Source organism: Emys orbicularis, chromosome 7 (genome assembly GCF_028017835.1).
Source record: "Emys orbicularis isolate rEmyOrb1 chromosome 7, rEmyOrb1.hap1, whole genome shotgun sequence".
NCBI lineage: Eukaryota > Metazoa > Chordata > Testudines > Emydidae > Emys > Emys orbicularis.
In genome coordinates, this window is record NC_088689.1 from 17,052,207 (window position 1) to 17,110,650 (window position 58,444).

Sequence of the window (58,444 nt, forward strand, 5' to 3'; positions counted from 1 at the left end):
TGATAACAATTGGGTGCAGAGGGGGATTATAACTACTCACCCAGTCCCCAATGCAGCCAAGCATTTAAGCATGTGCTTAAGTACACTCTTATTCAACAAAGCATTTAAATACGTGCTTTACTTTCAGCATGTGCCCACGTCCCACTGAAAACTGATGAATCATGGTCCTAAACCTTTGGTTCTGCCATTTACTCCTTTGTAAATATGATGGGAAAATTTACTCAGTGCATCTGACCTACAGCTCAGAAAGTGCAAATTGAAAGACTGCCCTCCTGCTCAATTCCCTAAAAACTAACAAATCTCTTTATCCCTTGATAAGTTTTCAGAACTCCCACTATCATTATATGAATGGATTAAGTGGGAGATTAAGCAGCCATTTTCTTTAGACATAGGCTGTAAAGGTGGCTTAGAGAAAGACAGTGTCATATGTCAGAAGGCTATATAGAGAGTTTTCCTCCTAGAAAATTACAACCTAGCCCTGGCTTTTAAGATGTTGATAGCAACAGTAATATATAATATATAACTGACCTTCCTGAGAAAGAGAATTTTAAAATAATCAAAAGCTATTTGTGCAATCTGACTAGACAGCCCATAAATACAAGCTCAAGAAAAGCCTGCACTAACACACAAAAAGAGTAAATAGTGAGTCAATGTGAGTCAGAGCTAGACTACACATGGCAAAGCTTGAAAATAAAACATGCCAGTCAATATGTTCTCCCAATTCTAAACGGCAATTTAGTACCGTAGTTTGGCATTGAATTAATGAATTCAAAAAATATAAACACATTAAACATTTATGCCAAAATGCTTTTCAGTTCCAAAACTGTTCCAGGCAGACAAAGAGAACTCTTTGGTGGAGATTTCCACCAGCATTTTCCTAACATTTCATCATTGCACATTGATCTTCTCAGGGCAGACATAAACTGCCCTTCATCTCAAGCATGGAGTGGGAATGGCTAAAATCACAATGCGAATTCACAGTTCTGTTGGACTTCCCAACATCTGTGCATAGGAAACCCTGAAACACTTCTTGGGGGAAAACAAAATCAGGTAGTATGTGACCAATCGATTTTAGCAAAGCCAGACTGAAAATGAAAACTGTTGTTTTGTGCCTCTGCAGAAGGACTCCTGGCAGCCAGGGCACAATTCCTCAGGAAGACTGGGGAAGACCTAATGCTTACTAGTACTTGCATGTGACTTCAGAATAAGGGTGCTAGCGGCTGAAGTGCTGAGCCCACCTGAAGATGTGATACCAAGAAGTGGGCAACAGGTATCAGTTCTCCTATAGCTTTTTGAGTGCTTTGAAGGGATCCTTCCTATTTTGGTGCTTTTGTTCCATTATAGTTTAGGTGCTATGAAAACACAAGAGGTTTTATTGTGTTTTTAAAGTTGACATGTTGTTTCTGTCAAAGCTGGCGATTAGCCTCTGTCATCTGAAGAAGCTGATTGGCTGTTGTGGGAAACATCGTGAAATCAAAGAAATACGGTAATGAAAATCCTGACTAAAAAAAACAAGCCTGCTGCTTCAATAATAAAGACAAACCCACACTTCCCAAAGTCAAAATTGAAATTGCCTTTCAAAGTCTCACAGACAGATTAGTTTCAAAGAAGAGATTTACGTTTGGGAGGACTGAAACTGGGTTTTATTAGGAGTAACCCTACATGATACTGCCCCCTAATGATAATCATTGTATGACTCATCCACAGAGCTATCGGAAATGCTACTCTGCATTGGCTCACAACAATTCACAAACGTACATACAGGATAGCTATAAAATCAGAAGGCAAAAGCAACCCTATTTTCCATTTCTCATGTTTGTGATGCCTCACAAAATACAGTGATTGGAAAACATTTTAATTTGTGAAATATGGGATGTAATTCATGCTACATACGGATACCTCAGCATTTTAGCCTAGGAAATGGTCTTTTCAAGAGTGTTTGGTATTAGCCATCATGCAAAAACAATTAGTTGTTCAAGCAATTAAGAAGGTAAATATCCCCTAAAAGGGTTTTGTGCTTTTCAAGCCTTAAATGCAACAGTTATAGACCCAAAGACTGTTCCTGAGAGTTAGGTTATTTTTTGTTGCTTGTCTGAATGGGTTTCTTTGGATCATGTGTTGTAAATCCTTGAAGCTCTTTTAGCTACGGATTGAGCTTCCGATGAATTCTCTTCTTGTTCCTCGGCCCTCTTATGTTTTAAAAATATGTCTGACTTTAAGAAGCGGCTGTAGCTGTCGTACTTCATGAGATTGAATATCTAGGGGAGGGAAACAAAACAAAAACAATGACTCAAATAAAATAGATCCTAAACCAGAAAGATAATAGGAAATGTCTAAAATTTTGTTGTCAGCAAATGCATACACTAAAATGTATTGGCCAGAAAGCATGTCATTAAAATAAATCTTATATACTCTAAAAGTGATTGTGTATAACAAACAGTATTATGGGGTTCCATGTTCATTAATGTCCATATCAAATTTGATCAGCTTATGGGCCAAATGATGGTTTTCCTGCCTGAGAACACGGCAAATGCAACCTGACGTTTGAAAGCTGGACTCTCACATCACCACCGGTAGTAAAGGGTCTGCAGCTGGCACTTAGTTACTAATTGTATATGATGTACAAGTGAGGACATAACCCAGCTCCACCCATAGCAAGGTCGACTCTGCAGGGCGACCACGAGAAAAAACGTAATGAAGATGGCATTCGGTCGGTGCAGTAAAAAGATGTGACTCAGAATGCACAGAGGGGGCAGAGCTGGATACATTCACCTTTCTGATCATAACCACACTTGAATATCACAGTAGAGCCTGAGTGCACACACACAGCACTGAGATATTAACAAAAGAGCCTCTAAATAATTTAAGCAGACAAACGGTTGCAGGTGCAAATGTGTCACTGATTGAAATAGCTGGCTTGTCCAACACTCCTGTAGCTTAGTTCACACTTACAACTGGCTTAGCCAACACTTGTTACTCACACGAGGGGTGATACCCTGGTTCCATTCAAGACAATGGAATTTTGCCATTGACTTCAGGGAGACCAAGATTTGACCCACGGTGTGTACAGGGGCACAAGGCACTATATAATAATAAATATTTCACCTGAAAATTCTTCATGCTTTTTGTTTCAAAATAAATATTTTATCTCCATTTCCTTTTTTTTAGGTATTTTTGGGAGCTAGTTACATTGTCTTTTCTCTTCCAGGACTTCTAGTTCCCTGCCATTCTTGAACTCAGCTTCATCCTCCAACTCAGTTGTTTTCTCGCTTCCTACTTCCATCTATTTCTAAGCAAACTCCTACAACTTACTTGGATTTTTACTACCACCACCAAAAAGTCTCTAGTGTTCTCAATTGTCTAGGTCGTGACTATTTTGCTTGGGCTAGAAAAGCTAGGGGAGAAAAAAAATACTGCAAACCATAACTGCAAACCATAATTGAAACAAAACAAAAGCATACATCACCCTCTGGCAATGAATGCACCAGAGTAGCCTCTCTGAGTCACGCTTCGTGACTGATTACATTTTACGGTGCCCAAAGTCACTAAGCTAAGCTTCCAAGAGGAATTTTTGGATTCTCAGCTGCTTCAATAAGTAGGGTTACAAATTCCATGTGTGGATAATTGCAACTGTAGCTTTATGGGTCTCATTTCTAAAATGTTTCAAACTGTTAGTGCAACTGTAGCTTACTGCCTTGTAGAGAAAAAGCTTGTTCTTTTTCACCTCTGCAGTAATCTTCGCTACTAAAAACCCTCAATCACATAAAACATGTGCGTGTATGAGCTGTAATATCCTGCTTGTAAAATAAATGACACAGGGGCTTTCATACTAATTGTTGTTCATTTTTATATGTAAACCATATGAAACCTCTCTGCTTTAATTTAAATGCTAAATGGATTTAAATGAATTTTAACTCAAGTTAGCTACCTCAAGGTAGAATGCTAGCAGTGACAAGGCGCAGGTACTCTTTCCTTTGATGTGGCTAGTTGAGGTTAACCCTATACCTCCCACCTGCAGTTGACCTTGACTAGCTACATCAAGATAAAAATTACCTGTGCCGTGTGTCCACTAGCATTCTACATCGAGAGAGCGATCTCAATGTAAAATACACTTTTTTTTTTCCGGTGAAGACATAGCCCATCAGAGGTTCATGAGCCAAAGTTTGGGACTTACATTAACAGACCCTCCTTTTCATGGTGACAACAGGGCACCTCTCATGGTGGGCAAACACTATAAAGATCAAAACCAAGTTGGTAACAGTCCTGGACTGTGACAACTACACAGATTGCTGAGTTTTTTTATAGCCGTGCAGAAAGGGAGTTTTCTCTCTCTTTAAACTGAATGGATGAGATTCGTTGGCATCTCTGCACAGTACAGGTGAATGTACCTGGGCAAAGAGTTTGAAATTCACAAGGGTTCTATGAACCACTGAAGTCCCACTTCCCCATACTGAATAGCAGCCTTTGTCCTGAAATTGTATCCAAATAACTACATACACAGGGCCAAATACTGATACTTTTACTAATATTTAATAGAACCTTACCCCCACAAGAAGTCCCAGTGAAATCAATCGATCTTCTCGAGAAGTAAATTGCTACTCGCCATGAATAAGGTCAGAGTCTGGCCTTCAAGCTATGCCCTTGTATACTTTATAAACACAGTCAGATCTCAGATTGTCCTCGTGGGAGCAAATTATACCACTCCTTGTAACTTAATAAGGATTCAAGCCAGAGAAGAGCATAATTGCTGCTGGAGTACTATGTAGCAGGATCAGACAAAAGCTGCATTCCATACAGTGGAAATCTGCAGCAATCCCCAGATGTCCTGTGTTTAGTTTTAAAACATTTACAGACATTCTTGAGTAGCACATTAACGGGACTCCCCTCGAACCTGGTTTAGTATATGTCTCTAATTCATGCTTCTTTGGCTGTTCCCATCTATGCATGGATCCCTCTGCTGAAATGGAGAACAGTTAAAGTCTTTTGTACTCTCTCCAATTTCATTGTTACAGTCATGTAATCACCTACTATGTATAGTAACATCAGGATTTACAAGGACACTTTCTTTCCCATCTCCCCCAAGTCAAACAGATTCTTCCATGAAATATTTTGCTTTGTCACATTGAAATTGGGCTTTAGACATTTCCACTGTTAATCATTTGAAATCCACTTCAAGGGAAGCTGAACCTTTGCTCATCAGCCCACTTCAATACCTGACAGATGCATTCAGCATGTGATGTCAACTCTGTTAAATATGCTGTTTAAATCAAAGAACTGCTTTGCTGTAAAAGACATGAGCCAAGGGGAAAATACAAATACTCAAAAGTCCTGAGGAGGGTGCAACTGGAAGTGGCAATGGCCATACTCTTTGGAAGTTGCAGATGAAAGTCAGTGACTCCACAGTCTATGGCAAAGTAGGTTAAAAAAATGAAGAGAACCTGTCTCCAAAGTGGACATCTACAAAATTCTGCCCAAAGTTTTGCATTGCCAGATGGGCTGGGATTGGAATCCTAGGAACGAGCCCTCTCAAGCTCTGAGGAAGTTCAGATCTGCACTAGCAGATCCAAACCCTTCCTCGAGCTATAGAGATTTTTGGATTGGGATATAGAGGCTCATTTCCCAGCTCAGCACCCCTCTCTAAAGCACAAGGAGATGAGAGGGGGTATTCCAGGACATCTGTCTCATTTTGAGTCAATGAGCAGCTGAAATCAACCAAGGAGAAAAGTCCTGAAGCAGACTCCAGCGACCACAAGGCAGCCAGTAACAGAATTCAGTGTTACTGAAATCAGCATCACTGGTGTCTCAGTCCAAGTGAGTGCACAGCAAAACATGGGCATGAAATCAGTCAGCTGATGGGTTCTCCAGCTGCTGACAAAAAACACAGAGGCAAATCCTACCAAGCTTCCACTGAAAGCCCCTTCAGCGGAACAGGTGCAAAGGTGGGGGCAGCACATTAGGGGTCTGTGGCAGAGGTGGGGAGAAAGGATGTGACACTTCACACATCCTCAGATACTCACTCCTGCGTGATAATTATTTCAGCAGAAGTAACCTCCACGGAAGGGCTGCAGCACCTCTCCATGCCTGATGGGGATGGGACTCCTCCACTTCCACCTTCCATGCATCTGCTAAGTGCCCAGCCCAGGAGCTGGACTGAGGATCTGATCCATAACAAATGCAGAGTGGCATGCACTCACCAGCTCCCAACTTTATTAAGGAACCTTATGCTATCACAGATGGCTTATGAGTTTTCCCTGAGCGAGGGCTGCAGCAGCAGGCACTCTGTAGAGAGTGCACAATGTATAATGTTCCCTTTAGGGTACGGAGTGCAGTTGAGAAGAACAAAGAATTTACCAAGCTGTTTTATTCTTAGCAGCTTTTCACTGTCATTTTTTAAAAGCTAACTAGGCCAGAATAGACTGATTTGGAGCCCGGGCTCTTCTGTGCTAGCCAGTATGTGGGCAGTGTCCTCTCCATCACACTGCCAGGATAGGCTGCCAGAGCAGGACTCCTCTGCCCCCTTTTGCCTAATTCACCTTCCCTCAGATTCAGTTCTGTCCTTTGAAGCGCCCAACTCAGCAAGCCACCACAGAGTACAGCACACAGCATCCAACCCTTCATTCTGCCCTGAGTCCAGTGAGCGTGCATCACTGTGTATCTTGTATGATCATTTGCTTTCATACATACATGGGAGCTCATTTTATCAGTTAGCTGGCAATGTGCATGCTCTGGCAGAACTGACACTATATACAGCAACAGCCCAGGCCCTATGGTCCTGCCACCTCCCTATCCCTGCCACCTTCATTGCATCCTTCCACACCAACCATAAAATATGTCCTCAAGTGAGCAGGGTAAATGTAATAACTTTACCTGGTCCTGCAGCTTTTGAAACATTAGTGGGTGAGGTTCTTGCAATATTGTCTCATTCAAACGGGATTGCCCTTCAACATTGACTTGGCAGGAAGCTTTACTGGACAGGAAAGTCATGTAAATTTCTTTAGCTTTTTCTTGCATCTGTGAAAGGTCAAATATTTACAATGGGAACATGTAACTTTGCCAGAGTCGTCCTTCAAGACATGCTAACAGCATGGGAGATGCCTCTATCAGGGGCAACATCTTAGAAATAAGATATTTAGTCAAAAGAAAGAAAGTGTGCAGTAAGTCAGTTTTTTCATGTACATTCTGGCTGGGATTTCCAAAGGATCACAAGGGAGTTAGTTACCCAGATCGTATTTGGGGACCTAATTCCTTTATGTTCCTTTGACTATCCCAGCTCCTGACTTCTGTTCTGAAACGTTTATGATTAAATACAAAGGACTTGATTCTCCTCTCACTTACACAGGTGTGAATCAGGAATAAAACAGGCAGGAGAGGAGAATCAGGCCCCAGAATGCTACATCATGCAGTAAATTCGCTTTCCTCTTTTGTATTGTAGAAACAAACAGGCAAAGAGAGAAACCAGACAGCAATCATATACTTGTGGCCACACTATATCTAATAGTGACATATACATCATTTCATTCATCATTTAGGAAAGAGATACTCAAAGAAAGGCCCAATCCTGAAACATGCTGAGTGTTCACGGACTTTAATAGGAGCGGACAGAGCTCAGCACTTCATTCAAGAAGTCAGTACCTTGTAATGATCAGGCCCTGATCATGCAATTATGTAACTGCACAGAGAGGGCTTATCACTGTAGCTGAAGAGGTTAGGTGTGGCTTATTTGAGGTAATTTATTTTTCACTGTTTGCTCTGACAGCAACATATGTTCTGTTTCAGTGGCCTTCTTTCATAAAGCAGGAATAATAATGATAATGCTTAGACTCATACAGCACTCTTCAACTTCAAAGCACTTTATTAAGGACCCCAATCCTGCTCCCACTGAAATCAATTACAAAACTCTCCTTGCTTAGGAAGTTCATGGAAGCAGATAAAAGAATGAGCACAGTTGGAGACTATATTTATTTTAAAGCCACCTGAGATGTAAATCTCAAACTGGTGTTCTAAATTTTTCATGCTTGGAGCTGCATACCAGCAGACACTAGCAGATAATTAGCAATGGGTAACCATAAATATTCTGTATTGTATATTTAATGAGGAACAGTATTCATAGAGCAGGACAAGCCAGAAGACTGCATCTGTGATGGGAAGTGAGACTGAAGAGGAAAGCACTTAAACCGTTGGCCAGGAACAAATCACAGGAATACTTTTTTGTTTTACAGTTCAGAATAGACATGTGGGGATAATTAAAAACAAACAAACACCTATACACGTCTGACTACCTTAGTGTATTCCTAAGGTCTAAAGAATTAACCCTCTCACAGCTGATAGCACACACATGTTGTGAGGCAGCATTTCTTTTTAAAAGAGAATATTCATTCAGGAGCATGAAACATCAGGATATAACAGATACAGTAGCTCATACTGAAGGAGTATTTTTGGGCGCCATACTGCCTAGGGCTGTGATCTTTGTCAATTTCACACTAAAGAGGGTAGGGTCACTCAGGCCTGCTCTCCATGCATCTGAAGAAGTGGGTTTTTTACCCACAAAAGCTTATGCCCAAATAAATCTGTTAGTTTTTAAGGTGCCACCGGACTCCTTGTTGCTTTTACTGATATAACTATGTCCATTAGATGTGTTTTTTTAACCAATACAATTAGATTGATATAAACACTACTCGAAATGCAGTTATACTGGTATAAAGGTGCCTTTTACGAGGATAACTTATTTCACTTCCTCAACCAGAATAAGCTATACCAATATAAGCACTTTTATATCAGTAAAACTTCATCCACACTGGGGCAGGGAGGGTAGGTAACTTTAATTATATCGGTATAGTTAAAGCAGCAACATTTTCTAATGTAGAGGAGCCTTCAAGGCAGGGGTAGTCAATTATTTTTTATCAAAGTCCAAATTTCTTAGTCAAGGTATAGTCAAGGTTCAGACTCCGGAGAAAATAATAATAAGAAATAACAATAATGGTGATAATAAGTAAATAAAAAGATTGCAGAGTCCATTGAAAAGTGTCTGGTGATCCGGATTTGACCCATGGTCCACCTATTGACAACCCTCTGCTTCAGGGTATACCTACACTGCAGCTGGGAGGTGTGATTCCCAGCGCGAGTAGACAGATTCTTGCTACCTTCACTTGAGCTAGTGCACTAAAATGGCAGTGTGAATGTTGTAGCACAGGCAGCAATCCAGGCTAGCACCCAAGTCCAAGCTCACCTGACTCCCTGGATCCCAGCTTAGGTGGCTAGCCCAACTGCAACACCTACACTGCTATTTTTAGCATGCCAGCTCGAGTGAAGCTACTGTGAGTCTGTCTATCCGGGCTGAGAATCACAGCGCCCAGCTGCAGACATGCCCTCAGAGACCTTCCAGGAAAACCCACTGCTGAGTAGGAAGTAAGGAAGCGATGTCAGTGATTCAGTAGATGGCACTCTTCCTTCCTTCTGTGTCAGCTGGGTGATAAAAAAGGGCTGTGTTTTCTTATAAATAAGATTTAAAACTGAGATCTTACTCATGTGTGGTCATTAAAGATCCCTTGGAACTTTTCATTAGTATACATGTGCTCGCCCCACTGTCCTGGCCAAATTCCAATTTGGACAATAAGGTTCTGTCTACAGAAATCCCCCTTGCTGTTTCAAATGGATATAATATTCCTCTTTACTTCCTTTCCCAGAGTCAAGTTCTGCTCTCAGACACATAAACGGTTCCCAGAAGAAATAACTGGGGAACCCCAGATGTTCATCAGAAGCTAGACTCTGGTATTTAAACTGTTATTTAGCATTGCTGAACTCTGTTTAACCATTGGCACGTTCCAGCCTAGAAGTGGCAGCAGAGATTCCTGAACATACGAAGGTTGCAAGGTGCTTTGAGACCCTTTGAAATGAAAGGTGCTATATTGAAATGAAAGGTGCTATATATATTTCTGCTACCATACGCAACAGGAGAATCTTCACTGTAGCATTTTGCTAAATTTTCCCTATGATTGAAAAGTAAAAAAGATTCCATTTGATTGGATAGTTCTTAGTCCCTATTTGTGTTTAGTTTTAAAGTGCATTTGAAAAGGAAGAAATATTTTAACAGTGTGAGCAGATACAAAAGGTCTTGATGTTTGTTTGTTTTTAAATCATGAACACACAGCAACTGCACACAACTGATTCTAATGAAATGCTCACCATTATTTTTAATAAAAAAAACCAAGTTGTTAATTAAACAAGAATCAGTTTTGCTCTATAAAATAATAGTGTCCAGGTGCTAGAAGAAGTGTACCAGGCACTAGTGGTGGGGCTTTTTGTTATTGTTTTTAACATATTTTTAAAACTGTTGAGTTGTTTGAAAGCTGGCCACTGAACATAACAATACTTCTGCTTAAGAACACTAATCAGCATTTATATAGCACGTCCAGTGATCAGCTTTACTGACATTAGCTAATTAACAGAGGGGTGACTATAAAAAAAAAAGAGTTAATGTGGAAGAGATACTGAAAATGACACTGTATGAGTCATCAGCCCAGTTGTGGAGGGCACTGATTAGTGACAAGCTGGGGAGAGGTAGCATGACCCTCAATTAATGAATAAAAGCAGTAAAGGTATTTCAAAAACTTTTTACCAGCACATTTATGTAATCATTCATCATCCTGACATTATTCAGACTTGTGCAAAGCCAAATTATGCTACAGATTGACACAAGAGGTCACAATAATATTGTGCCATAGAGAGATGCTCTTTTAAGCCATTTAGGCTACTAGGGGGGTCTGAACTCACCTGGAGGGTGTCTGTGCATGAATTTGCAACAGTTTGGTTAACCAGCCTGTGTGTGTGAACTCTTTTTTTTTTTTTTTGGTTAAAGAGTAATTTATTCCGCTTCAGCTTAATTTGATAAAGAATGGGTTTAAGCTAAATTGAAATAAGTCTGGTTTAAACCAAAATAAGAGTGTCCACACAGCCTTCTGTGCCTGTTTAAACTGGTAAACTTAAAAATGACACCATAAGTTAAATCAGTGCAGGTGGGTGTAGAGAAGCCGTCGGAGGAGACAAATATGTAAAATGTGGTGGGAGATGACTTTAATAAATTTTGAATACACAGATGTAGAAAAATAGGGACAAAAGACTTCCTAGGGAAGGAAAAAGCAGGAAAGTCTCATTCTTTGAATTTTTTGAACAGATGTGGGACTGATCCGAAGCCCATGGGAGCCTTTCCCCTTCTCACTAATGGGCTTTGGATCCGGCCCTATAAGAGTGTGAACCGGACTTCTGAATTTATAGTGAAAACTACTGCCCCAGGGGTAGAGAATGCAAGGTACCATCCTGCCACGTCAGGCATTTTAATCCACATGAAGGAGCAGAGCAGGCTAGCAGTTAAAGCCCTAGGCTGAGTGCCAGGAGTCCTGTTCCTGGTTCTGCCACCAGCTTGTTGTGCTCTCGTCGAACTTTAACGTTGTAAGCAAGTGGCACTTATTTGCAACTCTAATTCTGTCCTAAACGTTTTTGCCTGTGAATAGCATTTGTTGTGAGACAAAACACTGCAAATTATAATTTGTATAATTATACAGGGCCAAATTATGGCTGCTCCAGTGTGTGTGGCGGGGCACTAGAAGAGGAAGGCAAAAGACACTGTTGTGCACTAATTTAGCAGCTGGCATCCTTCAGGTAGAGGGTAGGAGGCTCCAGTGTTGCCAGCTAGACACACTGTCCTCGCCCACTAGACACACTGATAAGAGTAGGCAAGGTGACGATGCAGGAGCATACGTAGTATTTGTCATAGATGGTAGTAACTGTTGCTCGTGAGCATACTTTCCACAGTACGCCTGGAGGTACCATGCCGGCTCCTGGTCTCTGCAGGCATAATGTCTCCAGTAGCTGTTGCTAGTAAGGCAGTACACCTCCTCAAACCTGCCTCTGACTCCTAGTACCGCAGGACAGGCCCCATTTGACAAGAAAATAGGCCCAAAAGGCTAAGACTCAGGGCTACCTCAATCAGCATATAGAATAATGGACATCCATGGAAACCGGGTGTGTTTACTGTATGGGCCAGGATTTACAAAGAAAAAAGAAATCCAGAATAATTCTGTGAAGAGGAGACCTCCTTGGGTAACAGACAATAGTCTGCAAATGTGTTAAAAAAAAACAGCAGGAGGGACAAGATTTTATCCTCCACTGAAGAAGCAAGCTGATGGTGTGGCTGTCTCGTGAAAAGAGGGTCACAGCCCGACAGTAAAGCACTGATCTGCAATATTTTATTAGACATGAGAGTATCTTGTTAATTAAACCTAAGCTCTAGAATGCATGTTATGATTTTATTTCATATGGAACAATTTATTTCCAATAGTTCTACTTACTGTTACTTGAATCTGTGTGCCTTGTTAAATAACCCAATGTTTGATTTCACTGTAAACACACCACAGCCTATGGCTAGCCTACAGCCTATGTCGGCATAACTTATGTCACACAGGGGTGTGAATAAACCACCCCTGAGTGACATATGTTACACCGACATAAGCGCTTGTGTGCACAGTACTATGTCGGCGAGAGCGCTTCTCCCACCAACATAGCTTCTGCCCTCTCTCCCATCAGCTTAGAGCGTCTTCACCAGACACGCTGTAACGGCACAACTGTGGCCCTACAGCACTGTATGTGTACACATACCCTAAGTGTTGTGTGTTAAGCGGAGTGGTGATCTGAGGGGAACTGGTAAGCTGGGTGTACTGCTTCTTGGAAGCAGCAAATCTGTGAATACTGTGATTGTCCACTGGACCAAGGCCTTGACACTCCAGGGAGGCACTCGGAGGGCTCAGGGTTGGAGTGGGCCTATTGCTAACCTGCAGAGTGACAGTGAGGGCCCCAGCAGACACAGACAAGGCCTCCTCACACTAAGGGCACATTGTTGCAAGGTGCCTCACAACCCTGGGTATCTCTGGGAAGCATCATATTAGCATAATATACAAATTAACTCCCTCATTGATGTAGTATTACAGTGATTGCTGCAGAAATCACTTTCAGGAGACAAATTAGTGTTTCATGCTATAATAAATACTGTACAGAATGATTTCTATCTTTAAAGTTTCTGTTTAATTCTGTAAAGGAGATAGATTATGGATTTGCAGTAGGGTTTAAAAGTTATTGCAGATCAATCAATGTATTATAATTCTTCTAGCCTCCAGAAACTTTGTTAGTGTTAGACTGCTGACTGCATATATTGCATAAAGACTGGTACTGAATAATTGAAGGTAAATGGGAACTAGTTAATCATTGTCCATTCAATATGGCAATTAATCTGAGGATTCATTGCACTATTATCTCTGTATGTCTGTTTACCATTTCCTGTGTCTGTGTGCACAATCCTAAAATAGAAACAATGAAAAAACTATGCAGATTATTTTATAAAGGAAAAAAGTGTCATCATCCCACTGCAAAATCCTACAGAAGGACTTTTCATGCAGTATCCATCTTAGAATACAATTTGGTACCTGTTTAAGCAACAATGGAGGCTACCTAACTCCTGAGCAGGGCCTGGGCCACTGTGCATCATACAGACAGAAAACAGCTAGCCTGTGTGAAGAAAAATATACTCCCTATTTGTGAACCAGCTGCAATGCCAGATCCACATCCACCAGTGAAGAAAGTAAGTTCTCTTGGCAGAAGAGGGAAGGGAACAGGCATATCTAGACACCAGGCCTTACATACTGTGCACAGTGGGTTACTTTCAGCACTGATTTGTAATAACAAGGACCAAACAAGTGCTATGTGTAATGACTTTTGTGCCAAGGCTAAATTAGGCCCCGTGAGTCTTGTCTTGCAATTAGCATGTTGAGGTGAAGACAGGGCACAGACAGCTTCTCAACCATGTGGACAACAGCCAGGCAGAATGCTGCCACTTGTGTTAGGAGGGCTTGAAGTGAGAGCTAATGAATGTACCCAGTGCCAGTCTATCTAACTTAAAACAGCTGCCATCATGGTAGTATCTGAGCAGCTCCCACATATTCATAGCTTTCAAGCCCTGAGGGGACCATTGTGATCATCTAGTCTGGTCTCCTGTATAACACAGAGAACTTCCCCAAAATAATTCCTAGAGCAGATCTGTTAGAAACACAACCAATCGTTATTTCAAAATTGTCAGTAATGGAGATTCCACCACGACCCCTGCTAAATTGTTCCAATGGTTAATTATTCTCACTATCAAAAATGTACACCTTATTTCCAGTCTGAATTTGTCTAGTTTCAACGTACAGCCATTGTATAGTGTTATATCTTTCTGAAAGACTGAAGAGTCCATTATTCAATATTTGTTCCCCATGTAAGTACTTATAAACTGTAATCAAATCACTCCTTAACCTTCTCTTTGTTAAGCTAAACAGATGGAGCTCTTTGAGTCTATGGCTAGGTATGTTTTCTTATCCTTTAATCATTCTGATTGCCCTTCTCTGAACCCTCTCCAATTTATCAACTTCCTTCTTGAATTGTGGACCCTAGAACTGGACATGGTAAAACAGCAGTAGTTGTACCAGTGCCAGACGAAGAGGTAAAATAACCTGTCTACTCCTTCTTGAGATTCTCCTGTTTATGCATCCTTCCTGGGTCAGCATTAGCTCTTTTCATCATGGCGTCACATTGAGAGCTCATGTTCAGCTCATTATCCACCACCACCTCCAAATCTTTCTCAGAGTCACTGCTTCCCAGGATAGCATCCCCCATCCTGTAAGTCTGACCTACATTCTTTGTTCCTAGATTTATACATTTAGCCATATTAAACTGCATATTGTTTGGTTGCAACCAGTTTGCTAAGTGATCCAGATCACGCTGAATCAGTGACCTGTCCTCTTCATTATTTGCCTCTCCCCTATTTTCGTATCATCTGCAAACTTTATCAGTGATTATTTTATGTTTTCTTCCAGGTCATTGATAAAAATGTTAAATAGCATAGGGCCAAAAACTAATACCCGTGGACCCCACTGGAAACACACCTACGTGATGAAAAGTCTCTTTTTACAGTTAAATGTTGAGTCCTATCAGTCAGTTTTTAATCCATTTAACATGTACCGTGTTAATTTTATATTAGTCTAGTTTTTTAATCAAAATGTTGTGCGGTACTAGGTCAAATTCTTTGCAGAAGTCTAAATATAACATCAACACTATTACTTTAACAAACTTATAATCTCATCAAAGAAAGATATCAAGTTAGTTTGATAGGATCTATTTTCCATAAACCCATGTTGATTTGCATTAATTACATTGCCCTCCTTTAATTCTTTATTAATCCAGTCCCATATCAACCACTCCATTATCTTGGCCAGGCTAACAGGCATATAATTACTACGGTCATCCCACTGACTCTTTTTAAAAATTAGCACAACATTAGTTTTTTCCCAGTCTTCTGGAACTTCCCCAGTGCTCCAAGACTTATTGAAGATCAACATTAATGATCCAGAAAGCTCTTGGATGCAAGTTTTTGGGACCTTCTGATTTTAAAATGTCAAACTTTAGTAGCTTGTTTCACATCCTCCAGAGATACTAGCAGAATGGAAAGAGTGTTATCATCACCATATGATGAGACGATATCATCTGTTTTTCCCCAAATACAGAACAGAAATATTTAAAATAGAAACAACAATCATTCCCTCCTCGTCCCAATCTCTCTCCTTTCCAGACTGTAGGAAAAACAGCCTGATTAGTTGTTTCTGTTTTGAGTATGTCCATCTATATGTGTATGCATAGACCTTACTGAGGGAAAACCAAGCCCAAGACATTACTTCTGTGTAGTTCTAGGCATGGAGAGGTCTGTTGTTGAGTTGGTTGAAAAATATGTTTCCTTTGCTGCAGAAATTTTTTTGGAAGAAATTTGAATACTGAAAAATATTTTGGTTTTCAATTGTTCATTTTTTCTTTTTATGACAAATCAAAATTTCCTGTGGAAAGCAGACATAAGAACAGGTCCATCTAGTACCCTGTCTTCCAACAGTGGCCAGTGCCAGGTGCCCCAGAGGGAATGAACAAAACAGGTAATCATCAAGTGATCCATCCCCTGTCACCCATTCCCAGCTTCTGGCAAACAGAAACACTTTTCACAAAAAAATTAATTTTGCTGAAAACCCAATTTTCCACTAAAAAACAGTTCCAAGGGAAAATTTTCAACCAGACTTGATCTACAGTCATTCCTGTGTCTTGTGGGAGCAAACATCATAATCTAGATCCAACCTTGACTTACACCTGCAAGACTCCCTCTGAAGGCTAACAATTTCATGGTACCAAGGGTACCATGGGGATGAGACCTGTGTCCCCATTCCCTCCTATTTCTGATGGTTCCCGGCATACTGGGGAGTGTACAATGCACCTTTCTAGAGCAGGTGTAAAGAGTTCTTCTCAGCAAACTCCCTAGCGCTATCTCCCTGCAGAGTACCATCACTTGGACTATCCAGCTGCAAAGTGCTCGTCCAGCAACAAAGGCCATAATTTAGCCCTTGATGTCCACATAGAAAGTCTAAAGCTGGGATTCTCAAAGAGGCCTAGGGGAATTAATCACCCAGCTCCCACTGACATTCAATAGGATTTTGGCATCTAACTTCCTTTGGACGTCTCAGCCTAAAACATTAATCAAATTACATGTTTTAATTGTTGAAACATTCTCCAATATTTACAGGAGCAAACAAACAGAAACCCAGTACACATTTCAGGCCTGATTCCACATAACATGGTTCTGATCCCGCAATCAGAAAATGCAATTAGACCCCTGTGCTCATGTGAATCCAATTGCAGGACTGGCACCCATGCAGCAGAAAGAGGTCATGATTAGAGCTGACCAAAAAATATTCAACAGAACAGTTTTCTGTCGAAAATGCAATTCAGTCAAAATCTAAAGAAATCACAGGAATATGCTGATTTTGAAGAAATTTTTGAGGGGGAAAAGTCTAAATAAATGATTTCCACTGTTTTAGTTCCATAATGTCAAAACATTTCATTTTGACACAGTAAAAATGTTTCAACTTTCTTCTTTTGATTCATTTTATTTAAATTTGTATATGGTAAAATAATTAATTACATGTATTACATATAAAATATTAAATATATTATAATACAGTATATATTGTAAAGTTACACCATTATTGAAACAAAACATGTTTAGCTTTATCAAAGAACAACGATTAGACATTATCAAAACAAAACATTTCAGTGGTTCCAAACTGAATTTTTTTGGAATTTTGGTTTCACAGGAAATATCAATTTTGGCTTTTCATTCTGATGCAGAATAAAATTTGTTTACTACAACTATCTCTAGTTTTGATGATTTCTGATACATTCCTTCAATATATTTGTTTGCATGTACATGAAATACAGCTGAATAACTACGTAAGTAGGAGACAGGTTATATCCCCTAATGCTACCATGGAATCTTTGTTGATAGGTAAAGTTTAATTTTGAAGGAAATACCTGTTTCTTGTCTTGCATTTTCTTAAATTCTTCACATGCTAACCAGAACAAAACATTTTCTTCACTAAATTCTTTCTTTAAAAATTCCTGGGGGAAAAAAAAAGTAAAATGTTAGAATCTGATTTTTCAGATGTTTGTTTCCCCTCCCACTATTAGTCTGTAGAAACTAGATGCTCTTCGGGCCCAGGATTGTCTTTTATTATTTTTTGTACAGCACAAAATGGGGCCACCACTTGGGAAGCAACAGGTGCTACTGGACTATAAATAAACAACATATTCAATACTTTAAAAAATACAATCCATAAGAACTAGCCTAGCTAAATTCTAGTCTTAAATTCTGTCAGCCAGCTAATGAGAGGAATGTATCTATCATCATTAAATAACTTGAGCAATTTAAATTTGTTACTCAGAAAGAACACAGGAAATACACAAACTCAGTAGTAATAAGTATAAAGATCTGTTTTAATGAGCTCCATAGATCACTTGGGATTCTAGTCTACTTTCATTTGACATTCTTTACCGGCAAAAACTGCAAATGAAAGTGCTTCTAAACATGATCATCAGTAACAATAAATTATCTTAAAGTAAATTAAATCAAAAGATGTATCTGCACTCTCCAGACAGTGTTTAAACAAACCACATTCCTCCTAAAGTGAAGCATTTTTTAAAATGGAAAAAATATATATATTTAACATGTGTATAAAAACAACGACTGAAATATTTATAGTTCTGGGATGTTCAGTTTTCACTGTCAAATGTGAAAAAAGAAAGATTAAATTATTTGCTGGTACCAGGAATTCTAAAAGCATTTGGATCAGTCTAGTAATAGTAGTAGCACTTTCCAGAGTGGTCTTGTATAAAATCACTTCACCCCAGCCTCTGGGTTTGATTGTGCAAGCAAATAGTTTTTATTTATGCAAATAGTTACACTGATTACTAGCATGATAAAAGGGTTGCAAGACTGAGGGCTGATGGGCCACCCCCAACATACTTGTGTCACAATCCTGCATTGTGATCTGTGTGGGCAGACTGCTGCTCCCACATGGAGCCCTACTGAAATTAAAGGAGCTCTGCTCAGTTCACCTGCCTGGGTCACAATGCAGGATCGGGCTGTTACTCTTGCTCAGTTGCAGTCATTGGAATAATTTATATGGATAAGGGTTACAGGATCAGGCCCCAGTAGTGGATATTACATGACAGGAGACAGTAATATTTCAGAAAAGACCAAGTTTCCTTCTGCTCCATTATTTAGCCCACTGTGGCTTTCTAACCCTTACTCCTGTCGTACCCATGACATTGCCTGTCATCTGTTCTCTGGTTAGAAAGGTGCAACCAAGCTTTTCCCCTGTACCCAAGGATAGGCTGTTGGCAGAGGATACCATCTGAGAAGCATAGCAAATGCCCCAACTCAACTGTTCTGTCACCAATGCTTAATTCACACATCTAGTTATATACAAATGTATACCCTTATGCCATTGGTACACCACCATTATTTAATGCGGATACATATTAAGCTTCAAATGCTGTTTAAAGTCTATGCAAATATTAATAGTTAAGATAGCAACCCTAAATCGTTTCACTCCTTCTGGATCTTCTAGGAGGTTCTCTAGTGACGTAGTCCATCTTGAGGTTCCTTTTAGGGTTTGTTGGCTGCTGCCTGGTTTGCCATCGCTGTCATTTATCTCTGAAAAATAAATACACCAGCTTTAAAATAATGAATAGTCTCACATGCATTTCTCTGATCCCATCACTACCCTCCTCAACACCTTCAAGTCATAGCTGCTTTCTTAAAAGGAGATGTGATCGCACCGAAAAGAAACATGTATTTTTCCATTCTGCATCATCTCTAAGAGCTTGTCTTCACTGGTACAGTTTGCTCAGAGTTAGTACACTCATAGAATCATAGAATATCAGGGTTGGAAGGGACCTCAGGAGGACATCTAGTCCAACCCCAGACACATTTTTGCCCCAAGATCCCTAAATAGTCCCCTCAAGGATTAAACTCACAACCCTGGGTTTAGCAGACCAATGCGCAAACCAGTTACTCCACTCGAACTAACCTCGTTCAAGTGGAACGACCACACTGCAAAACAACACTCAGGCTACAAAGAGCAATTTGATTAGCAGCTGATGCGCTCTTGTAACTCCTGCTGCTGCATCCCCATAGCATTACAAGTTCAAGCATCAGCAGCACTCAAGCTTCAACCCACCCTGACAGCCCAGTTAATGAGCTAGAATAGAAATTGTTGTGTGCGGATAGGGGTGGGGTGGGGTGGGGTTGGGTTGGGTGTAAAACCTCAAGCTAACCCTGCAGTGAAGGCAAAGCCTAAGAAATGTAAAAGCTGCTTTACAGTCAGGGAACTCAAGAGCGGATAATGTCACTGTCTTATCTGAGTTAATTTGACTTATGGACATGGAACATTACTACCAGAGCATCAGCTGTAAAAGGGCTGCGAGCTTGTTTCTGGCACTGTCGGTGCTATTGGCTGCTTTAGATCACCCACACCGAAGTTATGAGACAAATCTTGGTAAGCTGCCTAGATGAGATTTCTTTTAGAAATTAACACTCTGAGGACAGAGTGGGGGCCACAGATGGAGAAAGAAAAGTGATGCTTTGTTTAGGAGGAGATGAGGCCTACAAATCAAACCATTTTACTGGAAGGGCAGCTAGACAGGTAGTGGAATGGTCTCGTGCAGTCTTGGAGTACACATACTGTTGGACAGTTTACTTTTGATTTTCTTAAGTCAACTGGAGTTTTGCCTGAATAAAGAGTGCAGGGTTGTATCTGACTAATACACCAGCCAGCATTCTCACAAATGTTCCGAAGTCTGAGGAGAAGGAAGAGATGGTCTAACTGCTGAATCTACATCTGTCTGACTAACAAGAGATGGGTTTATTAAACCGCAGGCTGCTGAGGCCAGATAGAAACAGATTCTTCACTGGCTACCATTCTGCAGTCCTTCTTCTTGGAAGGGCTCCAAGTATTTTACTGCTGAATTGAAAAGCTTTAAAATAAACACAGAGAGAGTGTGATCTTCCATTCGCTACATGCCCAAAACTTCCAGTAAAGACAGTGGGAGTCTTGGCCATTCAGGGTCAGGCCTAAAACCCTATCCAAGATTGCTAGACATTATAAGACTGGGAGTCTAATTACACATTCCTTGCACACTCAAAACCCCACTGTAATCAATAACGCTCTTACTTAGGTCACCTTATTAATAATAAATACAAAAGGGCATTTGTAATTGAAAGCTATGCAAGTAGCGACCAATCCTGCTCACTTTTCTCAGAGTAGTCCATTGAAGTCAATGGGACTATTCACGTAAGGAATTTGAACAGGATCAGACCCCTATTCTATTAACAGTTTGGTATCTCATTTCTATTTATTGGCATGTTTATTTTTATAAGTCCTTCATTACACCTTAACAAAGCCACTGTTCAAAAATATGGATCTTCTCAATACATATTTGGACCCAGGTTAGGGCTCCTCCTCAAGTGTGGAGCTAAAACTATTATAGCAGTTGTCCAAAAAGAAAAGAAGAAGAAGAAAATGAAAAAGCAAGATGTATACAGAGTAGAGAGTCAAACATCAGCAGATAGCTAGAATGATAAATGCCAAGACTAAAAACCTATGGAAAACTGGCATTCCAGAAAAGCCTATTGTGCTAAGTGGCTTTTGGTTGTTGGAGGCTTTTTTGAGGTCTTTTGACGAGTTCTCTCTGATAACAGTCAGATGGACATCTTTCATAGGCGTTTCCCTTTCCATGGGGAATAAAACTCTGCAAGAGGGACAAGGCATCTAAAGTTGCACAGAGTCCATTCACGTATTGCTGCGTAAGGAGGAGAGACCCACCCTCATGCACCAAATCAATCAAATTTAAAGAGAATAAAAGGAGGATATTTTAAATTAACGAAGCAAGTGGGACACATACTAAGAGTATACTATAATATACAAGCCATGTCATTAGCATCTCCCTCCTTCACCGGTTGTGATCTCTTTTTGTCATCTCTAAGTAAGCCCCCAATCCTGCATTTCTTTCATAGAGATGCAGAAGTCCATGCATAAGAAGGATCTGGACCTTGTAACCTCTTCAGACCAGGACTGTAACTTATTTGTCTGTAAAGCACCAGGAACATCTATGATGTTGTACATATAAATAAAAAGAAAAAAAGGTTTCCCCTGAGATGAACTGTGGTCTAGTGGTGAAAGCACAGGACTGGGAATCAGAACATTTAGATTGTTTCCTGGCAGCTGCCACTGACTTGATGTGTGAACTTGAACAAGGCACTTTAACTTCTCCATGCCTCAGTTTCCCCTTCTGGGAAATGGAAATAATAATACTTCCCTCCTCAAAAGGGAGTTGTGAGGTTTAATTAATGTCTACAAGGCATGTCGGGATCCTGGGGTAGAATGTACAAAATATTGTTACTTGTATAGAGTCAGATTCTCATGTTCTGCAAATATCCACTGTCTGTTCACAGTGACCAAATCAGAATGGCAGTGTTTCCCACCCACAAGTGTAAATAACTACACAACGGGCAGAGCAGTGGCGAACCAGACCTATTAGATATACTCTTTACGGGAGTTGGATTTTATGTCTAGTCTTCTTTTGCTCTACCAAGCAAAATGGACAGTAATGGTTATTCATCCGTTGTTTTTTAAAAAGCACGGCAGAAGCATATAACTTGAGAGATGAGTGGCAATATGGATATTCACTTCTAAGAGGACTCTGAAGCAGACTGACTTTAGAATCCCAAGATAGACCTGTGCTTCTGTTTTTCCATGATATCTCTAGAACACTAGACAACAGACCACATTGTGGCCTGCCTTGGGGGTGAGGAAGGGCAAAGAGCTTCCTCCCCACCTGATGCCTCTCTGCAAGGACAGGGCACAAGGATCATGCCAGTCTGGTGACCCTGGCAATGCTAACTTCCCCCAAGTGGGTATGGAGTGGTGGGGCTACGGTCCAATGCGGCAGCCACCTTCCCCAACAAGCCTCGAGGGCAAAAAGAAATTCAAGGGAGGACCCAGCCCGCCTGGGCCAGAGAAATTCTCTAGCCCGAAAAAGCAACCGCAGCAGGCACAGACAATGTCCTCAGACTGCTTTCGACAATTTCTCTCCCCTGTGCTCACTGGCCATTCACTCCAATCCCCTCCTTCACTGTCTCTTCATTTCAGCCTTACTCTACTTACCCTCCAAGTTCCCCTGCTTCCTACCCTCCTCCTTTTCCCCTGCCCTACCCTTCAATGTCCCCTCTCCCTTCTCTTGTCTTTTCATTTAGTTATTCTCCTCCTCCTTAAACCATACCCAAATAATTTTAAAAATGTAAATGAGATATACCCACTCCTCCATTCCCTCCACCCCTCCCAAAAATACTGTGGCACTAACATGATGTTTGCAGACCACCACTGTTCACTCTGCTTGCATGTTACTTCCCTTTCCCCCTTCCCTTTGTCCTTCCTGCCTATTTTCACAGAAGCTCTTCGGGGCAGGAGCGATCCAATACTGTGGTGCACAGAGTTTAGCATAATGGGGCCCCATTTTCAGATGGTCACTTCCATAATACACATAATAAATAATAGGCCCTTTCCCCTTCTACACAAGAGTAAACATCTACTCAAGGTACAAGGCCGTGGGGAAACAGGCCCCAAATACTTCTGCTAATATTAGAATCGTTGTAGTTCTGTATTTTCACTATATACAGTTCTAAGGCATCCCTCATCTCAGTTACTGAGCACTCACATACATATTTCTAGTATAAGAATTGTCCCCAATAGGATCATAGCTCTCCACTCTATGCACAATTGCTTAAATCCGTCTGATTCAACAGGTTCATGTGTATCATACAGAGAATACTTCTTTATGTCTTAAAATAGGCAAAAGGTTTGCCTGGACCTTACTCAAGGAACTAATCTCTATATTTCTATCTATTAAAGTTCAACGGAACGGTCTTGAAAAATCACACTTGTAATGGAATTTATATACAATTCTTCACAACTAATTTATTTTTAGAATGTAACGGTGAAATATATTTTAGTATATGAAATATGCTCTCTGATCCTTAGTTATCCCTCTTCTTGTCATTAATAAGATCATCTTATTCCATCAGAAGCCCTGCAATTATGCTGACCTGTAGTTTACATACAAACTGCATGCTTGCCAGTGCCACCAATACCTAATATCCAAATGATAGAGTGATTCACTTATTTTTTAAACAGCAGATAGTTATGTGCACCAGTAAGAAGAATGCAAAGGAACTACAGAAAAAGGGAACTTTTCTATTTGAACTTTTGTAGAAGATAAAAATGTACAGTAGTAGATAAAGATGTAAAATAACTCTGATCTTTCTTGTTTTGGTGGGGGAAAAAAAATCACTTATCTTATCAACAGACAAGGAAACCAATAAGTGGAGAAAATACTATTATAAACATTCACAACATAGTTGTACACGGGACCCCACCATACAGTCTTTACTTCAACAAAACTTCCACTGACTACAGGATCACAGTGCATTTTCTTATATTATGTGCAGTGGCCAGCTGCTTGTACAAACAAAGCTAATGTTTGGCAGTTACACTAGTTGCAGCATTATTTTAGGGAACAATCCTATATTATCTGTTTTTGACCATCACAAAATACTATTACACAAGACACAAAAACACCTTGTAAATAAATATTTTTATAAGTGATAAATGAAAAGGCAAATGTAATTTTTTTAAATGTTCTAACTACCACACTTGACACTATCAGTATCTGAAACAGCAAATATTTGTATTATACAAACAAGAAGTTCCATGCTAACATTAATTAGCAAATCAGAACTCCAGGCTCCGGACCTTGCTTTGAAAGAATAGTGTTAAAAAACAGAAGAAACCACCAAACATTAGCATTACATGCTTACTGTTTCAAATAATAAGATGATTCAGTACCTGAGGTGAGATGTTCACACACTCCTAAGTGATTTAGCAGCACAAGTCCGCTTTGAATTTCAGTGGAAACTTGTGCACCTGTTAGATAGGCACTTTGGAAAACCCTACCCATAATTCTGAAGTGTTGCAACTACAAACATATAACAAATCTTTAATAAACTGTGCCTAGCGGCAACATATCACACAGCAAAAATTCATGCATCTTACAAAACTTTGTTACATCAGCCATTTAATGCCTGTTCTTTGCTTATCCTTTTCCATATATGTTTTCTGCAAAGTTATTAACAAAAGACAGCAGACATGACCAGCTAATCAGCCAAGTATGTACCCATATAGCAACTTATAAATAGCATTTTTTCCTTTGTTCCCAGTAATTTAAACAAATAGCATCAATTCACAGAACAGTTAACAAAATTCTTCCCATTCGCCTATAAACTTATCTTGAGAGAACTTTGATTGTACCACATGCATTTGCTCCTTCTTCACACAGAATCAGGCCTGGGTCCTTTGGAAAGCTGTGAATACTGACAGATGGGCTTTTTATTTTTAAAAGTGCACTTAGCCCATTGCATTTCTCTGTGATCATCAGAATGTCATTCCACTCACAAGCAACAGTCCTGAATTAATAAACCAAGGTTATGAAACAATGAGAAATTGTTCTTAACTGTTCCACTTAACAAGGGAAAATCCCCTTACTTTCCATGTATCCAAGTGCCACTTGAGGAGTCCAATAGATCAACTTTTTCTAGTAGCTGCTGTATTTTAAAGGACCTATGGGCTACAAAGAGTTGTCCTTTGCCGTTTTGGTTTGTTCAAAGTATAAGCCTTAACATCCTCTTTTGAGTGTCTCCAACAACAGATGGCAACGGGATTCTAGTTTTAACTATACGGAAGGAAATTAAAAGTATGTTCTGCATTTGTAGCATCTCTGGAAGCATTCACCAAGCACATAACTTTAAAAAAAAAAAAAAAAAAAAAAAAAAAAAAACCTAGACTAAAAGCCACACTCAATTTTTCTTTGGAAGACTTTAATGAGGAACTTGCAAGTTCGTAATCTTATTGTACATTCCAGAAGTAATGCTGCTACTGAGGATCCTTAGTTTGTTATTTTTATCCAAATTATTTCACAAAGAATAACATAGGTTATGTTAGTTTCCTTGAGCCACTGAACCTGCTGGGTCAGTGAAATTCAGTTGTAAAATGTTCTGTATTAAAGTGCTGTAATATTCTGAAAGTGTGTCTGTAAAAATGACATTCTGGGGTTCCATGTCAATGACTTCCATATCAAATGTAAGAAGTTGGTCTTTCTAGATGACAGCTCTCCAAAATCAACTTGGGATCTGAAAGTCAAACTAGGTTCTTTCTGGTTAGGACGTCACCACCAGTAACACAGATTATCTAATCTGAATTTAATTAAAATTTTGGTTGATGTATGAGCTACAGCAGAATCCAACTCCCTCCTGTAGAGCCTCTACAATGGAAAAGACTATGCTACACCTAAATTATAGTTTCTGAATCTTGTGCTTAAAACATAACCTATCAGTTTTATATTATAGCCCCAGAAGCATACAAAGCATTAAAAGGTGCATAAAGACAGAAAAAGCTACATGGGCTGGGTCCATCTGCATCAGTGAGGGCAAACACAAACGTCAGAAGTATGTATGCCCCCCTCCCACCAAAGTTCACTTTGTCCTGGGAGCTATTAAGCATCTTAAAAGCAATGGACAGGTCTACAGCCATATGAATCATCAATAATACCCTGTACTCAGTTAGTTTAAGTCTAATTAACATCATTATATCTGACTATTGTAAAAATCCAGATACACTGACATGTTTCAGATATGAAACTTGCCACCACTGCTTTCGGCCACTGCATATTTTGATTCACTTTATAAGTATTACCAAGTCCATTACATGAGAAATAGATAGCTAAAGCTATGTATTTGCTATTTTAGAACTGCACAATTGCATACTTTGAGAAATTATAGTGGACTTTTACAGTCATACTAAACCTCATAAAAAGCTGTCATTGTTCATGCATAACTCAGAGGAAAGGCAGTAAAAAATTCAGGTTGATGCAATGTAACCATACATTCATACCTTCTTTCTATTCATCTGTATCATCCAGCTAGTTAAAGCACCTGAATGAGACTTTATCTACTTGATTTGTAGAGGTGCTGAGCACCCACAACTCCAGTTAAACTCAGTGGAGCTGTGGAGGTTCAGCACTTCTGAAACTCAGGCCCTATTTGAACCTAATGTCATTTGGCACTGTTACTTTTACTGGTGTTTGTTACAGTTTCTTATAATGTAGCCTTCCCTCTGTCACACAGCAGCCATGACTCATGTGCAGAGAAAAAAAAAAAAAAGACAGTTAACAAACCAAAGCACATCTGGAAGCTGGGCTCCGGATTCCACTTCAGCGTGCTTTATTTTTCAGACACTCTAAAAAGAAAACTCCATCCTTCCTCTTTCAGCTAAACTTCCTCTTCGTCTTGAAGCAGCTTGCGGCCGCAAGCGAGAAGTGGTTGTGTCTTCTCAACACAAAGCCAAAGCTTCCTGGGCCGAAAGCAAAGGCGCCTGCAAACTAGAAGAGTCTGGAGAGAGAGGCACCAGCACCTCTGGCTCCTGATTTGGGTTAATCATTGGTTTAAAAAACCATCAGAGAGCAAATCCTATAATCTGGACTGAGACAAAGGTGCCGGGGGAGCTTCACCTCCAATCTGGCCCTGGCGGCAGAAGGCTGGTGCTGGCCAGTCATGCCCTGCCTGGGGAGGCTGGGGCTGATTCTGGGGGTGTTGGTTCAGGTCCCGGGGTTAGCTCGCTCTGACGCACCCCGAGCGCTCTGAGCCTGGCGCCGGAATGAAGGTGCCCCCAGCACGCGGTCCCGCTCCGGACCCAGGCTCGCCCGAGTCCTCCGCGCAAAGCTCTCCTTACCTGACGGCGGCCGCTTCCTGCTGAGCCTGCTCACAGCCCGGGTGAACATCTCGGGGGTGGCTGCCCAGCTCCAGCCGGCCAGGAGCAGGAGGAGGTGCCCGCGACGGCAGCTCCCTGCGCCCCAGGAGGCGCCTCCAGTTGCGCGCCCTCTGGCCCCGCGGCGAGGGCCGGGCGCTTCCTTGCACTTCCCCAGCCAAATGAGACGGGCCTGCGGTGAGCGCCCTCCCTTCGCTGGGACACCCCTAGGAGGCGCCCCACGTGGGCGCTCCCCGCTGCTCCTAGGAGACCTCCGGCGGGGCGCTCTCCCTGTGCCCGGCCATCCCAGGGAAGCGCCTGAGGTACGTTAGCTCTGCGCCCTCCGCCTCGGGCTGCCAGGCTGATGCGCCCCCCGTGCGCTCCCTCCAGCTGCCCTAGGAGGCGCCCTGGCGCACGCGGCCCGGGCGCCCGCGCTCTGCAGCTGCCAGTCTGACTCTGGGCGCTGACTCAGGGGCTGGGCGCATCCTCCTCCCTCCACCCGCGCACAGCCGCTGCCGCCGGGCTCCCTGCGGTTAGGAGCCGCATGCGAAGCGCAGCTGCCGCCTTTTCCTCCTCCAGTTTTTTTTAAAAAAAATCGAGCCCTGCAAAGGGGCGAGCAAGGGCAGGAAAAGCACCAAGGAGCCGCCAGGGGCGTCTGCAAGCGGGGCCCCTTCCCGGCTTCCCAGCTGTGCAGCGAGCACCCACCCCTCCAGACGCCTCCCCACTCCTCCAAGGAGCCTGAGTTGGGTGATGGGGCCCAATCAGGGATTTTTCTACACCCCTCCCAGTGGGGGTGTAACCCCACCCCGAATTTCCCCAACACCCTCCTCCCTACCCCAGTGGTCAACTAGTTACATCAGTGTTGCCAGTGTAGTCATTGGTTGGAAATTTGAATTGAAATTGCAACACTAATACACACTTTAAAAGCAATTACAGAGTATGATAAAATACTTGTACCTGGAAAAGTATAATAGGTTTGAAAAGTATGAACACAGACTAGCGTCTTCACACAGCTGTTGTTTTTTCTGACAATGTCGGCACATTTGTTTCAGCAATCTTGGCCAACCTAATAATTTATAATTATGATTGGTAAGCAAGGTGTGAATGAGCTCTCCCCTGCCAGCTAGTGATGAGCCCGGGGAGGGGAGAAGGCTTCAGGACCAGACGGTATTTACATGAACTCACCTACTCTGCCTAGGTATCCGGCGGACAGAGCTGTGCTGTCCAAGTGATCAGTTTTGGCTGGTGCTGGGTTACAAATCACTTTAGTATTGAATGTGGGGGTCATGAAATGTTGTTATTCTTATCATCTGAGTAAAGGGCAGCAGAACTGTGCTTAGCCTGCCTGAATGAGGGGGTCACCCTCCTCAATGCTTAATTTTTGCCAGGGCTTGGCAGTTCATAGCCCCGGGCTTGCCACATCAGTTATGAAAGTAAAAAACTTTCTTGAGCCCTGGTACCTCTTAATTACAAATTAAGCACTGGTCACCCTCAACTGAACTTCACTCGCTAAGCAAAGGGTTTGGATGGCAGATCCCAGTGGAGGAGGGGATGGGACAGGGGTTTTGCTTGGTGGTGTGGGCTTTGCCTAAGAATCACAGGCATTATTTGAATTGCCCCTCTCCCGTATTTAAAGATAGAGCTTATTAGGCTCCATAGAGAGTCTTTATTGTTTTGTTATGGGGTCACTAGAGCTGAAATCACTAATAATCAGGTCTAAGTGCTTAGACCTGCTGCAGGACAGCTTTTCTGTGGAAAAGACAGCCCAGCCTGCACTTGCTGTGAGGTTCCCCCACTGAGCGCTGAAATCACCGAGAGCTGGGTGGAACCTCAAGAGACCAACTTGCAGAGGTCACAGTGGTAGGTGGCAGCAGAAGGTGATGGTACACGGCCATTGGCAATGGAGTGGTGGAATGAACGGTGCATGACAAACAACAGTGGCCAGAGTGAGTGGTGAGCAGCTAGAGGAACAAGCAAGGTACCTTCTCCCCCACACCCTCCCAGGGTGGGAGGTGAACTCATGCGAAAGCACCTCTGAACTCTGGGTCTTCACTGGCCAAGGACAACAACTATGAGTGGGGTGCAGTAGAGGGAGAAGGGAGGGGCATGTTAAAAGAACATTTGTTTGTTGGACTACGTTTTAGTGACTTTGCTCCAGAATGCTAGATTTGTGACTAAGAAACTTATATAAATATACATTTCCTAGTAGGCCAAGATATTTTTTTTTAATGCATTATTTACCAAGGTCATTATCTCACATTATTGCTATCTTGAGAGGTCGTTGTCCGGGCTAATAACCACTGATGGACCTATCCTCCATGAATTTTCTAGTTCTTTTTTGAACTGTGTTATAGGTTTGGCCTTCACAACATCCTCTGGCAAAAAGATCCACAGGTTGACTGTGTGTTGTGTGAAGAAGTACTTCCTTTTGTTTGTTTTAAACCTGCTGCCTATTATTTACTTTCTCCACACCAGTCAAGTCATATCCTGTCTTAGTCCTCTCTTTTCCAAGCTGAAAAGTCCCAGTCTTTTTAATCTCTCCTCATATGGAACCTGTTCCATACCCTTAACCATTTTAGTTTCCCTTCTCTGTACCTTTTCCAATTCCAATATATCTTTTTTGAGATGGGGCAATCAGAACTGCATGCAGTATTCAAGATGTGAGCATACTATGGATTTATATAATAAAAGTGGAGGAGCTTGGTTTGCCAGACTGATCTGCAAAGCCAATGCTGACAAACTATGTGAAAAGGCTGCAAAACACCAATCCTCTGGACTGCATCGACATGCAGAAAGCCTTATGAGCCAGTCATTCTCAAAGCCAATTTTAGAAGTACTAAACGAGGTTGTTAAAAATGCTGGAGACACAGTTTATTCAAACAAACATGGCTGTCACATCATACTTTCTCTTTAAGCAAGAGATACCACTACAACACTACAAACTGGAGGCCAATGTTAAGTGCATTGTCATTTGTTAATCCTGAAGCTGGACACTGGTTCCGACTAAGACCAGCAAATTCTCACTGTCTTTCTGCAAGAAACTCAACTGACTGGTTAGAAGCATGCAGTGCAACAGTGAACTCAGCAGTTGAAAAAGTGAAGAACTCTCTCACCACATTCAGAAAATGTGCATACATGGCTGATGAATGCACCAATGAAAATAGGTGTCAAGTATTAAGTCACTGCATACATTACCTTGATGTCAGTGGTAGGCCAGTAGATGCATTTCTAGATGTTCAGTTTATAGAAGACACATCGACTGCATCTTAGAAGAATTAAATGCTTGTAAATTGAACCCCAAAGAGATGGCTGCTTGTGCATTTGATGGCACTGCAAACTTCTCTGGGAGACATAGTGAAGTACAGTCTTTGCTCAGAGAAAAGTGTAACTCTAAACTCTCTTGTACACACTGCAGATGCCATCTACTCCAACTAGCACTAGAACAAGCTGCAGAATCTCCAAAAGGCATTTAAAAAGCTATAAATTTAATGTCTTCATTATACTCTTCTTTTTTTTTTCAGCAAGAGTCCAAAAGGACTGAACGTCTTGAAAACAAATTGAAGATACACTGGGACTGAAGTTCAAATTATTCCAAACTGGGAAAACCCACCGGCTTTCTCATGAGCGATCCTTGGCTGTTGTCTTAAAATTACTGCAACCATTATTACTGGCTTTGGAAAGTATCTACTGAGATGGGATGGATCTAAGTAGTGAGGCTACTGGACTACTTTTGTTACTAAGTTCAGAAAAGACTATCGCCATTCTCTCTTGTAAGTCTACCTTTGAAACCACTTGGGTCATTAAACAATGCCATCCAGGCATCTGCTACAACAGTAGTAGATCTTTGTCCAGCAATAGAAGCTACACTTGGATCAATCAGAGAGATATCAATGGAAAACATACTGGAAGAAGCAAAGACTTCAGTCCAGGGCACTTAGGGCACTTATATTGACTCCTTAAATTAAGAGGACAAAAAGTGTTTGTTAAGCCAGCTGAAAAAGTAAAGTACACGGACTTGATTCTTACATCTCTACACCACCAACTTCTGGATTCTATCAACCTTTACATTGCTTTTACAGATGCCTGTCTTATAAAGCGAGTGAGGCACTACCTGCAATGGAGCTGCCTTGTGATCAGGACAGAAAAGAGAATTAGAACACAGAGTGGAATATCATACTATGAACAAATGAAGATTTAACTTCAACTTCTTCTTTATCATCACTAGAGGTTCAACCCAATTTTTGTGCTATGTTTCCTGGGATGAAAGAAGTAGGAATTCATCTCTTTCTAGTCCCAGTCACAACAGCTACAGTTGAGCATTCTTTTTTCTCATTGAACAGAATTTTGTGTTCTGAAAGAAGTTGCCTTCTGCGTGACCATGAGCATATCATGAAGGACTGGAGGTACCGGACACATGAGAAGCCACCAAAAATGAATGCGCTGCATTTGAGAAGTTCATTAACAGAGTTGTGCAAAATTACAACAAGAAACCAAGAAGAATGTAGATATAGTGCTTCATAGTAGGCTTGTGTAGCCAACTTTAATTCGTGTGATGATTTAAAAACATGAGTTAAATCTAATAAAATGGGCGCGATTCTGCAGGAGGCTGAGAAAAGCTCATCTATGTTCAGCCCCGATGGATCCAGCCCAGTTGCAGCCACGATTACTTACAACCCACAGAAAACATGCCCGTGTCACAGCATTTCACTTATCGCAGCGCTATCCCAAGCTATAACCACCCTCCCCTGCCCCCATCAGCTCTCTGAGCGCCAGGCCTGCCTGGGATGCTTACCGCATGTTACTGAATCATTCTGCACATCTCTCCCACGCTTCCTCTTTCCCCCCCCTCTCCCTTGTTGTCTCCTTGTCCCTGCAAACTTTGGAACTGCTAAGCTACGCGTTTCACCCTCGCACATTTTAGATCACAGACTGTGGCAGTTTGGACTTGACTCATATGTTGTCCGGGCTCAGGCTGCAGGGGGGGGGAGTCTGAAAACCCTCCTTGATGGTGCATGCTGCTGTTGCAGAAACAGTCAAGACAAATTTTATAGCCCATGCTAACCGGCAGTACTTTCAGGACGGATTTGACTCTGCCTGCACCCAGTCTTCACTACCTCTGTGTGTAATATAGGGCAGAGAAAGAACAAAAAGTCTCTAGTGGCTTAACTATAATTACACACAGAAACTATGTTCAAAGAATGTTCAGGTTGCAAAGTCTTGCATGTGTCAATTAGGAAATGCCATAATTAAGGTTGCCTGTGAGGCCTTAATCCAGCTGTCTTGTATGTATGCACTATGACAGTCTTTAAATACATGATCACATACTGTTTTTTCCACAGGTCCTCACCCTCATTCAGTGCACAGGCTGGATGGTGCTCACTGAGCAAGCAGCTGTTCAGTATTCTGTGTTGTCCCTGTTGTTCAGTGTGCAGCTCCATGCCTTCATTACAGCACACTATCCCCAAGCCGGAATGATTAATTTCCTCATGGGCTTTTCTGTGGTGCTCATCACTATCGGGCCTGAGTGGTTCACAAACATTAATGATTGTATTTACACAACAGCCCTGTGAGATCAGTTGATATTTTTATCCCCATTTTACACCTGGGGAATTGAGGCACAGAGACATTAAGGTCACAAGTGTCCACTAATTTTGGGAGCCAAATTTGAGACACCCGGGGCCTGGTTTTTTAGAGGCCTTAGCTTATGATCACTTTACATGTTCAAAGCACAGCTCCCATTGACCATAGTTGTGAGTTCTCCACACTTCTGCAGCTCAGACACTAGGGTCTTAGATCAAGTACCCAGAAAATAAGGAACACCGGATTAATGTCCACCTATGAAAGGTTTGGTTTAAATGACTTTGCCCAGCCTCTCACAGGGACTATGTGGCGGCAGCAAGGATAGAATCCAGTTTCCCAGGATAGCATTTAACTGCCTTAACCGTGACACCATCCTTTGCTTTCCTGCCGTCCCCTGCCTCATTCACTACACACCTTCCAACTTCAGCAACAAATGAGGCAGAGTCCTACAGCCAATAGCCTCCTTCATACACTGATTCACCCCAGAGAACCATCCAGCCTGTGCACTGAATGAGGCAGGGTTCTGTGGGAAAAATAGCATGTAATTAAACTATCATAATGCATACATGCAAAGGGGCCCAATTAAGGTTGCACAGGCAGCCTTAATTCTGGTATTGCCTAACTTCTGAGTGCTTGACTTTGCAAGTTTAAAATTCATTTAATGACATTTTTGTGTATGTAATTTCCTATGTTTTAAAAAAAAGCAAACTGAAAAAAACATATTCAACACGTGGAACCATATGGACACCCACAAGGGGCATTGGCACAACAGTTGTAACCTTTAAATCCACTGCACAGACCTCTGCCATTTTAGCTAATGGAGTAACTGATAGCAGTAGTATGTTGCCATCCTTTATGCAGATCAGGAGCTAGAGGGGGGATGAGACACACAGTTTGCCCATGGGTTTCACAGATATTTGCTGACAGCACAGGAATGGGTAAGACACCAAAATCTTGGGTTCCATGTCAGGCTCTGGAAGAGTGTATCTAGTCATCCCCCTTCTGTACCTGTTCCCTCCCATGCCTAACCTTTCTGCCCCTGTCCTCTACAGCCTGTCTCTGCCCAGTCTCCCCCCTTGCTCTTCCATCCCAGTCTTCTTGCCCAAGCGGTCCCAGTCTCTCATCCCCAGGCTCCTCATCCAATTTATCTCCGACCCCATCTCCCTCCCACTGGACTCAGTCCTTTAGGCTCCTTGTCCCACTCTACTCCCCCAGCCCTGCCCATGTCCAGCTCTTCTTCCCTCTGCATTTGAGTCAGGCAACTTCCTCCTTGACATTGCTTCGGCATGAGCAGGAGGAGCACTGAGCGCATGGCTGGAGCATCTTAGCACGGCCAGACTCTTCAGAGAATTCACCTGCCAGACTCTACTTAAAGTCTCTACTAAGCACATATAAGCTGAGACCTTTTGGAGGATTATGATTTGGCCAAATTTCAGCAATTTTTCATGGGAATGGCAAAAAGCTGGTACCAGGGCAGCCCCCCTGCCAAATTTCAAGCCCTACCTCCAAAATGTAATAATTAATGGACAGTTTCCATTCAGCATGAGGATTGGAGGTGAAATCCTGATCCCACTGAAATTAATGACAGTTTTTCCATCGACTTGATTGTGGCAGGAATGTCACCCTGGGAGTCTGGAGATACCAGAATGCTGACTCCAAGGGTAGATTACATTTTATGTCTCTATTTGGCCACACAAATCATAGCACTTTACCTGCTATCTGCAATGATTTGCCTGTACAATACTGGACTTTTGCCTTGAGTACCAGGGCCAACAGCAGTACTGGTGATTTCTTAGCTCCTCAACATGGATTGAAAACAAATTGCGGGGGCAGGGGAATATGAACAAACAGCTAGGGACACCTGCAGAAGAGTTACACAGTGGCATTTCCAAGCAGATGTAAGATTGACCCTGGCACATATAATTAGAATATAATTGCAGCTTCTGTGCAACTGTCAGCCTAATGTGTGAGACGGGTACTTACCCAGAACAATAAGGTATAAACAGTGCCCGTAGGCCCAGAGTAGAGTTACATCCAGAGGAGAAAAAAGGAAGAGGAAATGTGCATCGTACCAATGTTTAGGAGCCCACCATTTGGAGACATGGCCTGGGGCATTTTCCAGCTATATCTATACCTAAAGGTGTGCCAGATGGTTCAAAACACCAAGTACTGTACCTTGCTTCCTGCCTATCAGCTCTGATGGTACCTTTCTAAACAATTCAGGTGGCAAAATCCAAATGCTTTGCCTCAGCACTTGCCTGGCACATCATCTCAACAAGGAAGCACTCTTTCCATCAGTTTAAAACTTTCCTCTTGTAAGATATTCATTCTCATATTAATATTTATAGCCAGAAAGTGAAATTCTACTTGGAAAAATGACCATATATCAATAGCACTTTCTTACTCATCACAAATCTGCACCCTGCATCACACATCCGATCCACTTGAGTTATCAAAAAAAAAAAATAGATCTTACTACTTTTCACTCCTGTGAGCATTCAGAGCCAACACAGTTATCGAAGAGCGAGCTTGATTATGTTCCTGCTCAAGGGCCAGATCCAAAGTCCATTGTAATCAATGGAGATATTTGGGCATTGGATTCAGCAGAAATATCAACTAAGAACACAATCTCATTCCCTTTGTAGTCAATAGTCAAGAAGTCTTAGGTCCCCTGATCAGAATGCAGGTCCAAATTCCATCATCCTTGACAACTCTGCAAACCCTCTGAGGTTGCACCGATGTAACTGATGGCAGTTTTATGCCAGCAGAAACTTTCTTTTTCGTGATGATGATTAAGAATGAACATATCTTGATTTCCAGAGCACAGATGGGTTTTGCAGGATGGGCAGTTAGGAAAAATCGTTTTCTTGTAAACTGAGCATGCAACTCTTGTAATTGCCAGCCCTACATCTTTCCTGAATAGAGACTGGCAGTGGCACGGAACTGGTGCTGCATGCATTAGAAACTAGTTTGAGGCTGTAAAACTTATTTTAGATATGGTTTAATGTCAAAATTGAACTAAAGTCTATGGAACAGAAAGCTTTGTGTACTAATACAGTGCACCAACTTGCCGTCAAGATCTTCCCTTTATGGGTTTAGAGAAATCTTATGGTTTAGAGAAATCTCCTTTTGTGTTTTATTTCCCTAGGTCAGCATTTCAGTGGTGTACCATATCACAGCTAGTTATTGTGTAATCTTTTGTGATTGGGCAAGAGAAAGTACAGAAATAAACATATTTCCAGGAATTTTTTTAAAGCTTCAGTAATAAAAAAGAGTAGTTAAAAAGACAAAGCTATTTTTAAAATATTTTTTAACATTTATAGTTTTTAACAAAGAAAACAATAATAGTTTAGACCTTCCACAGGTTCTAGCACATGTTCACAATCCATATGCTGATCTTGCAAGATTGGTCCTTATGCCTCTGCGGCTCTAAATGCAGAATGACAGTGCATCTGCAGTTCCCACTGAAATCAACGGGAGCTTTTTGAAAATCAGGCTTTCTATATAGGTGCCTAAACATAGATTTAAGGGGCATAACTTTCATACACCTTTGATTTTGAACAAATGATTTAGTCTAGGTGGTTTTGAAGACATACTTCTGCCCCCTTGCAGTATAATTAAAAATGAGAGTACTAAGGATAGCATCTGTGACTATTGAAAGAGGATCATTAGAAATATTTTTGTAACATTGGATCTCATCACTTCACCTCAGTTTCTCCATTTTATTGATAATCATACTGACCTTCTTGGCAAAGACCTTTGAGACCTACTTTTGAGAAGCACTCAATAAGAGCCAGGGATTATTCTTATAATCAATGTGACAAACAGGACTGTAAGAAGGTTTAATTTTTAGGGTTGTTCATGTTAATTGTGTATGCATAGCATTAACTACATCAAACAGTATGAAAGGTCAGTAGTTTTAACAAGGGTTTCTACTGGCTTTATAGACTTATGCCGTGTCTACACTACTGCTTAAGTCAATATAAGTTACGTCACTCAGGGGTGTAAAAAAACCCACCCCCCTGAGCGATGTAATTTACATTGATTTAACGCAGTGTCTACACTGCGCTCTGTCCACGGGAGATGTTCTCCCATCAACATAGCTTCTGCCTCTCATTGAGGTGGAGTACTGAAGTCGACGGGAAAGCGCTCTCCCACTGACTTATCGCATCTTCACTAGACCCGCTAAATCGACACCACCGCATCGATCACAACGGTGCCAATTTAGCCTCATAGTGAAGACAAGCCCTAAGAGTGAAGAGGGGTTAATAAATATGATTGTATTAGGTTTATGGAGACATGTATTACTTGTCTTACTGTAGTGCCTAGGAGCCCAGTCATGGACCAGGACTCCACTGTGCTAGGTGCTGGGCAAACACAGAACAAAAAGATGATTCCTGCCCCAAGGAGCTTGCAATCTAAGTATAAAATAAGAGACAGATGGACACCGACTGGAGAGTACAAGGAAACAATGATTCAATATTGGTTAGCATCAGCAGCAGTGATCTGAGCACTCCAGCAACCGAATCATGGTCAAATTGCTTATAGGCATCATGGCAAAGGAGAATTTTAAGGTGGGTTTAGGAGGAAGATAATTAGGATCCTTTGTGACTGTTAATGGGGAGCGCCTCCCAAGTATGGGGAGCAGCATAGGAGAAAACACAAAAGTGCTTGTTGGAAAATTTAACAAGCGGGCAATGGAGACTGCATCATTGGACAGTCAGAGGCAAGAGTCAACATCATGATTGTGAATGAGAGATGGTAGGTAGGGTGGGAATAGGCTGTGAAAGGCCTTGAAAGTGAAGATAAGTAACTTATATTTGATACGATAGTGAAGGGGGAGACAATGCAGGGACACAAATAGAGGGGTGAGGCAGTCAAAGTATTGAGATAAGAATATGATCTTTGCAGCACCATTGGGAATGGATATGAGCAGGGCAAGACTATTTGTCAAGGCCAGAGAAAAGGATGTTGCAGTAATCAAGACATGAGGTTATGAGAGCTTAGATGAGTCTTAGCTGTGTTGATAGATAGGCAAGGCCACATTTTAACAGATGCTATGCAGAAAGATTTAGACAGAACCTGGATGTGAGGATATGGAGAGGGGTGAGTCAAAGACGACGCCCAGGTTACAGGCCTCAATGACAGACAGGATGGTGGTGTTATCCACAGTGATTGGGAAAGAAGGTAGTAGGAAGAAATTGGAGATGGGAGGGGTGGGGGATGGTGAGCAGGAGCTGTGGGTTTTAGCCATATCAAGCTTGAGCTGACAGCTAGACATCCACAAGCAGTTGTCAGAGAGACAGGCAGAGATTTTAGTTGGCCAGAACAAGACAGCTCTGGAGCAGAGAGGTAAATAACTGAGTTGCTAGGGTAGAGACTGTTGAATGTGTATGCAAATGAGATTACCCAGTGATAAGGTGTAGAAGGAGAAGGGAAGGGGACCAAGGACAGAGCCCTGTGGAACCCCCAGAGAACACCTTAGAGGGAGGTGAGGAAAATTCTCTGAAGGCCACACTGAAGGAGTGATTAGAGAGGTAGAAGGAAAACGAGGAGAGGACAGAGTCATGGAAGCCAAGCGAGGACAAGATTTCAAGAAGAAGAAGATGGACAGTGGTGTAAAAGGTGGCTAACAGCTCAAGGAGGCTGAGCACGGAGTAGTGGTTCTGAGCTTTGGCTAGGAAGAGATCATTAGTGACTTTAGTGAGACAAGGGTCGGAATACAGATTGAAGAGGGTCCAGGATGGAACTGGAAAAGAGGACCTCCAGACAGCAATTGTAAACAGCATGTTCAGTGAGCTCAGAAAAGAAAGTGAGAAGGGAGACAGAGCAGTATTGGGAGAGGCAAGTTTGGTTGAGGGGTGGGTTTTTTTAAGATGGGATAGGCTAAATCTTGTTTATGAGGGGGAAGAGCCAGAGGAGAATGAGAGGTTGAGGAGACTGACCAGAGGCTTGTCTGTGACGGGAGAAAGGAGAGAGTTGTAGGTGGGGAGGGGAAAGGTCACATAGTTTGTCCGTTCTCTCATGGAAGAAATGGTGAGATCCTTTGCAAAGAGAGGTGTGGAGGCAGGAGGAGGGGAAAGGCTGAGGAGTGAGTGAAATATGGCCAAAAGGTGGCTGGGATTGAGGACTTGGGATTTAATTAAATTGGAAACGTAGAGTTGTGTAGTTCAAAAGATAGCAGAAGTGAAGTAAAATAGAATGCATTTGTAATGGAGGAAGTCAGCCTGGGCACAGGACTTTTGCTAGAGAATAAGAGGTGGAGTGGAGGAAGCAGATGTTGGGGGTGAGCCAAGGCTGAGGGTTAGCAGGGTGGACCTTGCAGTTGGAGAGAGGCAAAAGAGTCAAGGTTGGAGGAAAGTAAAGGATGGAGAGAAACAACCATATCAATGAAAGAATGGGACGAGAGCAGGAAGGAATGGACTGAGAGCAGAGAAATCAGCATTGATGACGGATTAGAAGTCACAGAAATGCTGAGTAACAGGATATGAGTGGAAGGGGGGGTGCTGATGGGCAATGCTGAAAGAAACCAGGTGACAGTCAGAGAAGGGAAACTCTGTAACACAGAGGAAGAGAGAGAGAGAGAGCAGTTCTTGGTGAAGACCAAGTCCAGTGAGCAGCTCTTTTGGTGAGTAGGAGAGTTCACCCAGTGTCACCGGGCAAATGAAGAGGGGAGGGGAAGAAATAGGCAGTCATGCTTCAGATGGTTCATCCGCATGGAATGAGTGTGGGAGAGTGTGAGGGGAGGAAAAGAGGGAGGAATTGAAATCAGAGAAGGTGGCTGATAGGGAAGCATTGGGCAGATTGTAGATGACAGCAACATGAACGGAGAGAGGAGAGTCAGATGCAGTGCTGTTCAACCAAAAAGAAGGGGGAAAGGGAGGCAGGGAGGTTGTATAATATATTTAGATGTTTGCAATAAACATACACCTAAGTTAAAAGGTTTTTTTCATATTACAGTTCGTTACTTGCTGTATGTTTGTTTGATCTTCTATCTGTAAAACAGGTATAATATCGCCTTTCCCAATGGTAGGGTTGTGAGGTTTAATTAAGTTTATGTAAAGCACATGAAGATACTGAAAAAGTACAGAAGGGCAAGTTTTATTTAAAAAATTCTCTAAATTCTTGAGAAAAATAGCAAATCTGAAGACTTTTGCAGATACTTTGTTGCAGTGCAGCAACTAAAGTTCACTTAAAATAATCCAGGTTCTAATTTTTATTTCCTTTCCTGTAGCAATATGCTGTAGTCACGCTACACAATGTAAAGCTGTAGAAGCCTGTAGTTTAATTGTACTGTATTCTAAATTATGTACAGACATTTCAGCTGAGTTACAGACACACCTCCATCTAAATACAGCACTTTTCAGTTGTAGATCTCAAAGCACTTTACATGGATAAGCATCAGTATGCCCATTTTTCACATGAGAACAACTGAGGCACAGAGAGGTGAAGGGCCAGATGTTCAGAATTACTGAACACATACCCCTGATTTCCAGAGGTGAATGCTCAGCCCATTTGAGAATCAGGCTCCAAGGTTGCACAAGGCAAACAGTCAGTGACAATGTTGGGAAAACAATCCAGGCAGACATCTGGTACCATTCTGATCAGTATCTACAAAACTCATGTCAGTTTGTGCCTTATACAGCCAGTGTTTTGGGACTAAAGTGCTGAGGTACTTGGTTCTTACAATCTGGCACTTGTATACATATAAAAGTATAATGGAATTATATTGCCTATGTTCAATTTTACATGAGATTTAGCTTACAGTACATTAACAGAGTTCACACATTCTTAAGTTAAATCAATCACATTTTTTTCCGAGTGCAGATAATAAATCCTCTCAAGCCCTCTCACTAAGTTTCGTAGACCTGAACTCACCCTTTAAAACAAAACAAAACAAAACAAAAAAAACCAAGCTAAAGCAATCCCAAAACAATATGTTTGATAATCATCAGATGTCATACTGAAATGGGGCTATCGTCTTCACAGACCCTCTGGACTCCAGCAGCCAGGATTTCCCAATTTTACACTGAGAAATCCCAACTGCCATTGACAAAAACAACTTGATAGGTGCATCTTTGTGCTATGGATTTTACAGATTAAAAATGTAGGGCCTTGTCCTGAAAACACAAATGCACAGGAGCAACTTTACTCCTGTAAGTGGTCTCACTGAAGCCAACAGAACTACTCATGAAAGAATATCATGTCTGTGTTCGCAAGATCAGACCCTCATAGCTACAACAACAACAAAACCATAGCTAAACGTAGCTCTATTGAAGTCAATGGAGCAACTATGCCTGTTTCTTCTCCTTCTTCGGCTATCCCTTGATGCGAGGATGTCTGCCAAGGGGGTTCATTGGTGAGGTTTTAAGTGGCTGAGGAGCCCAATTCTTGCCCTGCAGATTTTCCCCACAGATGTGACAGGTGTGATCTTGAAGGAGACAGATGTTGGCTGGAGTGTTCGGCTTTTTCTTTCCTCCTTTATTGCTTCTCTGTTTCATGAGCACATCTGTTCCAATTTACAGCACATGGGGAGCTGGCCCCATTTAAGTCATTATCCTTCTTTACTTATGCTACTGGAAGCATTGCAGATGATTAAAACAAAGCATGAAAATTTAATTTTCTGTACTTAACTCAGCTTACACAGTGAAATCAGACCAGTTGGTCTGAATTTCTTTTATCATGTAGAGTGTACATTTGCAACATTCCTGGGGAATGTTTAGATATGATTTAAAAAAAACACTCCTTAGGATTGTTAGCATTTTACTATTTCATTTAAAATTGTATATTTGTATTAGGTTTTGTAAACCGAATCTCTCCCCCTCCCCCCCACATTTTGGGTATAGAGTACTTGACAGCATCCATTGAATCAATACAGTACATAAAAATATTGTAAGACATGAAACCGTGGACCCATTCCTTGTCCCACTGAAATCAATGCCAAAATTCTCATTGACATCAATGGGACCAGGCACTGGCTCCAAGGTTCTCAAATCAAAATGAAGTACATAATCTGAACAATAAAAATATAGCTTATCTACCAACAAAGAGAAAAAAATGAAAATGTGCAAAACATCCACAAGATTGGGCAGGCGTTCAGTTCATCTGTGCTATCATGAAGCAGATTTTATTATTTAAAAATCCTACTTGTGTCCTGGATTTGAGTTTAAATACTTTCTTTATTGAAAAGAAATAAAAGTACTTCTGCTTAGTTGTCTTTCATATAAAATCTAGTGTGGCAATATTTACCATGAGTAAACTTACAGAAAATTTACATAACAGCAGATGGTTGATGGGTGATTTAAAGGCCAAATTCCAATTGGATGATTCAGAAAACTTTATAGGATTCAGTGGCAACTGGAGCAACATGTAATATCAGTGATCGGAGATGTTGGTTTAAGGGCCTGATCTCACTTATACATGTATTACACCAATATAACTCCATTGGTTTCTGTGAAGCTACCCCCCGATTTACACCAGTGTGAGAGCAGAATCAGGACCTACATTTACAATCAGAGTATCAGAGGGGTAGCTGTGTTAGTCTGGATCTGTAAAAAGCAACAGAGAGTCCTGTGGCACCTTTAAGACTAACAGATATATTGGAGCATAAGCTTTCGTGGGTGAATGCCCACTTCGTCGGATGCATGCATCCGACGAAGTGGGCATTCACCCACGAAAGCTTATGCTCCAATATATGTTAGTCTTAAAGGTGCCACAGGACTCTCTGTTGCTATTTACAATCAGAAACAGTTTGGTTTTCTTTTAAAATGAAAACAGGTCTTTGAAAGGATTCAGTAGCCCACTGCTTGAGTCCTTAAAAAAAAAAAAAAAAAAGTAGAGTGCCAGAACACCCTTCTCAGAAGTGATAATAATGCAGACTAGGGCAGCTTGCTCAGGCCAAGGAAGCCCAAGGCACCGGGTTCTACATGGCACCCTCGCCCCACCCAAAGGGGCGTACACAGGGCCAGCTCCAGCTTTTTTTCTGCCCCAAGCAACGAAGAAAAAAAAACAAAACACAATTGAGCTGCCGCCGAAGAGGAAGAGAGGGAGTGAAGGGCCCACCGCCGAATTGCCCCTGAAGACCCGGACGTGCTGCACCAATAACGAATGGAGTGCCGCCCCTTTCTATTGGCCGCCCCAGGAACCTGCTTCCTTCGCTGGTGCCTGGAGCCAGCCCTGAGCCTACATCACAATCCAACAGCCACTCAGGCTCCCTGCTAGCACTGGCAGCAGTGTGTCCCAGCAGCTTGTGAAGCACCCTCTCCTTCCTGCAGCTTGGGACAGAGCAAGTGAGCGAGAGGCACCCCCCCTTGGTGCGCTGTCAGAAGTCTCTACCCATAGCCAGCAGGAACCACGCTCACAGCCAGCAGCCCCTGGCAGCTGGTACAAAGCAGGGAGCTCTGGGCTTAGGTGGTGGGAAATGGCTCCAAGACCCTGAGGTGTGTGTGTGTGGGGGGGCAGGTGTAAACCATCCAGTCCATGACCCGCCACCTCCCTAGAATAGTGATAATACCAGAAATACTGGAGCACCATTCCAGCTCCCCAAACAAGGGCTGGAATCGCATTGTGGCACAACGAGTCCTGAAGTAAAGACTTCCTTTCTAGACTATATAGAAAATCCTTTAGAGCCAAATTCTGCTGTGACATGGAACAGGGACTCTAGGGGGTAAGTGAGAACTGGGTTTGAGAGAGAGACATGGCACATCCTATGGGTTTGTACAGCACTCTGAGAACATAGGATGGAATGCACGATATGAGCATTAACTGGTTTGTATTACACCTAAGTTATCTGTTCTGCAGGAGATGCTCATACCAGTAGATGGTGTTTCTGATGCCAACTTTCCTTCAGGTGCCTGCCAGGGAAGGTTGCTTTAACTCCCACCAGAGCACCCTTGACAGAAGCTGCTGAATCAGCACATTTTCTGGCTGCCTTGTCATACTACCTTCCCAGCTGGAACTGTCCCTTGACAGATTGTCCTCTGACACCACTTTCACTGCCGGAGCCTATGACAGCATAATGACAGGTTTCAGAGTAGCAGCCGTGTTCGTCTGTATCCGCAAAAAGAACAGGAGTACTTGTGGCACTTTAGAGACTAACAAATTTATTTGAGCATAAGCTTTCGTGGGCTACAGCCCACTTCATCGGCTGCATAGAATGGAACATATAGTAAGGAGATATATATACACATACAGAGAACATGAAAAGGTGGGAGTTGCCCTACCAACTCTAAGAGGCTAATTAATTAAGATGAGCTATTATCAGCAGGAGAAAAAAAACTTTTGTAGTGATAATCAAGCTGGCCCATTTCAGACAGTTTGACAAGAAGGTGTGAGGATACTTAATATGGGGAAATAGATTCAATGTGTGTAATGGCTCAGCCGTTCCCAGTCTCTATTCAAGCCTAAATTGATGGTATCTGGTTTGCATATTAATTCAAGTTCAGCAATTTCTCAATAGCTTCAAAAACAGACTCCACCGAGAAACTGCTGAACTTGAATTAATATGCAAACTAGATACCATTTACACCCATTTTACAGAGAGGTAAAGTGAAACAGCAGTTGTGTCATAACAGATATGATTACTGGTCACCAAAAAAAAGAGAAAGTGTACGATAATCAGTTTATGCGGTACCAAATATATATATATTAATCAGAGATTAATGTCATTTTAATCCATTATATAAAAGAACAATCTTGGTATTTGTTTTATTTGACCAAAGCATTGATATCACAGCATAACTAGATCTTGAAGACACAAAGGTTTAGTTATATCAAAATATGCTTCTGGCCCTAAATCTAGACATGTTATTTTTATTGGTTTGCTTCAAAGCATCAAATGTATCTTTGTATTTATTGTTGTTTTGGCAAACATCTTTTAAAACATTTTGTCTTCCAGGAAAGTGAATGTTGAAATATATACATAGAGTCCCTGTATCCAGTGAGACTTTAAAAATATTTAGAGTAAAAAATCCCTCCTGTATATTCTCAGTTTACACACAGAGGAATCAGTGACAGATCACTGCTGGCTCATGGCTTGAATACACTATAGAGTGTGGGTTAGTAAAGCCTACTCCTCTTGAAGAAAGAAGTGTATTCCACAACCCCGGGCGTTGCCCATTTTCCAGTGTCAATGTTCAAGGCCCAAGAGCCATTCTTTGGAAATGTTAACCCTAAAAGAGCAAACCATCTGATGGTAACAGTTTCATATTGTAGGTCTCAGTTAAATGCATCCACTCCTTTGAGATGCTTATGTAGTTGTACACAAAACTATAACAGGAAAGGAGTAGCTGATACAAAATTTCTTAATTTTAAAACAGCCTTAAAGATGAACAGCATTATCATATCCACTGCGCGATCATTATAGTTGGACTTGTCATATGGGTTTGAGGCAGAAAATTATATTCACTTCATGCTTTAATGACATTACACATACAAAATATGTGATATAAAACTACTTACTGAAATGTTAACTTGCAGGAATTGAATTACAGTTTAAGCAGTTTTTAGTATTGTTTATGGTTTGTATTACAGAAGTGCCTAGACCACAACCTAGTGTTCTTAACTCAGGTTAAAATAGCAGAAGACATGGCAACTCAACCTTTGGCTTGGTCTACACTTACCCCCCAAGTCGAAGTAAGGTACGCAAATTCAGCTACGTGAATAACGTAGCTGAATTCGACATACCTTACTTCGAACTTACCGCGGTTCAGACGCGGTCCACACGCGGCAGGCAGGCTCCCCCGTCGACTTCGCGGTACTCCTCTCGTCTAGCTGGAGTACCGCAGTCGACGGGGATCACTTCCTGGTTCGATTTATCGCGTCCACACCAGACGTGATAAATCGAACTCGGAACTTCGATCCGCAGCCGTCGAACTACCCGGTAAGTGTAGACTAGCCCTTTAACTCGGGTTAGCAGCTCTAGTTCAACTACAGCCTCCCCTATAGGCTTTAACTCATGCTGCTCACCCAAGTTCCTGTGTCTTCACTGCTATTTTAACCCAAGTTAGCTTAGCTAACATTTTCTCGGCGGCAGCGGGGAGCAGTGAAGACATCTTTATACAGATCCTATAGCTTGGGGTAGGGATCTAATCTCCACAGGCATTCCCCACAAAGCTTGATCATTTTAGCATTGCGCTGGTGTTGGAAGGACTGTGTACTTGTCCTCAAATGCAAATTTGAAAACTGAGTTTGCAATGTTAGTAAATTACTTTTATAAGTGAGTGCGCTGGGTCATGGAGTTTATCCTGGTACACTGATAAGTTTCAGAAATTACACACACATTTGTTTGGCCTGTGTGACATTGTCTAATTAAAATATAACCATGCAAATTATTATTGCTACCACTGTTATATAATTGCAATGAATCTTATACAAAATATAACTCATGGCCAGAAAGGGTTAAACAGCTTGCTGGCTAACTAACCCAAAGCCAACCTTTAAAGACATGTTAGAAATGGTAATTAGGGCCATTCTGTGGCTAGGTAGGCTAGAACTTTGAAATGTAAACCTATATTGTTAGTTAGAAGTGATACTAATTGTGTGTATCTTAGGGTATGTCTACACTACGAGAGTAGTTCGATTTTACTTAAATCGAATACGTGGAATCGATATTAAAGTCGAACGTGTGTGTCCACACGAAGGACAGTAATTCGACTTTGAGTCCACACTAACGGGGAAAGCGTCGACATTGGAAGCGGTGCACTGTGGGCAGCTATCCCACAGTTCCCGCAGTCCCCGCTGCCCATTGGAATTCTGGGTCGAGCCCCCAGTGCCTTCTGGGGAAAAAAATGTGTCGAGGGTGGTTTTGGGTAACTGTCGTCATCCAACAGTCACTCCCGCCCTCCCTCCCTGAAAGCGCCGGCGGGAAATCAGTTCGCGCACTTTTCTGGTCAGTGACAGCGCGGACGCCACCGCACTGCGAGCATGGAGCCTGCTGCGACCATCGCTGCAGTTATGGCCGTTGTCAACACCTCGCACCTTATCGTCCACCTTTCCCAGAGGCAGATGCTGAGAAATCGGGCGAGGAGGCTACGGCAGCGTGGTGAGGACCTGAAGTCTGAGAGTGGCACAGACTGTCACAAAGCACGGGACCCTGCGCCGAGGACATCATGGTGGCAATGGGTCATGTTGATGTTGTGGAACGGCGAATCTGGGCCCGGGAAACAAGCACGGACTGGTGGGACCGCATAGTGCTGCAGGTCTGGGACGAATCACAGTGGCTGCGAAACTTTTGCATGCGGAAGGGAACTTTCCTTGAACTTTGTGAGTTGCTGTCCCCTGCCCTGAAGCGCAAGGACACCCGGATGCGAGCAGCCCTGAGTGTCCAGAAGCGAGTGGCCATAGCCCTCTGGAAGCTTGCAATGTCGGACAGCTACCGGTCAGTCACGAACCACTTTGGCGTGGGCAAATCTACCGTGGGGGTTGTTGTGATGCAAGTAGCCAACGCAATCGTTGAGCTACTGCTCTCAAAGGTAGTGACCCTGGGAAATGTGGAGGTCATCATAGATGGCTTCGCCGCGATGGGATTCCCAAACTGCGGTGGGGCTATAGATGGAACTCACATCCCTATCCTGGGACCAGACCACCAGGCCAACCAGTACATTAACCGAAAGGGCTACTTTTCAATGGTGCTGCAAGCACTGGTGGATCATAGGGGACGTTTTACAAACATCAATGTCGGATGGCCGGGCAAGGTTCATGACGCTCGTGTTTTCAGGAACTCAGGTCTGTTTAGACGGCTGCAGGAAGGTATTTACTTCCCGGACCACAAAATAACTCTTGGGGATGTGGAGATGCCTATAGTCATCCTCGGGGACCCAGCCTATCCGCTAATGCCCTGGCTCATGAAGCCCTATACAGGCGCCCTGGACACTGAAAAAGAACTCTTCAACTACCGGCTGAGCAAGTGCAGAATGGTGGTGGAGTGTGCTTTTGGACGTCTCAAGGGGAGATGGAGAAGCTTACTGACTCGCTCTGATCTCAGCGAAACCAATATCCCCATTGTTATTGCAGCTTGCTGTGTGCTCCACAATCTGTGTGAGAGCAAGGGGGAGACCTTTATGGCGGGGTGGGAGGTTGAGGCAAATAGCCTGGCTGCTGATTACGCCCAGCCAGACAGCCGGGCGATTAGAAGAGCCCAGCGGGACATGCTGTGCATCCGGGAGGCTTTGAAAGCTAGGTTCCTGAGTGAGCAGGGTAACCTGTGACTATTAAGTTTGTTTACAGAGAAGCTGAACCTGCCCCTGTTTCTTTACCCAGTAAATGTTCACTATCCTCTCCAGTTACATACCCCGTTCACCCCGTTCCCCCCTTCCAACACACGTTTAAAAATAAAATCACTTGAAATTTGTTAATGAACACCGTTTTCTTTATTACTGTTTTCGCGGGAAAGTGTTGAACCTGGGACGCAGACTGTGGTGGGGAGCGGGTGTAGTGTAGTGATGCAAAGGACGCTTCTAAACTCCAGGAATGACAGGCTCCGCACTGGTGGACTGGTTGTTTCAACGGAGCCTGCCACCCCTCCTGTTCGGGACTCTGTGTGTGGGGGCTATGTGACTTTGTGGCAGGGGGAGGACGGTTACAGATCCCCTGCTGCGTGGCTCTGTGATCCAGGATAAGGACCGCTGCATAAGATCTCTAACCGCCCTCCCCCGCCACAAAGTCACATAGCCCCCCCCCACACACACACAGAACATGAAAACCACCTCCCAGACTGACCAGGGTAACTAGTGAATGCAATGTGTGTGTGCCCTGCTGCTGAACCTGCCCCCGCCTCTGTACCCTGGTAAAGGTGACTGTCCTGTCCAATTACCAACCTCCTGCCCCCCCTTCAAACAGACTCTCCTGTAAAAGAACATGATGGAAACAGTAATTAACAGAAATGTATTTTTTATTAGCAACTACACATGAAACTGGGGGATGAAACTGGGACGGGGGCTTGGGTGAGGCGGGAAGGAAAGGACTTATCAAATTTTGGGGAATGAGAGCCTTCTGGTACTTGAGCAGTCTGCAAGGGTGGAGTGAGAGTTTTCACGGACTCTGCCGCCCCTCCTTCTTGGGACTTTGGGTGAGGGGGGTATGGGACTTTGTGGCGGGGGAGGGCGGTTAGAGATAGACTGCAGCGGGGCTCTGTCCTCCTGCCTCCGGTCCTGCAGAACATCCACAAGGCGCCGGAGCGTATCCGTTTGCTCCCTCATTAGTCCAAGCAGCGTTTGAGTCGCCTGCTGGTCTTCCTGCCGCCACCTCTCCTCCCGTTCCATGTGTGATCAGTGCATTTGGGACAAGTTCTCCCTCCACTGGGTCTGCTGGGCTGCCTGGGCTCAGGAGCAGCCCATAAGTTCCGAGAACATGTCCTCCCGTGTCCTCTTCTTCCTACGCCTAATCTGCGCTAGCCTCTGGGAGTGTGATGCCAGGGTAGTTCGGGAGACAGTCGCAGCTGTGGGATGGGAAAAAGGGAGTGAATTCCTCAGAAAGATAAATTTTTGGTTGAACAAAGAACATAGTCTTTCTCTGTGAACAAGACCATGCACAGCACCTATCACATGCGCACTCAGGACAAGGTCGAATTTTCGGCCTTCGCATTCAGTGCCTGGGGTCTTGCAGTGCAGATCAGACAAGCGGGACAGGACAGTGGAATTTGGGTAACAGGCTGACATGGTAAGCCGTAGACTTGTGGCTGCTTAAAACTTTAATAGCAGCACTGGCCTCCTTTCACGTTCAAAGCAATGCCAGTCCCTGCTGCCAGCAAGCCGGCAAGCATGAACTCTGCCCCTGTCCCACCCCCTCGCGGCTGTCCCAGGGAAAGATCCCTGTATGCTGCTCCTCTCCCGCCTCCACCGCGTGGCTGTAAACCGCCGGTTACAGTTCTGTAAAGGAACAGGCAAGCAGTCCCAATACTAACATTCCCCTACCTAATTCAAAGCAGGTCACCATGAGCGACATCACTCTGATGAGGATTTCAGAGACGGAGAAAGAACGGATGCTTTGGGAAAGCCTGCAAAGACCAGGGCCGTATGCCGCCATGCTATGCAAGGCAATGATACCCGAGTACTTGATTGTCTCCTGGCGCGGAAACGTTTCCTATCACGGAGGACCCAATAAGGCCGCTCTCCCCAGGAACCTGATGCAAAGGCTTTCCAATTACCTCCAGGAGAGCTTCGTGGAGATGTCCCAGGAGGATTTCTGCTCTATCCCCGGACATATAGTCCGGATTTTACTGTAGCTGCACTGGCAGGGACTAAACAGTAGAGTGCCTAGGGCAAAACAATCATGCTAAACCGGACATTGTTAGATTTTTTTTCAGTAGTTGCACTGCCAAGGACTGAAACGTTAAGCACCTAGGGCAAAGTAATCATGAAAAAGCCATTGTTAATATTGTTAATATTCCTGTTCTGTTAAAAATAAATGTTTACATGTTTAAAACACTTACTGACTGATCCTGCCCCTGATTCTGTGTCTGGGTTAACGCCTGGGGACGGTTGGTAGGGGATCTCTGTAAGGGTGAAGAAGAGATCCTGGCTGTCGGGGAAATCAGCGTTGTAAGCGCTGTCGACTGCCTCGTCCTCCTCATCTCCTTCCTCGTCCGCTAACATGTCCGAGGAACCGGCCGTCGACAATATCCCATCCTCAGAGTCCACGGTCAGTGGTGGGGTAGTGGTGGCGGACGCACCTAGGATGGAATGCAGTGCCTCGTAGAAACGGGATGTCTGGGGCTGGGATCCGGAGCGTCCGTTTGCCTCTTTGGTCTTCTGGTAGCCTTGTCTCAGCTCCTTGATTTTCACGCGGCACTGCGTTGCATCCCGGCTGTATCCTCTCTCTGCCATGGCTTTAGAGATCTTCTCGTAGATCTTTGCATTCCGTCTTTTCGATCGCAGCTTGGAAAGCACGGACTCATCGCCCCACACAGCGATCAGATCCAAGACTTCCCGATCAGTCCATGCTGGGGCCCTCTTTCTATTCTGAGATTGCATGGCCATCTCTGCTGGACAGCTCTGCATCGTTGCCAGTGCTGCTGAGCTCGCCACGATGTCCAAACAGGAAATGAGATTCAAACTGGCCAGACAGGAAAAGGAATTCAAATTTTCCCGGGGCTTTTCCTGTGTGGCTGGTCAGAGCATCCGAGCTCGGACTGCTGTCCAGAGCGTCAACAGAGTGGTGCACTGTGGGATAGCTCCCGGAGCTATTAGCGTCGATTTCCATCCACACCTAGCCTAATTCGACATGGCCATGTCGAATTTAGCGCTACTTCCCTCGTTGGGGAGGAGTACAGAAGTTGAATTTAAGAGACCTCTATGTCGAACTAAATAGCTTCGTGGTGTGGACGGGTGCAGAGTTAATTCGATGTAACGGTCCTAAATTCGACATAAACTCCCAGTGCAGACCAGGCCTCAGATACTACCCATGTAAACAGACAGTTCCTGTCTGTCATTATAGCTATTATGTCAGAGATCAAAAGGGAATATTAACATTTAGATGAATCTTGGGTGAAATAATGTCATTGTCTATATGTCTCTTTGAAGTTTGTGATAGACTGCCTAATGGATAAATTGCCCTACGTTAATTTGTGTAACTAATTACTGGTGGTGTTTAGAAAACACAAGGTTACATCAAAAGCCTATTATTTACCCAGGACTGTAAAGTCAAGTGGATGCAAGAACACTGTATAGAAAGACCCTTGGGTCTTGATCCTGTTTATCTCAAATTTGCTTGAGGTTTCATGCAAGGGAAGCCTAATCCACAAGGACTGAGATCCCAGTTCTGACTCTACTGCCTAAAATATAAACATTGGACTATAACCTATGAACTAAATTCTAAAGGAACTCTTTGCAACTACAAAGCTCACCATCTGTGCTATGTATCTGAACCTCCCAAATTGAACTCATGTCTGTATGTATATTGATCTTTTAACCCTACTCTCCTCCCTTTTCTTATTAAATAAATTTTAGTTTTGTTAATAAGAATTGGCTGTATGCATGTATTTAGGTAAGATCTGGAATATTCAATAACTAGGGAGGTAATGTGTCCGATCCTTTGGGATTGGTAGAGCCTTTTCTTTTATATGATGAAATAGGATTTTCAGAAATCTTCATCATATTTGACTTGGGTACTTGGATGGAGGCCTGAGGCTGGGTTACTTCAAGGGAACTGTGTTGTTTGGACTTCTGAGTAACCAGTAAGGTACAATAGAAGCTGTTTAGTGCTGACTTGGTAAATCTAAGTATTTGATTATCCACCAGCTTTGGGGTTTGTCTGCCCCATTCTTTGCAGTTCACCTTAATTGAGTGACCTCGGCTGGCTCCCCATAGGGACCCCGGTCACAGCCTGCATCTTATGCCCATATAGAGATCAACCACATGAATATCTCTTGACTAAGGTCAAACGTGAGACCTCATTGCAAATTGAAGGGAAACGATCTTTCTAATGACTATTAGGCTCAAATTCTCAAATAATAAATACTTGGTTTTGCACTCATGAGAGCAGCATGATGGGGAGCAGGCACAGGATTACTATTCACTCTATCAGCACTTAACTCACACTGAACATGCTCAAGGTTCTAGGAATCTCTAGTTCAGAAAGTCTCTGGATTTTTTCCAGTGTGGAGCAGAGATTGTTGTCTGGCCATCTCTCCTCTCTGAACTGTGTCCTCTCCCAGCACTCATTCACAAGCATACATCATTGTTTACATAGAAAAGTAAAATATCAGGAAAGTATTTAACATGATACAGGTTTTGTCCTTTCCAAAACAAAAATCATACTCCATCAGTTTTGTTCCCCACTCTTTCTGCCGCTGCTCCTTAGCACAGTTCCCTGCCACCTAGTCTTGCTCTCCTCCAAATGCTTCCTTGCGACCTAACTCTCCATTCCCCTGCAGATGGTACGGTACTCTGGTTTTTCCTCATGTCCTTGTCCAGACCCCTTGTTGCTTTGATCCTTTACCTGTTCTTGTAAATTAACTACTTTAACCTTCCATCTCTTCCTTCACTTGTATTCCACCCCAGTTCCTGGATCCTTTTCTGGCAGATCCCACTAGTGGCTGGCAAAGCTAGTCCCTCTTTTTGGCTTTAGTTTTTGACAAGGTTCTTGTGCCTTCCCCTCAGATGCAGCAGTAGCCTGCAGAAGCACCTAGAGTACTATATGGCCTGCCAGTCTGAAAATTCTTTGCGTGCAGAATGGTTTTGAAAAGTTATTCAAATCCAAATGTATAAGTTGTTAGACTTCTACAGTTTGATAAAAAGCAGCCTCCACTCATTTTAATTTTGCGTCTACTTCCAGCACACATCTGGTTTGGGTAACAGACAATTCCATAAATATGCTTATCATTATGAATGATAATGGGAGGAACAAGCATTTTTTAGAGCAAAGTTTTGTGGCTCTTATTTGTGCCTGCCAATGAGGGAAATGAAAAACCTCTATTGGCTAGTTAAGTACTAATTAGTCATGCTCATTAAATGCTTCACTACTAAAAATAACATCAACCTTTACTTTTCTGTAGCTTCTCTCATTAACACCAGTGGGCCTTCATCCATATCCTGACTAAACAGAGGGAAAAGGTTGAGGGGAAAGCACTTTATGTTTCTTTTCCATTACTTTTGAATTACAGATGGAGTAATTTTAGACATCTCTCCAAGGATCAGCGATGTCCTTGCAAGGCTGGTCTGTTTCATTTCCTCCAACATACCTGCAAGACTTCAAAGCAACCTTTTAAAAAACTCAAAGTAGCACAATGCACTACAAACAGGGTGGGAAAGAACGCAGGGATAGGGGAGACCTTTGCTAATCAGCTATTTTCATAGTATTGATAATGCTTCAAAGAGTCAACAGAAACCTCAGTGCAAAACTCAACTCTGAGTCAATGCAGTTGCTTCAGCTGTAAATGAATTACTTTAAAGACATAAGAGTCAAATGCTTACACACATTCTAAAGGCCTTTCAATTAGTCATAGGACTGATGACAAAACCATCTCAAATATGTTTCAGAATTCATGGATTAATTATCATATCCAGACTGATTCAAAGCTCAAGATGTGAGGCATTCCGCTTCCCCTTTTAAAATAAATTTACAAGCATACAGAGCTGCCCTAGGGACAGGAATGCATATATTTGTGGGCCAGGGTGGAAGGGACAGCATGGTCTTCACTTACCCTAGGCCTATACTGGAAACATTACAAATGATCTCAACACAAGCAGTCAATAATGGCTGCTAAGGACATATTAGTGCATCAAGACTCTCCCTTTTTGTAGACAAATGTTAAGTTTAACAGTGTTGGGAAATAAATTAGTAATGAAAAGGAACAATATCGTATAAATGGAATAGGCTATACACTATCTGGTAAACTATAGTGAGAAATTTCTCATTGAATTATGGCCCAGGGAGCCAAGCAAGCATAAGTGTTCGCTTTATTAAAATGCTAATCAAGAAAATATCAGCAAAAATTCCCTATAAAGGGAAATTTATTTGATTGGTAATGGATTAAGTGGTATTTGTAAAATTCTAAGCTCTGGTCTTTTAATACACAATCTGCAAATTGAAGATTAAAAATGACAGCTATTATACTTGTATCTAATATGATATATTGCCTTTTCAATTGTTGTTAAAAAAAGAAAAGTGATCGAATTAGAAAAAAGTCACTTAATACAGGACAAAAGGGAATTCAGGAGGATGTGACAATTGGGAGGATGACTGCACAAACATCTGAATAAGATTCCTCAGTACATTGACCACATGTACATTGTCAGAAAAAGACAGAAAAAATGATACACTAGATCTGTTGCAAAATGCTTGGACCTTGTAAAATAGGTTCAATATAAGGTTAAAGTTCTGCAGCTGTCCACATTCGGTGGCCCTGAGCAATCAAGTACATGTCTCCTCATCAACAGGCTCTGCAGTTATTTTAACACCATATGGCCAAATATTGAATGGGCTGCTATAAAAATGTCATTTTTCATACCGTCCTCGAATTCCTTGACAAAAAGTTTTCCCGCCCTTAAAAATTGAAAGCTAAAAGACAAAAATCGCAAATATAATGCTATCACACTGTTACAAGCACCAGCAGTTGGTGCTGTTATCTATTGTGGTGGAAACAGGGACTTGTAACGTATTATGGATATCAAAATAGTGCTTAGTTTTGCCAAAAAGACTCGACTTTAAAAAATTGGTGTTTTCAAGGGGAAGTTTTAGGAGAGAATTTCTACTGTACTTTCAAGAGTAGTCCAGGGAATATTCAAACTACTAGACTTGTTCATATTTTTGATAATGATTATTTGAAAATAGCTACAAAGTCTTTTAACAGGCCTGAAAAGGTTTCATTGACCTTTTATTTACCTGTAGAAGGGGTTTCCTCTACAGCAGCATGGCTTTTGATTTCTGTAAGGTAGGCCTTCTCCCTATCCTTAACTGATACTTATATATTTGACACCACTTTTCTAACTCCTAAACATCTATCCCCTATATGTATTTACACACCCTTCATAGCATTCTGCAGAATGCTGTGCTTCATTAAAATACCAAACTTATAGCCCATACGATTGCAAAGATAAATGTCTGAATAGGAACCACTGCAGTGGTCTTCACCGGCTCAGGCCTGGTACATGCTTAAAATTTCAGTTAACATTGCTATGGTACTCAAAGGTGTGAAAAATCCTAAGCCCATTTGTTAATACAGCTAGACTGACCTAACTACCGTTGCTCATGGAAAAACCCGTTCCATCACAGTAGGCTAAGTCTACACTACAGGGTTATGCCACCATAGCTCTGGTGCTGTAGTGTAGACATGGCCTCAGAGAAATGGCTGACTCCTAAGATTAGTGTTGACAGCATCAGGGGCAATTGTGTACCCACATCAAGTACTTTCATATGCAAAATGCAGCCAAAAAACGGCAAAATAGCACTCATCACAGAAGTACATACCCCGCTGAGTGATGCTGAATGTAACAATATGTTTCATAACTAAAAGTCTAGTTACTACAGAAAGGATCACTCTACAACCTCCTACTTTCACCTGTAGGATATCAATTACAGATTGTGGCTGGTATATGGAGCTTTGGCCCACAACCAATTACTTCAATTTGGCCCTTTAATACTCCACAGTTAGACAAAGGGCTTAATTTGTGGGAGATTAAAACTTCACCGATTTTAAAGATGAGCTAAAATAAAAAAATAAATTGAGAAGCATGAATAGATACAAGGGAGCAGAGCTCCTAGAAATTACCTGTCTCCTTGTGGGAACCAAGAACTAGTAAGCTATATGTTTATACAACAGCTTGTAAATAACATCTATGTGTGCTATTTAAACAGCTGTACATGTGGCATTAACAGGCCAGTTTTCATCTAGAAGATGCTAGCTTCATCCCTTACTTCACCTCCCCCCGCCTCTCTTACACCCTCCAAAAAACCAAACGGGTTAGCAGTGGTGCTGCTCTGGTTATCTTACATGACTTTACCCCTACTCTGCTCCAAAGAGAATTCTATATTTTACAAGAATCCTGCTCTGAGGCATTCAACAAATAGACTTTCCTGAATATTTCAAACTTCTACCAGTGACTAGGAACATAAGAGCTAGGTGCAAGAAGGTACACACAGACACCAACACACAACTGCAGTTGGATCTATTACCATGACCACTTAACACCATGTTTGTTTGTTTTTAATAACAGCTGTCCAAAAGCATTTGTTTCCTTCATGTTTCATTAACTCATGCATTCCAACTTGGCTTCCAACCATTAGTTGCAAATTTTCCCAGAAGAAAAAACAACAACAAAGAATCTATAGTTAGCTGTTAGTGAAATTTTATCTTGGATTTCTTTTGTAGTGTTTAATTAGTTTTGTTTTAAAATGTCTGCAAGATATGGATAAAAATTCCTATTTGAAATCTAATAATCCAATCAGATCAATACTAACTTCTAATTCCTTAAAGCCACCCTACTGCAAAACTTTTTTTGTTTACTCCGATACACAAGAATAAGAAGTTTTAGTGGAATTTTAATAGTTTACGAATATAGGCAGAACCCTGGTAGACTGATGCAGTAACCTTTCTTCCCATGCTACATACACAGAGGACTTTTTAAAAACAAAAACAAAAAAACCCACAAGGTGCTAGGTAGGTAGTTGACGAGTAAACTCATTTGCTGGATAATGCAGCTAAAGTGATCAGTGGTCAAATAGTTAATACTGACATTAAAGTTGCCATCATTAGACTTCAGGGTTATCAGAGTGAAATGAGGCAGAGTAAGCCTCTCAGAGTCATCATCTGAGATTATTAGCGCTCTCTTTCTGAATCTGCAATCAGTTTACACTCAATAAAAGACAGTTACCTGTTCCGTAACTGGCGTTCTTCGAGATGTGTTGCTCAGGTGTATTCCACAGTAGGTGTGCGTGCTTGCCACGTGCATCAGTGCCGGAAATTTTTCCCTTAGCAGTACCCGTAGTGGGGGGAGCACCGCTGCGACCCCTGTATAGCGCGCCATAAAGGGGGCTGCGCACTCCCCCCACCCTCAGTTCCTTCTTGCCAGACAACTCCGACAGAGGGGAAGGAGGGCAGGATGTGGAATACACCTGAGCAACACATCTCAAAGAACGGCAGTTACGGAACAGGTAACTGTCCTTTCTTCTTCGAGTGATTGCTCATGTGTATTCCACAGTAGGCGACTCCAAGCTATACCTGACGGAGGTGGAAGGAGTTTAAGGGTTACCCGGGCGGAACACCGCCCTACCAAACCCGGCGTCATCCCGCGTTTGGGAGACAATCGCATAATGTGAAGCGAAGGTGTGGACAGAGGACCAAGTAGCAGCCCTGCATATGTCCTGAATAGGGACATGAGCCACATAGGCAGCTGACGAGGACTGAGCTCTCGTCGAATAAGCCTTCACTATAGGAGGCGGGGGAACCCCTGCCAGGTCTTAACACGTGCGTATGCATGAGATGATCCAGCGGGAAATCTGCTGGGTGGAAACCGGTTGCCCCCTCATGCGCTCGGCCGATGCAATAAACAGCTAGGGGGACTTCCTAAATGGCCTGGTTCTGTCTAGGTAAAAAGCCAGCGCTCTTCGCACATCTAACATGAGCAGGCACCAATCCTCATTGGAGGAATGGGGCTTAGGACAGAGGACCAGGAGGAAAATGTCCTGCTCTATGTGAAAAGCCGAGACTACCTTCGGCAGGAAAGCAGGATGCGGGCAGAGCTGGACCTTATCCCTATGGAAGACCGTGTATGGGGGCTCAGACGTCAGTGCCCTGAGCTCCGAGACCCGGCAGGCTGAGGTGATAGCCACCAGGAACGCCACTTTCCATGATAAATGGGACCAAGAACACGTGGCCAAGGGCTCAAAGGAAGGCCCTGTGAGGCAGGAGAGTACCAGGTTCAGGTCCCAAAGCGGAACCAGGGGTCTAGCGTATGGAAAGGCCCGATCCAGCCCTCTTAGGAACCGGGATGTCATGTGGTGTGAAAACACCGAGTGGCCCTGCACTGGGGAGTGGAAGGCCGAGATGGCCGCCAAGTGCACCCTGACCGAGGAGGGTGCAGGCCTTGGGTCCTAAGGGAGAGGAGGTAATCAAGGAT

General features: G+C 42.6%; 1 protein-coding gene across 1 annotated transcript; it reads right to left on the reverse strand.

Annotated features, from left to right (window-relative positions):
* Positions 1–2,111: 2,111 nt before the first annotated feature.
* On the reverse strand, positions 2,112–27,363 carry RGS10 (regulator of G protein signaling 10). The gene is made up of 5 exons (XM_065408599.1): positions 27,297–27,363; positions 18,993–19,111; positions 17,428–17,514; positions 6,868–7,011; positions 2,112–2,258 (listed from the first exon to the last, which is right to left on the reverse strand). The coding sequence occupies exons 1-5, from the start codon at positions 27,343–27,345 to the stop codon at positions 2,112–2,114; spliced, it is 546 nt and encodes a 181-aa protein (XP_065264671.1). The 5' UTR covers positions 27,346–27,363.
* Positions 27,364–58,444: the final 31,081 nt, after the last annotated feature.

Bases quoted from the DNA above. Each gene is read 5' to 3' on its own strand.
- RGS10 (XM_065408599.1), bottom strand. From the start codon at position 27,345: ATGTTCACCCGGGCTGTGAGCAGGCTCAGCAGGAAGCGGCCGCCGTCA. The intron at 19,112-27,296 runs GTAAGGAGAGCT...TTTATTTTTCAG, and splicing joins CAGGAAGCGGCCGCCGTCAG to AGATAAATGACAGCGATGGC. The intron at 7,012-17,427 runs GTATTTCCTTCA...GACCTTTCACAG, and splicing joins AAATGCAAGACAAGAAACAG to ATGCAAGAAAAAGCTAAAGA.